This window comes from Megalops cyprinoides, chromosome 5 (genome assembly GCF_013368585.1).
Source record: "Megalops cyprinoides isolate fMegCyp1 chromosome 5, fMegCyp1.pri, whole genome shotgun sequence".
Taxonomy (NCBI): Eukaryota; Metazoa; Chordata; class Actinopteri; order Elopiformes; family Megalopidae; genus Megalops; species Megalops cyprinoides.
The window spans coordinates 39,660,307-39,732,022 of record NC_050587.1 but is presented as its reverse complement, the minus strand read 5'-3'; the positions used below and the strand labels follow the sequence as shown (position 1 = coordinate 39,732,022).

At 47.3% G+C, this 71,716-nt stretch overlaps 3 protein-coding genes across 5 annotated transcripts; 1 reads left to right on the top strand and 2 right to left on the bottom strand.

Moving 5' to 3' along the window:
- Positions 1-5,132: 5,132 nt before the first annotated feature.
- Positions 5,133-9,608, bottom strand: tmem230a (transmembrane protein 230a). Its single transcript, XM_036529169.1, has 4 exons — positions 9,429-9,608; positions 8,171-8,279; positions 6,291-6,413; positions 5,133-5,646 (listed from the first exon to the last, which is right to left on the bottom strand). Exons 2-4 carry the CDS (start codon positions 8,264-8,266, stop codon positions 5,506-5,508), a joined length of 360 nt encoding a protein of 119 aa, XP_036385062.1. The 5' UTR covers positions 8,267-8,279; positions 9,429-9,608; the 3' UTR covers positions 5,133-5,505.
- A 17,107-nt stretch (positions 9,609-26,715) lies between these two features.
- LOC118778466 (alpha-1A adrenergic receptor-like) lies at positions 26,716-32,531 on the top strand. Its single transcript, XM_036529999.1, has 2 exons — positions 26,716-27,625; positions 32,035-32,531. Exons 1-2 carry the CDS (start codon positions 26,716-26,718, stop codon positions 32,529-32,531), a joined length of 1,407 nt encoding a protein of 468 aa, XP_036385892.1.
- Positions 32,532-39,265: 6,734 nt separating this feature from the next.
- On the bottom strand, positions 39,266-66,912 carry LOC118777535 (dihydropyrimidinase-related protein 2-like). Of its 3 annotated transcripts, XM_036528564.1 has the most exons (15): positions 66,868-66,912; positions 65,956-66,369; positions 50,468-50,556; positions 49,438-49,622; positions 48,052-48,216; positions 47,764-47,825; positions 47,071-47,151; positions 46,675-46,743; positions 45,934-46,054; positions 45,350-45,506; positions 44,726-44,867; positions 44,289-44,459; positions 41,934-42,113; positions 41,561-41,726; positions 39,266-41,455 (listed from the first exon to the last, which is right to left on the bottom strand). In XM_036528564.1, the coding sequence occupies exons 2-15, from the start codon at positions 66,226-66,228 to the stop codon at positions 41,364-41,366; spliced, it is 1,953 nt and encodes a 650-aa protein (XP_036384457.1). In that variant the 5' UTR covers positions 66,229-66,369; positions 66,868-66,912; the 3' UTR covers positions 39,266-41,363. The 3 variants fall into 3 exon arrangements, with proteins under 3 accessions (XP_036384457.1, XP_036384458.1, XP_036384459.1); XM_036528565.1 differs by lacking the exon at positions 66,868-66,912 and having other exon boundaries at positions 65,956-66,422; XM_036528566.1 differs by lacking the exons at positions 65,956-66,369; positions 66,868-66,912 and adding an exon at positions 60,875-61,201.
- Between the last annotated feature and the right edge of the window lie 4,804 nt (positions 66,913-71,716).

The window sequence follows — 71,716 nt, the reverse complement described above, 5'->3', positions numbered from 1 at the left end:
GCCCCTGCCACCCCCAGCATCACCAGATACGACCAGACAGACTGGCTGTGCCGTTAGTGAACTGCAAGGCGGAGGACATGAATTAATCGGGCATTTATGGTCATGCTCTTTTGGAGCGAGGTGCTGCTGGCCCCTGCCCCGGGTCCCACACAGCTGGGACAGGCTCCAAAGTTGGGCCTTACACTGAAGAGGGATAAGCAGCTTTGGGGTGCTGAACTGAATTGAACTGGGTCGAACTGAAATTGTTTCAAAGCCTTTGTCGAATGATTATTCAGCAAAGCCCCCCTCCAGCTCCTCCAGCTCTCACTCTGAGAGATAAAGTCATTTTCATAGAGATAAACGCAGACACCGTCTGTAAAAACAAGGAGGACTTTATAAGGTCAGGGCGAAGCAGTCCTGTCCTTCTCTCCCCCTGCGGCAATTTCGCGGCGAACCACGCGTAATCAATTTCCTTAATTTACGAAACAAACTTGAGCTCTTGTTAACCACTGCCGCTGCAGTTCAACTTCCAGCCTCAGCTACAGTGACTTCAGCGGAGTTGGGGCTGCTTACTGAGGTCCTCTAGTTACTGCGTTTTTAAGAATACGGTCTCAGGGATCACACAGGGACAAGGGCCATCCCAAACACTTCACTTTCTCCCATACAACATAAAACAGCCGTCCGAAGTCATGAAAATCAATAAGGAACAGTCTCTTAATATATCATCCTATCAGAGCGCTCTCAGAATCGGTCCGCTACCTCAACATAATGCGCTACATCCGACGAAAGTAGCATTGCAAAAAGGTGAAACACCCATCCTGTTGTCTTTGATATCAGCACTATTGAAGATGCTGAAATGACAACTCTTGATATTTGTCTTTCTTTGGACAAAAAAAGAGAAAGAAAAGGGAAAAGTAACGAAGTACAGGGCGCAGAGCGAGTTTATGTGTTTTGGGAGTGGTGTTGCCCGTAAGCAGCAGTTTCAGAAACAGTTCCCCCGGGCGACGTAACCTCTCACAGATGTTAGTCAGACACCTGCCATACGCACAACGAGGCGACAGGATAGGGTTTCACATAAGCAACGCGTCGTTAGAATACACAAAGGTTGTCGCTTCAAATGTCACTCGCTGCTACAGTGTCTTCAGAGCCGAAGCCATCGCGTTTTATCTCAAGAGCTATCCCACGGTCCATCAAAGCCGCTCAGTGGCTTCGATGTCTTTCTCATGTTGTGCGCCGCATCGGGACCCGCAACCCCCACGGAAACGCTGCCCGAAACAAAGACTCGCATCTCGAGGGCATCTAGGACTGATCGATCAATGGACAACAGGTCTTTCTTCCGAGCAAGAGGAAGTCATGTTCAATCAGAAAGAAAAGAAATTGAAAACTATAAGCAAAGACACAGAAAATACATATTTAGCACATATATAATTACTGTCACCTTCATGTACCAAGTGGATGCATACATTGCTGAATGCATTTACGGTAAATTAATATACAATTCATACCTAAAACCGCATACATTAAAGAGGCTACAGCTGGTTCATCTCCGATATATTCATTAGCATTCTGAGTTCACGTGTTATTACACTGACACCACCTTTTATGTGTGCTGCCATAGACTTTAATAAAGAATTACCTAAAGTTCTCACGTATAGTTCAGGGAAGAAAGTATACATTACCTACCCGTCCGCTCCTCTGGGGTAATCCAAGAAAAGGAAGTTTAGTCCACCAATAATGCACTCTTTTTTCGGTTGCTGACTATCTTCTCATTTAAATGATATCTTTCGTTGCTTTGGTCTATAGGCCGATCGTGGAGTACTCGTGCAAACTTAAAAAGTTATATTAGCTGCATAGCCTGTTTTTAAAACAAAATGCACCCAACAGGAAATATCTAAAACGACTGTTGTCAAATATATGAAACACAACCCAGCATCGGTTGCATTTAGCTTCATATGATAATCGTTACTTAAAGCAAATGTCCGTAAATAGCCTATTCTATGGGAAGCGCCTAGCCATCAAGCGTTAGCATCGTTACTTTTAAGCATGCATTTATCGACGGGTTAAAGTCTTACAGGTAGTTTTCCAACAATATCCTAATTTACATGAATGTAGATGCAAATGTTGCAAGATTCGCCCTTCAATAAAAGGCGTCGTTTGCGGAGAAAATAGGCTGGATCAGCCTAGCGATCGCTTCCTTGAGAGCCAGCAGCCTGAGGGTACTATCTTCAAACGCCGAGAGGAAGTCAAAAGTTTAAAGGGCTGTAATTTGATGCACAATTAGTGGTGCAGACACAGGTTCAGCCCGAAAAGAAAAGAAAAAAATCGTCGGAGATTCGGGACATCCCAGTGTGTTCCTAACACCGAAGTCAATTCCGTAAATTGGCTTGATGAAAAGTTAATTTTGCCTGCCGTTCGCTGCAAAATTTCAGGCTCAGTGGACCATGTCCGTGATGAAGAAGTCCGCAGGTTGTTCAAAGTCCCGACCAAGGCTACACATTATTATACAGTATTTACAGAATAATGCCTATCGCTTTTGCGTTAGTGTCCTGTAGGTTGTTGACCGACCTAACCACCTTCTGTCGGTCCCTCTGGTTCTACCGTTCCCTCCTCCCCGTCTACCTCTGTATCCTGAATCGACCAACCGCTGAGCATGCCTGTCACCACACACACACACACACACACACACACACACACACATACTCCCAAACCGATAACCATTTGAAAGTAATTTGCTCACTGAAATGTTAATCGCTCGCTTAAATTACTGGTCAAACTTTTTTCTGAACATTTCAAAAACATTTTCATATTTACTGTAGGCCTATTACTTGATTTGCTATGGCTAAAATGACAAAAGTAAATCAGATTACTGATCATTAAATACAGCTGTATACCTTTTTTATTCATGGCTTTCAAAATCAAACAACACGTTTAAAAAAAAACAAAAAATCCCTTTTCGACCATGGCGTTAGTAACGCTCTTCCCCATTTACACTTCCCTTCACTCCCACAAGAGGGCAGGAGTTAACAACACTCACAGCACACAAGAGCAACTTGAGCTGTTCTCACTATGGTTACTCAACGCTGTCTCATCCCTATTTATTCCTGGAGTCTAATGACGAGGGCGTATTGTCTCTCATTGCATGGCAGTTTTATCCCAGCAGACGAATATTTCTCTGCGGATGTTCTACACAATACAGTTACAAAATGGTCCATTCTAGCTGGCACGGTATGAGATATAAGGATCAGTGGTGCGCGCCGAATTTCGGCAAGGCTTGGTACAAGAAATCTCGTAACGGAAATTAAAATAGTAAATTCTAGGCTTACGCCCGACTGCCTGCAACAAGAACCATTCACTGTTTTCACAATAGAAGACGGAAGGAGTCAACAAAGACAAAAGGGAGAGGTAGGCTTCCTGTGATCTACACGTCATAGAAAATAAGCTCCATAACCACACGTCATAGTCAGCTCAATGACCACACGTCACAGGCACAATCACCTCCAATGACAAAACAGCAGCCAGGCACACAAAGACTGTCATAAAGAACTTTATTATTTTTTTCTCCAAAATTCTCCTTCCATAGCTTAAACACTCTGAACTGTAGAGTGAACATTTCAAAGTGCTCCTGTCTAAGGCATCTAAGAGCAACTGAAAAACTCGCACAATCTGATTATTCCATTGCAGCAGATAATTCATTTTTAATACAAGTGATTATACAGGCCTTGGTAGAATCATTTGGTCTTGTTTGCCCTTGACCCCCCCCCCCCCTTGCATATTCTTTGTATAACACTAAGCAGAGGCAACTATACTCCTACAATACCACTCCAGCATACCAACACTGACCCTGGCCCAGTCTGCAAACCCAGGTTAAAATGCTCTTTGTGACAGGAGTGTCCGAACGGTCAGACCATGGATCTTACATCTGAATGACTGACAGCACAGGCTGGATTCTCAGTCTGAGAGAATCGGGATGCACTGTGCTCCACTCAGAAGGTGAGATTGTGGGCTGAGGCTTCAGAGCTTTCCTGGCTTTAAGCGTACCTGACAGCACAGGGGACTGTGAGTGAGGATTTCTCCAGTTCAATCCACTGCATCGTGAGCTCCACAGTTTGGCTTCAATGACTTGTTTTTGGTGACATCTTAGTGTCACAGTAACCTGTATCACTAAGCAATAACACTCTTCACGAGAAGAAAACTGCAAACGTTCACTTCAATAGCAAGCCTCGGGTGTGTTCCCCTAAATGTCAAAAGCTGATCAGAGGTATGTTCAAAAAGGGAAATCTGGGTTTCTGATCCACAAAAGGAGAGCCACACATCTGCTGGTCACACAGTACTACACACACAGTACTTTGCATTTACATGTCAGCCATGCATGGGTGCTTTGTATGGTGTGCTTCATATGCCACACCTAACACTCTCCCCTCGGTCTGTCTCTGTTCATACTTATGCTAATGTTTCAGAAACAGCAGAGAGAATTCCCAGCCCTGACCGATCTTCAGTAATTATGGTCTGCTGAACTCAGCTGACTTTACCCTTAGTGGACAGTAAATGGAAATCATGAAGAGAGAAAAGTGATGTCTCAACGCTTCAATGTGCAACCTTTCAATTAAACTCTGAATCAATATGCAGCATTCCTTTAAATCAATAACTCTGAATCAATATGCAGCATTCCTTTAAATTAATAACTCTAATCAATATGCAACATCCTCTCAATTAATAACTCACAGTCAATATTCAATGTTCCTTTCAATTAATAACTGTAATCAACATGCAACGGAACTTTAAATGAATAACTCTAATCAATGTCCAATGTTCCTTGTAAATAACCCACTGTTGCATTGATGGTTTATGGGCATGATGGGGAATATCTTTAATATTTATATGATTTATATTATGTAGTGCATTGAGTTATGCCCACTCACACCAGTTTTCTGTGTTCAGAGAGATTCCTAGGATTGAAAATTCATAACCAACTCCAGAGCAGTGTTAAAATCATACATCCTCAAAAGATGAATCCCTAAAAGGGTGGATATTTTGACACTAATGCAAATAGGATGCTAACTGATGATCACCATTAATTAAAAAATAAACAGTTGTAAACTTGTTATATAATAGTTATTTAAAAGACAACAAAATCACAGCCATACAGCAGGTAGGATTAGGAAAAATAAAAACATGCTAAAAATGTAAAGTCTGTAAATCAACATTTAAAAGTAAACCAGTTTCTACTGTGATGAAAAGTATCACTTTGGATGGAGCACTGCAAACAGGCTTACAGAAGCAACCACATTTAAATATAAGGCCTATGTCTCTTAAATACTGATCACTTATATTTAATATAAACACTCTTATGGGAAAAGGAAACCACACTACTGTTAATCCACTCGGTGCGGCATTCCTCAGCTCCAGAGCACTGCAGGGGAGAAACCTGGAGCCGTTTCGTGCAACTGGCAGGACGATGTGAGGGGAAAAACAAAGACCTCCCTCCGTGACAGGCTAAGAGCATGAACAATCTGGGCTGTGATTGGTTCAGTCGTCAAAGTCTGGGATGTCGTCGTAGGAGTAACCGCGGTAACCCTTGGAGGCGTAGTAGGCGATGCGCAGGTGGTAGAAACCGGGAAGGAACACCAGGATCCCGATGATGAGCACAGGAATGGTGCGGTCGGGATGCTGTGGAGAACACACACAGGTGTGTCACACATCAGGGAGCACAGTCTACACGGAGCCCTCAGCACAGGTATTACACTCACTTAACTCGAGCTGCCCCAGTAAATATCGAGCCATGGACACATTTCAACATGTAAAAAGACAACACGCAAAAACTGCAGACTACGCAACCCACTCTGGATGAGAATGACTACCGAGAAAACATATTTTACATTACATTTCATTACATGCATTACAACGCATTACATGCACTGTAAGGTAACGTAACGAAGTGAGAGCCAATGGGACTGCTGCAGTGTACACACTGGATACTCAGCGGGTGTGGTCTGTAATGTAACCTCAGTGTGCAGTGAGTCACCTGAGCTCACCTGGAGTAAAGTGAGCCTATTGATATCAGTCACTGACACTCTCCCACGCTGACTTGTTCCTGGGGACTGATGTACAATACTACAGCATACTCAGAGGGCAGCATAATAGTAACAATCTTCCAGAAAATTTATTACAGTGGGAGGAAACTTCTGACCCAAGAAGATTGATTTATAACCTGTGTTTTATTTAAAGGGAGTGTTGTGTAGGCCTACTTTGTTGATTGTAGTGGGAGATAAGGTACACCAGGGGGTGCTGTTGCTTACTTTGCGAGCACTTACCGTGACTTCGATGTACCCAGCCAAGAGAAGGGCTCCAATTATTATCAAAAAGGAGCCAATTAGGAAGAGGAATGCAGCCAGGGCAATAGCCTTGTATGGAACTTTGGGTGGACTCCTCTTAAACTGACAGAAAGAGAGACACATGTCAATCAAACGCACCACACAGTAGTGTATAGGGGCTTTGCTAGTAAACACACACAAAATAATTTGTATTTTTTTCCTAACTCAATGGCTATGCAATGGGCGCACATTCTAAATTTTTTACTGTCTCTTTAAGAAACTGTTATAATGAAAAGTTCAGATTGATATGCAAATTATGAATGGAACCACAACAGTTATGTAGCTGTATATTTCCCAGTGATGAGAGAAGTAAACAAAGACACTCTTAAAAATCAGGTTCTCTCTCCTCGTGCACCTGTTCAGCTGCGTGTGATTTCACGCAAGGAGTGACGGGCATATCACTACGCTACACCTCATGCATGGGTTAACCTGTGTGGGTGCAATGCAGCTGGCTGGAGCAGGCAGAGCTTCCCACCAGCTGCAAGGATGAACCGGATGCTGTTGCCGTGCCTACGGCATGCACTCGTAAGGGTGTGATTGGCCAAGTCTCTGCTCAGAGTCACGGGAATCAAAGGCTTTGCTGCATCATGCCAAATTCTGGGGCCAAGTCTGTCCATGAAGGCCGGGGTCAGGAGGTTCCGACACAAAACCCTCAGTGGAATTTAAATACTCTTTTCCAAACACTGCCATGCAACCTTAGCGGTTTAAAGAGCGCACATGATAAAGTGGCATGAAAAGCGGCACAAACAGGAGACCACGAACCACACATGAACGAGCTTCAGCGCCCAGCAGAAAGCTGAGAGCACAGCTGCCTGCCAACGCCAACATGCAAGCGCAACACAACAGACACCACACGAGGGCTACGCCGTTCCGAATGCGATGCTAACACATACCCCGAAGCAAACCCTGACGTACATTTACACATTTACTTTTACAAATGGAAGATCGCGCTTTGGGAGGGGGGCTGGGGTGTAGCCTGAAGAATTGGGTCTAGAGCCTGTGATGAAAAATGGCCAGCATCTTCCCTCTTCTGGCCGCAACGGGAAGCTCGCTTCAGTGCATCCTACCCCTGTCTGCCTACCAATTAGGATTTTTACTGCTGCTCTGGACTGGTGTCTTGGCTGTGCAGACCCAGTGCTTATGTTTGTTCTCTGAAGCAGAAGTTTGCAAGGCCTCAAGCTGTCAGTGTCTTGCTGACTTCGGCCAGCTAACAGACACCCAGATGGAGGACTCTAGCTGAGTCATTTCTGCATGGTCACACATTTTGAATACACCCCATTGCCAGACCTGCAGAGCAGCCTAAGAACCTCCCAAAAACTGGTCCGACGTGACCGACTACGGCTGGCAGTTTTCTGCACCGCAGTCTTACTGAGCTGTGGTCAGCAGCCAAGAAGATCGTGTGACTGTGTAATCCCAACCAAAGATTAATTTCTAACGTGACAATCATGTTATACAAGCTAACTAAGCTTGACAGAGCACTGCTCCATTCAGATGCATTTAGCATTCATCTGGAAGTATTTGGCATTTGGCAAACTGCAGGAGAGACGCCTTTCTTAGTTATAGTCGAAACAATTATGCTTTTATTATTAGACCACGTAGAACATGCAAAGCTAGGGTTATACACAGGAAACACTGCCACTGGAAATGAAGTACTTTTATAAACACAATTGAAAAACTCCACTGTCCCGTTTGATTGTGTCGTTCTGGCAGTGTGGTCACTGTGACATCACTTCCTGTTGAACAGCACAGGACAGCGTCCTTTTGACGGCCAGTCCTGAGGCTCCCTGCCTGTGAGCCAGGTGAATGTGTCTCTGTCTCACCTGCAGGTCGATGTAGCCGTCCTCATTATCCGCCACCCTGGAGTACTTCACCTTACTGCTGGGAGCACCAGCGGCGGCGCTGCGGGTCGGCATCATTACCGCGGGGAGCCTGCGTTACGCGAACAAGAGACAAACAGCCATCTCAGCGCAGCCAATCAGAGGAGCCGAGACCACCGCCATGTTTCGGCACTGAGAATGGCATGAGTGTGGTGTAGCACTAAGGAGCAGGGCTTGCAGCCAAAAGGTTGTAGGATTGCTTCCCTGCTGGGGCACTGCTGTTGTACCTTTGAGCAAAGTACTTAAGCCACAACTGCCTCAGCTGATATCCAGCTTTAGAAATGAATGAAATTTTAACCTATGTAAGTCGCTCTGGACAAGAGCATCTGTTAAATGACTACAATGTAATGTAGTGATGAATACAGCTAATTGTATAAGTACTGAGCAAATGGAGCTCTGAGAGAGAGGGGTCTCTAATGAGACATGGCTAAACTGATACCTGTGAAGGAAAAATGCCGGGTGCCCTGTCCATTCGGAAATCAGGAAAATTGGGAAACAGCTAACAGAAATGGGAAGAAATGTATTTTCAACTGCTAATGTAACTTAGGGAAAAAATTAAGACAGTGCCCTCCATATGTATTCATAGTTATGACTAAATAAATAAATAGGAACAAAAACATGGTATACTGGAAAAGTATTGCACTTTGCAACGCCATATTGTTCAGAAATAAGAACTCCTGAATATGATTATGAATGATATTATTGTGTATATGTATACTGCGACTTCATTTGTAATCAGAAACACTTTATGGCAGTGCTTGCGTGTTGCAAACTGCGTACTTCAATTATCACACTTGGAATCCCGTCCCAGTAACACAACCTAAGCTAACCGGATAGCTACTGCTGCACAACAGCACTTTATCTGCTATTTGCACACAGTGAAAAAAGAAAAGATGGTTGGGTGACTTATCTTAATTAGTCTAGAACGTTTACCTACCAATCTACGTACCTAGCTAGCAAGCTAACTACTGGATTAGTTAGCTAGCAAGCTAACTAGACAATTGCATTGTCCAAAAGATGTTATATACTGCACACTACCCAGCTAACAACGTTCCTAGCTTGCTGGCTATGGACTACGAGACTGCTGCTTGCTAATTAGCGACTTAGCTATTTAATAATCTGTATAAGTGTGTAACGTTACGGTATGGAAGTCTGAACACAATTAATTTCCACATTCAACAGGATCTGCTTGCTCTCTTACCTGTAGCTAACTGTGCAGCTAGTAGGCTCAAAAATATCCTGTCGACAAAACACGGCTCTCACATGAAACGAGCTTATGTCCCGACTAAAATTAGTCGAATTAAACCATGATTAATTCGAGTACGCAACGTTTATGTTCATTGGAAAACTTCGCTTGTCATGTTGTCAACATTGCATTACGTCATCAGTTTCCAGGATTACACATGCCCGGACTCGGAGCAAGGAGAATGGAGTCATACCGCCGCCATATTCGTAGGGGAATTCTAATTTTAGAACGGCTCGTAACCTGTAAACTACCGCGTAATTCATACCTTGTAAACTACCGTCGAAATTACCTGTTGCCCTAAAACCTGGATGATCAGAACCATATTAATGTCTATGCCTTTACCCAAAATGACATTTGTGAACAAATATTTAATATTGAGGTAGGCTTATATGTGTTTGAAAAACTCTAAGCATCTCACCCACTCCTGTGAAAATAACAGCAGCATGTGAATGTGGTATGATGCATGGTAATGAATAAAGCATTTGTTTCACGTATTAAAAGGCCCAGTCCACAGGTTGTGTGGGAATCATGGGAGCTCACTGTTCAAGAAATTGAAGAAATCCATCTTTGAGCTCAGTTTGGGTTGACTACTTCCTCTCATAAGCTCTCATTTCAAATTCACACTTCCTTTCCCTTCCCAAAATGCAGTGTCCTTCTATAAGTTGTAGGAAGCCCCATCTGATTGCAGCAAAACCCGTGTGACCTGAACACACCACCTATGGGATGGACTGAAATGAGGAACTGGGGCAGGGAAAAAATGGCCCTCTTCATTACTAGAGCTAAAACTTTATAAGAGGAATGGAGCACAATACCACCATCTTTACACTGGAAATTAGCAGATGGTCCTCCATGATGAATTGAAACATCAAGGCCAAAGGCGAGCCAGCATGCATGCTGGAATAATAATAATTATAAAATAATTATTTCATAACGACTGATGACTTTTGACAGGAAAGTGTGTTTGTTGGTTAATCAGTCCTGTCTTTCTTTTTGTCTGTCTCTACCTGTTTTTTGAGAATGTGATTTGAGTTAAAGTCGGGCTGAGCTTGCAGGCCTGGTGTTCCTCTGGTCCAGCCTCTGAAAGACGCAGAAAACTCTCATCTCAAACTTCTGCTGCTGTCAATTTACGGAATGAGATCTGAGAAGATTGCATCAGCATTTCCTGTCAGTCAGTCTTAAAGCTCCCTCAGTCGGGATTATGCTGATAGAAATCTTTGAAGCCTGGAGAAGGGGAATGAAAAAAAAACACAATCTCACAGACATGCAATTAAAGGCGGTCGTTTTCCCAACGAGTGCTTCTCTAGCTGTGTGGTGATGCCGCTACCCGCGACAGGGTCTGTTGGAATGTGGGATTTTTGACAGAGGAGGACGGTGTCAGTGTGACTGCAGTGCAGGGTCAGGGGTGGGAGGTCACGGTACCGTCGATAATCAGCATTCGGGGATATTGACCGTGTGCGTGTGTTTGTCTGAAATGCACAGATCAATGTTGCTGAAAACTAAGAGAAGCACACACACACACAGGCTAGTTTCAGGTAGCTGTGTGGAACTGTGTGTGTGTGTTCTGCTTATCCCCAACCACTGTGTATATGCTTGAGTGTGTGTGTGTGTGTGTGTGTGTGTGTGTGTGTGTGTGTGTGTGTGTGTGTGTGTGTGTGTGTGTGTGTGTGTGTGAGTTCATTCTTTTGAGTGTGTTTGCGTGTGAGTTTGTGTGTGTACATTTGTGTGTGGTTGTGTGTGTGCATGCATCCTTTAAAGTATTTGTATGTATGCCTGCCTGTGTGTGTCCTATATGACCGTGCACATGCTATTGTATGTATTTGTGTACGTGTGCATGCATGCTGGTGGGTGTATGAGAGTGTGTGTTCTTGTGGATATGTGAGAGTGCATGTTTGTTCTTGCGCTTGTATGCATGAGCTTGCATGTGAAATAGCCTGTGTGTGAAAGAGACCGGAGGGGCTGCAGAGTCTCCTCGGTCCTGCTAACCTCCACAGTGTCATGCAAACAGAACGCTAATCAAAGCGATTCCAGCGGCAGCTTTCCAGCTGCAGAGTGCGCAGTTAGCAGCAATGCCAAAATAAATAAATAAAACCATCCGTTTCTGTGGGTGGGGAGGTCACCCTCCCCCTGCCCAGTGCACAGATGAGTCAGGAGATTTGTGTAAAAATAGACGTGATGGGGGGAAATTATCTTTAAATTCTGGAGTGAGACAGGAAGTGCTGTGAGAGGGGATGGTGATGGAGTGAACGGACAGCGCACCCGTGGCACGGGGAGTCACGTTTCGCCCCGTTTAACTTTCCAAAGTGCCACGTGTTCAGGTGTCCGCCAACACTCATATACATTTACATTTACATTTACATTTATTCATTTGGCAGGTGCCTTTATCCAAAGCCACTTAAAGGTGAGGCAGAATACAACGCTGCCACTGTTGCCTTCGGCTCTGCGGGGGTAACAGGCCTGGAATACCGACGCTAAGCTGCTTTGTGACAACTCGTTGTAAAAAGCGCTATATATAAATAAACTGAATTGAATTGAATTGAACACAAGCAAAAAGCCATAAGGAGTCAACAATATTATAAGCGCAGCATGACCAGGTCTCAATGGTGGGCCAGACAAGATACAAGCTAGCTAGTAGAGATTAGAGGTGCATTAAACCATTATTATATATATTTTTTTATGACTTAGTAGGAAACAGTTTTGAGACATGAGAAATTCTCTTAGGTGGTAGTAATTCGGGTGCTCAGGTGAGATGAAGTAAAGGTGAGATGAAGACGGATGAAGTGTGGAAGTTCATTCCATCAACCAGGGAGAACGCTCCCCTGCCGAAGTACCTCAAAGGACAGCCTAACCCAGTATGCTCGTATCCAGCAGGGAATCCATCAGTGCTGCTGGGCATTATTGTGAATGAAGGCCTAAGGCACTGGTGAAGCCATATTTCTGCTGATGTTTTACACCTCTGAAGGCAGGTGAATCAGGCATCTCCAGGTAGGGCAGAGTCATTTGTGAAGGGTACATCCAGAGCTGGGAAAATATGTAGTGGGTGTATGTCAGGGGTGTAAAGCTTGTCCAGGGCTGTGGGGCTCTGATCATAGCTGTGGGCGTGTCTGAGGAAGTAGGGGCGGGGCTGTGTATGTGTCAGGATATGTGAGTCCCTTGCAGATTTGCCAGGATTCACAGAGGAGCATTGCAACGGTGAGGGTGAGGATGACACAGGTCACACAACGCAGGACAATCAGATCACAAAGCCCTGACAGCCACCACACCTTCGAGCGGCTGAGAGGACTCAGCTCACCCACAATCTACCTCTTTGATACCAAATGCCCCATGGGGACAGGTTAGAGAGGTCTTCACTGTAAATTGCTTTGGGAAGAAGCCAATGCAACCTTCCAGCATCTGGAAGATACTATTTTTATAGAGCAACTGACCTCATGTATGTGTGGATGTGTGTGTGTGTCTATCTGTTTTGCTCCATTAAGACTTACAGAGGTGTACTTTATATTCCTTGCTGTGTGCTTTTTGCTGCTCTGTTAAGACTCGCCAATAACGCTGTAAGCTGGCTGTGAAAATAAATAAATAAGCAAACTAATCACACGGAGGCCAGCTTTTCCCAGCAATGAATAATTTATCCCCCTGGAGCAGATAAGGAGAAATTGTTTCTCCTCCGACGGTCTTTCTGACACACACTCCTTGGTGTACTGGAGAGCAGAGTGTTGCGCTGTGGCTCGGAGACTAGATTGTGTGGGCTGGGATGAGCAGGCCGAGAGCTTCCTCTGTCACTCTCCGTCGCCCCTGACAACCCCCCCCCCCCACCTCCATGCCCTTCAAGCAACGCAGCAACACTGTACTGAAATATGAAAATGAATAACTGCAAGGTATGTTTTTATTATTCGTAATGTATTGGGCAGATAGAGTAAATACCTGTCACTTGAGGACCAAGAACAACTGTATCATAGTGTGCGTGTATATGAAGTCTAAATGCATAAAGTGAAGTATAAAATAAATAAAATGTGAAAAAAACAAAAACAACCACACAAACAAAAAAAGCCATTCTTTTTCTCTGACACATTTAGTGACCTTACATGACTCACCTGACATTTTATTAATGAGAGCCCTGACAAGACAGAAATCGATCTGCATATTTAGAGGAAAACTCCTCACTGAGAGACAGAGACTGTGGGGGGCGTGGGAGGTGGGCTGAGGGGGGATGAGGGCCACTTGTTGACCCTTGGTGTTCTGAATGCCTGGTCACAAGGCTGTGTGCATTTATTGCTATTCAGATTCTGAAGGCAAGGCCAAGGTGTGCTTTGTGACTTCGTGTTGTACCTGCCATTGTGTAGAGTGGGTGGTGTCTGATGTAGTTTCTCTTTCTTTTGCATGCAACTGTTCTCCTGAAGGAGACATGCATTCTCAGGGACAACGTGCATTCAGTCTGCAGTCAGAGCCTTTAAATCACAGTGCTTTTGTGCCCTGTTTGATTGACACTCTGAACACGGTTTGGCTTCTTTGATAAGGTAGATGTGAATGTAACCACAAAGGCATGAATGCACACTTCAGCAATGTGAGGAAATGCAGGGATGCTTCTACTTTATTGATACTGCAGTTTCCATGGTAGTCATGGATCACAGTGTTGCTACTGCTGATTGGAGCAGAAATGGTGGGTGACATTGCTAAACCCAGGGTGCACAGTCTCTTGTTCACATGGGAAACCACCTTTCAAGGCCAGGTAGCTTTTTAATTTTCTCCCTCCCTGAACAGAGTAATCACTGTTCCTTTCCCAATCTAGGTATAAACCTGAACACGCCACGAGTACAGGGATGTTAACACTTTCCTTAGGTTTTTTTTTTCACAGAGTGCCATAAGGACACAGACAGGAAGGGATCCTGAATACACAGCCGCTGGAACTCCCAGGAGACCCTGCTGCGGCGTACTGAGTCACGGCACCTTTATTCTAAGTGCCCAGCGTGGGAATACCAGCAGGCGAATACAGCAAGCCTTCCAGAAGGACACCAGGTAGCGGAGGTGCGTGGGTGTGTGAGTGTGTGTGTGTATGTGTGTGTGTGTGTGTGTGTGAGCGTGTGTGTGAGCGTGTGTGTATGTGTGTGTGTGTGTGTGTGTGAACATGTGTGTGCACATTTGTGTGTGCGTGTATGTGTGTGTGTATCTTTGTGTGTGTGGTTTTTATGTGTGCACATGTTTATGCATGCATGCATGCATATGTGCATGTGTGTGTGTATGTATGTGTATGTACGTATGTATTTCCATGAGTGTTTGAAAATGATACCTGGGAGAAAGAGTTCAGGTGGTAGGGGAATCAGGAACACACCAATGACAGCATCTTCATAAGCTTCCACATGAATGCCCGGTGCATCTGGACAAATTGCAGCAGGTTTCACACTGTTAAATATCCACTCTCCCTGAGACAGACTGAATGTTAGCGTACACATCCCTCAGCTCTCACAGAGAAATACCCCCACCAATCACATCACAACCAACCCCCCCCCCTCCCCTCACCGACAGGGCTGGCCGTTTATCTGAGACAGGAGGTCAAAGTGCCCTCAGAGAGTTCTTACAGTACAGTAATCATACAGAGTCTGCTTCTGCACCATTTACCAAACAAGCGACGAGCATAAAGGCCACAGCACACGGAGTGTCTCCTATGTCTCCTCAGGTTTTCCGCTCCCCGGTGGCCGTTCAGTTTCAGCGGCTCTGTGTCAAACCTGACCTGGCGGATTCCATCAGTCCAGGATCTTAGTGGAAAATCAGATTTATTTTCCACCAGCAGAGAGCCGGAATGGCGACCGGAGTGCAGGCAGCGGTCACATTACCGCACTCGAGAGGAGAAGGTGGCTTTGTGAAATAGCGACACTTCACAGGGTGGGTTCAAATCATTGAACTGCCCACCTCTGAAAAATTGCACGTACCTTAAAGGGTTTGTGTCATGGTTCTGCGGTTTTGCACTCGAAAACGTGAAATAACAGCTAAATGTACTGGCCAACCTTGGACATGGCTAAGGACACGAGACTATAAAATCACACCAATAATTAAGTTTCTTTTACCTCTCTCTCTTCCCTCAAAAATACAGGACATGAAAAACAACGTAAAATGAACAAAACTGTATAACCTTTACAATTCCAGAGAAATTCCAGTGTTGAAGTCTTTCTCTTATTTCTTTTCTGTTTATCCTCAAAAGGAGGATTGAGGAATAATCGTTAATCGTAACAAAACATCTTTAAAGAATACAGAAGGAATAAGCGAGGGCTTTCAATGAAAATGCAACAGCCTGTCCCTGAGAAACGGAAAAAGAAAGTCTTTAATAAAATACTGGTGATGACGCCATCTCAGTGTTCGTCGCGGCGCTTTTGGGCTGTGTGCAGTCTGGGCACGTTCCTCCACATCTCATTAGAACAGAGCGCAGCGACAGCCGACCCTCAAAGAGTAATTTGTTTCAGTCCAATCAATACATCACAGTTTTTTTATTTTTCTGCTATATTCTTCTCTCTCCATTCAAGGCTGATGAGCCCGACTGAAACTTCAATCGGACGTAAATCGTGCAGGTCAAGGATCGGTAACGAATGAATGAATGCATATGAATTAAAAAATGTGTACTAAAAATCCGGACTGCGGTATAATGAACGCAACAATCAGTTACAAAACATTCAAAATATCCCTATTGTCACTATAAAAAACACATTTATTTAAAAGATACACTAAATGACTCCAAACTTTTTCTTCAGCTGTAGGCCTATTGGTAGGTGAGCTCTGTCAGGCTCAGATACACAATATTTACGCCAAACTTCTGAGCACGGAGGCACAAACTAGGGCGGCATAGTTACCTCTCATGCTTGCATTTTTCCCTCATGGAAACTGAAATGATCTTCTTCATATCTGAGTGTGTTTACACGCATACACACTTGCATGTGTGTGAGTGAGAAACTGAAAGCTCCCTGGCAGGCAGAGAAACCTCGACCTGAGCGAATGAGGCGGATAGAATGGACGCGCCCTGTGAGACAGCAGCCTGTGCTTTAAGCGATGGGGACTGTGGGATTAGATAAACGGACTCAACCGGCACAGTAGCTACATTAACTTCTTCATTTGCTACAGAGAGGCTCTCGGTGGTGGCATCCCATAATCCTCCGGTTATACATCAGCGACCTCGCTCCGCCACGCGACACACGCTGCCATCGTGATCGGTGGGATTGATCACCACACCGCATGCTGTTCCACGCCAGAGACCACTCTCACAGTAATCAGCCCATGGGCGCTCTCTTTAAACATCATCTTCACTGCAACATTAACTCCTCTTAGTGCTTTCTGGTGTCCGCTGTTAATTAGGCGTTAATCACCACATTAACAAGTCAACAGATACTGCGCTGTCAGGCTCGCGTGCAAACTCCATGCGCACCCCACGTCCTCAGTCAGTAACGAGACAACGTCACGCGCGCACGCACGCACAAACACACACACACACGCACACACACACACACACGCACACACACACGGGAGAGTGAGCCACACTGGAGCGCGTGCTCTTTCCCCATACACCTATGGAGGATGAAGAAGTCAGCAGTGGCTCCGCTGTGATAGACATGGTGAAGCCTCATGCATTATGATTCTCCTGTTTTTCTTTAACGCTGTCCAGACCCAGGAAAGAGAGAGAAGAATGGATGGATAGATAGACAGAGAGACAGGAAGAGTAACCAACCCTGTAGAACCTGCTTTGGCAGCCCTGTATATTGAGAGACCATGCCAATAAATGAATTTAACAGTCTGAATTTAAGAGAAAGAGACAGATGTTGTTATTGTTTTTATTTTTCTTCCTTCCGAACTTAAATGCTATGGCAACACAAGCTTTCTCATTGCCATGTTAGTAACGTTCAGAGAAGGGAGAGACAGACAGACAGACACAAGGGACACTAAATAGTAGCTCTGTCACGGAGACAACTGTAGCTTTCCTGTTGTGGTAAACAAACTGCCTAATTAAGCCCATACAGAATAAATCCCTCCACACCAGCATCACTGGCCTCAAGCATCGCTGCCCTCCGGTAGAAGAATCCGACACATCTGGAGCCAGCATCGCGCACACACACAAAGCCAGCAGGCAGAGGCATGCCAGTCGATGAATGATAGCTGTCGTCTCACTTTCCCTGGAGACAAATGAGCATTTGAGGAAGGGACTGAGCAAGAGACACAGCACCGCGCCATTTCCCCTCCCCGAACCGTCCCGCGCAGCGAGGCACCAGCCTGAGAGATCATAGCCGCCGCGCTTCAGCGAACCGCTGATTGCGCGTCCCAGGAATCCGCGACAGACGCGCACTGTAATCACGGTCACTTCAAGTCTACGGCGTCACCTCAGGAGCCCGGAGGAAATCAAAGCAGCTGTTTGTTTTGCCTTTGTTCAAAACGCAAAATTTGAGGAAACAACACAACAGCGGGAAGACTTAATGACCTGAACCTGTCGAGGAAGGCAGAGCGTTCAACAAAAACACTTCGGACGCAGGTGGAATTTCAATGCCGTGAGACGGCAGCTACTGAGATGATCAAGATGGGGAGGTGAAGCCACAAACACCGTGAATGTCTGCTAACATTGCCTGACTTTTCCCAAAGGCCGTGAGGACATAGAGGCGGTGATGGGAAATGCTGGCCAGGCTGCATGCAGGCAGGATTTCCTGACAGTTGATTGTCACCAGTCTGTCAGCTGTGAAAGGGAACAGAAAGATTCAATTTCCTAAGGGTGAACAAAAAATATCCCCAAACAATAAAATTCAGTGTATTTGGGTTCAGTAGGGTCCACATCTGGCGTTGACTCAAGCGCCCATACACAAACGTTGCCTTTTAGAATCGCGAGCGCAGGGGGCATTACGATTCTGGCGACGTCAGATCGATGCCCACAGAAAATCCCCAGCAATGACCTTAACTCAGTACCGCTCTCCCGGGAATGACACGCGTTTGTCTCTGCATTCAGGGCCAGATTTCCTAGAATCCCAGCGGTTATCTGATTTTCAGAGAGAGTAACACACAAAAAGAACGTTAAACGGGTCCTGATAGAATTCTGAATTTGAGGAAAACGATAAGCATTATAATGGATACTTAAAACAGCATTTCCATGGAATCGCGTGAGTATGGCAAAATTATGGAATCTACTCAACAGTAACTGCTTAAAACATCTAATGTGTTTGCTTCCAAGAGGAAGGAGGACTTCTGAAGTATGCTTTTAAAAACCAATAGCGGAGGTCACTGAATCACTTGCTGCGTTGCCGAATGCGTGCAAGTAACACGCAGACCCCGGCAATGTTTCACCGTGGGTGGTCAGATGCAATACCTGCCACGCTATTAGAGCACGGTATTAAACGTGATGGGGAGGGTGGGGCCGAGAGACAGAGGGATGAACGACGGAGAAATGTGGAAGGGGGAGCTGGCGTGATGATGAGTCATTTCGTTGCTCGGTATTTGACTTTCCAGAAGAGGAAGAACGCTTGCAGCTCGGGACCTCCAGCGACGTCACTTTTTTTCTCCGACAAAAAGCGCAACGATCTAGCTTTTTCTCAGAGGACTTAATCGGCACTGGAAAATTACAACTACAAGAAAGGGCAGCAAACATCGGTAAGCCCTCCTACGATTGTTAATAATTTGTTCCTGACAATAACAGATGGAGATGCCAAAACGGGGCTCCTAAACCTACCTCCCTAAGCCAATGCGTCTATAAACTTCACCCTTGAAACTTGAGGGGAATAACCAGGTAGGCGCTCATTTACGGCTATCTATGGATAAATTGCGCAAGCGACCGTCTCCAAACAGAAAATGCAAGTTATTATCTGTGTATGGAGCTCTCATTGGATCTACATGTTTGAAATAAATCTGATTTCATTGTCATACACATGGTGCTAGTACAAAACAAGAAATGTGTCCTGACATTTTGTATCTTGCGTTTTGTGTTTTGCGAACGACTCGTGCGTAAATATGCGTTCACCAGAGTTTTCTGAAATCTGTAGTCTAGTTATATTCCAGGCTGCATTCACGTAGAAATGTACCTAATCAAAACATTTTTGCTCAAAGTTGGACGCTGAGTTGTTTCACTGTTTTGCTTTAATCTTTGATTTATTGTTATAGACGCAGTTCAGACAAAGACCACCACCAGATAAATGCGTTATGAACTCACATTCAATCACATGTATCTAGCCTATTGATTCCATGTGTTTCACGCCTACTTTAACATACACAACGGGCACGACCAAAGTGGATTAATATTGTTATCATTATATCATAGGCCACTGTATTTTAACAGAATATATTTAATCATGAAATGTTTAATCGTATTGGCCGTATATTGTGGCAGAAACGAAGAGAAACGAAGACTGTGACAGGCACCTATGTGATTGGCATGAACAGCGGGCGCGATGCATCATTTGCATTTTCAAATTTCATGGACCATTTAATTTTCATTTCCCTTCGTAGAGAGATGTCCGGGAAAAGACACATGTGTACATTACGTATAGAATCACTTTTTTCTGAGTTCATCTGAAAAAAAAGAGAACCAATGCGCTTTGAGGCTGTACTCATCCAAGCGAATAGTGTCGTGTCAAAAGTCTGAGTTAATCTGTGCGCAAACTAGCTTGTTCAATCAATTATAAAACAATTTAGCCAACATTGATGCTTTGATGTTTTAAAAACTTGTTTCGTCGCTCAATCATTCAGAAATAAAGAGCTGCTCTTCCCGTTCCCGTGCCGTTATGCTATTAAATTTATTTTTCAACTGATGACTCGGAAAAACGAGCACCACTGACGAGCCAGTTACTTGTTCAATTTTTCGAGGGCGTGGAGACCGTCGTTTGCTTGTTGTTCATTACAGCATTGTATGACACTAAAACAGTCCTAGCGAAGATGTAATGACATCACGTCTGAAATTGACCTTTCATCACCTGGGTTTAACCCTAAACATGTGATCACGTTTTATCCTGTTCTTTCAGTTCAGTTCAATATGCGTCTATATTCCATTGTGTGAATGAAATGCAGCGGTCAGTAACAATGAAAAAAGCACAGCTGGATTCTGGCTAATTGATATTACAATGAAACGAGGAAGACAGACAGGTGATCGTGAAACGTCTACCGAATCCTGAACAATGCCAACCATTCTAATATATAAAGAAATGTGCAAAGAATGATTACTTCTAGCTGAAATTGCACTACGGTTAAACTGTAGCATACATAAGCAAAGTAAGTGCAAACCAATATTCTTGGCAAAAGATAAAGAGTGTGCAGAATCTAAGATGGATTTATAGCCCTGCAATGAAAGCTGGGCAGTGTTATTGGTTGAAATAATCAGGAGGTTGCAGGTTCAAAGCCACTGCTGTTGTTTCCTTGAACGAGACATTCCCTTGAGGGAGGTACTTGGTGATATACATCGCCTCAGTAAATATCCAGCTGCATAAATGGGTGACGTGAAAATGTGACCTATTTTAGTTGTTCTGGATAAAACCATCTGCCAAGAAAGGAGTTAAAATGAGTTTGCTTTGCAGAATGAAGCGCAGGCTGACTGCTGTAAAAGGGCACCATGAATGTGAATAACCGGAATCTAACCGTACCTGCTGCAGGGTGGAATTCTACACAGTTCTGCACTCAGGGGGAAAAGCATGAATAATAATAAAAATGATTATTACAGATGGAAAAGGCTAATCTAACACAGACAGGGTGGAACTGTGACAGGATGATAAAACTGTTCTAAAAAAAAATCATCACAAATAATGACAATTATTGGGAAGGAGATGCATTTCATGATTTAAAATTCCAACCTGAAAGACGGAACTTGATTGTGGCAGATGATAATATAGTGAACTGTGTAAATTTGAAGTATCATGTACACACAATATACACTGACACAGGACAATTTAAGCACAGAAGAAAAGCAGGCAATTACTATTACTTGTTTTTTTTTCAGAAGATTAATATATATAATGTAAGAGTCTTGCTGAGGGTCTCATCATCAATGTTCTCTGATCACTGCTCTTCACAGACACAGTGAAACACCTGCCAGGCCACTAGGAGTCACGTCTCTTCCAATTACCGTCACGCCCACCTGTGCCTAAAGTGGCGGGCATTGAGATGAAGGCAGGGCTTTACTCTGGGACTGTGAGGCCTGCTTGCATTCCAGGGGACTCTTTTTTTAGCAATGGATTGTTGCCTGATTTATGGGTTTTTAATGCACTACAAGAGTTCATTTGAGTTACAGTGACTCTCTGCATGGGATGTCCTGATATCATGTTATTGTGAAATTATTTAGGGTTCATTTTCAGTTAGCTGAACATGAACCGGAGAATGGGGCCGTCCCGGGGGGTGTCCTGTCAGTGCCGGGGTCCAGAGGGTGATAGCCTGTTTTATGTCTGAGAGACCGTTTCTTTGGCCTCCTTAATTCATTCTGAGAACAAAAAGAACATGATTTTGAGCCTCTCTCTTAGTCAATGGATGTTTATTTCTCAGGCCAGTTAAAAGCGTGGAGACTCCCACTCATACCATCGCTAATTCCTAGGGATTTGTGGGAAAACTTCCCACAGCTTGCTTTTTTCCATTATGACAAAAACCAGTCTTTGTGTTTCACAACATTTCAAAACAAACAAAAAAAAAAGAGATTTGGAGTCTTTGGTGCAGGGAATGTGACCGCTGTTCCAAAAAGCACCACCGCAGCTGTGATTTTAATCCTGGACCGACCGTCGGCTGATCTGAAGGTCAGTATTCCAGAGATACTGTAAGGACCTCTCAGATACAGTCATCTTGTAATTTGGCTCTTGTTTCTCATGTGACACAGTTCCCTGCAACGTAATGGATCTCTGGGTCTCTTGAGGTAACCAGCCGCTTTCTATGGACAAAGGTTGTCTGAGGTCTCCTGAATAGGGATTGTAGCGTTTCGGATCCCCACAGAGACTGGCTTTATAGTTAGCACACCCATAGCATAACTAAACTCAGGTCACATTCATGCAGGAATAAAGATTACATATGAAAAGGCCTCCGGCAGACAGAATGGTGAAAGCAGGATCAGTGAGGAGCAGCGGAAAAAGCCGCCTGCCGTCTCCGTTAACGCCGCGCTGGTGGGCTGGAGGAGAGGGTGGTACACAGCTCCTGAGAGCCGCCTAATGTTAGCCATGCCAGAGTCACCGCCAGTTGTCGAGCCTGGTTTGGTCATTGCCAGGTATTTCCGTGTTACCTGGTGCGGTAGCAGCTGTGGCCTGCACAGGTATCGTTAGGTTGCAGGTCGTAGGTGGAGCCGAACCCTGCAGGTGCGTGGGGATGCCAGGTTCACAGTGGGGTGCAGAAAATCCTCTCTGTTTTAATCTCACCTGGGAGCCACATCTCACCTGTCATTCCTCACTGCTCTGATCATCAGATTAGACTGATTGCAGCATCAGACAAGTTCGGTTTCCTTTTTGTGAGTTGTGTGTGAGAGTGTGTGTATGTGCATGTGTTTGTGTGCATGTATGTGTGTGTATGCGCATGCATTCATGCGTGTGCTTGTGTGCGTGTATGTGTATGGGTGCTTGTGTTTGTGAGTGTCTGTGTGTGTTTGTGTGCAGGTATGAATGTGTTTGTGTGTGTGTGTGTGTGTGTGTGTGTGCGTGTGTTCTTGCATACGCACTCATGTGTGTGCTTGTGTGTGTGTGCGTGTGTGTTTGTGTGCAGGTATGAATGTGTGTGTGTGTGTGTGTGTGTGTGTGTGTGTGTGTGTGAATGGCTACCTTTTTCTCTGGGCCCCTGAATCACCAAGATGGCCACTGCATGCTGATATTATCTCCAGCTGTTAGCGCTGTGGTGTTGCTAAGGATGGGGGGGGATTAGCCCGCTTTAGAAGGAAAGCATCTGTGCCTGTGGATGAAATCCACACTGACACACGTGTCTCTCTGGCAGCTGCGTCTGATCGATGGCCTCAGCTTTCTGATGCTGCAGCTGATTCACACGCGATAAGGGAAAGAGAGTCCTTTTATTTAAACAAGCATCGCACCCCCAAACCCTGCACCCCCAACACAACCTCTCACCTCTGTGCTTATCGCCATTATAAATCAATAAATGACACTGCAGACTCCAGGAGGCCGTTCTCGTTGCGGTGTTGCTGGCATTGAGTGAAAATGGCCTCTTTAATTAAAGTAGCAGCTGGCACCTGGAGTGTGTTGGTGCTGGTTGGGGGGGGGGGGGGGGGGGTCACTGAGGTTAATGAAACATGAAACCGTGAGTATAGATAAAGTGAGAAGGTGAGAGGGATGTGGACAGGAATCGAGAACAAGCCCCGCCTACCACGGAAAAATGCACCAAATTCAATTGGTTGAGTGATTGATTTGATTGGAGAGGCAGAAGAAGCCCAAATCTTTCCCCACGACTAATCCATCCACCTGGATTCCTGCTTCCTAGTGAGGTTTCTGTGAGCTGGTGTACGAAGGCACCCGACCCGCATGGGTTAATTCTCATTTAGCTGGCCTTTATCTGTGAGGGACAGTGCAGACAGGTGCAGGGTATTAACGACGCAGAGCCAGCAGCTAAGTGCTCCAGTGAGAGAAGTAAATGGAAACCCTTCTGAGTTCTAGAATACCTGTTGGTCTATTGATGTTTGACGGTTTTGACAGTAATGCTCTATTCAGTGTAACTGCTTTAGGGAGAGAGAGAGAAAGAAAGGGAGGGAGACTAAAGCCCGGATTCCATGAAGGCTAAGAAGTTAAACCTCAAGCTTGCTCTACGTTGCTTTGGAGTGTGAAGGCTTATTCTAATAAACTACCTCAGCCGCTGAAGAGAATCTAAATAACGAAACAAAGCTTAATCACCCTTGCTCATTTTTCTCCGGCTCAGTGCTTCTTATCTTTCGTTCGGCGCATCACAGCGTTTCTACAATAACTGTCGGGGAAAAAAAGCGAAGGACGTGAAAACGGCCAAGCGTTCATTATCGCTCGCCGCCGACCCTGGAGGATTCTGGCAGAGCAATTTTGAATGATGGGAGTTTTTCTTTTCTCCTCAGAAACGACTCCACAGCATTTGTGTAGTAGAGGCCGGGCTGCCAAAAACCTGTGCAGCGGAAAATTGCACAATCACTTACTGTCACCTGCTGTTTGTTTAAGTGGGCTGTGGCGCGGGAGGAGCATTTAAGCAGCGCCAGCGTGTATTCAGTTTGCGTTTAATAGATCAGTTTACCCTTTTGACTCGGACACACAGCCCTGTGTTTCCATTTCACACCTGATTTCTGATTTCGTTTTTTTTGTGGACGTATTCGCATGTAGGCAGGGAAGTAGGCTGCACACCATGTGCATTAAAAACGCCGCGCGGTAACAAGAACGCAGGAACAACGCAGCATGCAACGCCTTGTGTCTGCAGACAGACCGACCCTGATCACATCAGCCTGGCTGATTTGCACATGATCTCAGGCCTACTCATGACACTGAAGTGCTGTCATTTCAATATTGCCTCTCGCCGAGAGTAGATGTCATGAAATAACCCATGCTGAGAGCCCACTCAGACCCAGCCACCACCCTACAGGCCTCTCTGACACAGACAGACACCCTCAATGGATGCAACCTGAATGACCAATCAGGGCGAGACGCAGCTCACTGAAGGGAAGGTCAAAGGTCATGATCTCTTTTGGAATGCAGTGCTGGTGGATACAGGGTAAGAGGGCAGGTTATGGTCTTGCCCTCATTTGGGAGGACTTTGGAGGGTGTCTGTAAAAAAAACCTTCCCAAGATGCACCAGACTGGCATTGACCAGAAAAATCAGCCACCTGCAGACACGACTACAATCAATTACTCCTGCAACAGCCCGATTCTGGCCCCATTGTTCCTATTGAATTATTGTCACTGCAAAGTTGATGTTGTGGTGCTCTGCCTACAAATGCCTGTCGCAGGTTCTGATGCGATTTCCCTCCCAGATGGACAGTGACTTTTGCTTTTGTGTCCCCGTACCCTGTTTATTTTATTCCTGCTTACATCAGCTGCCGTCAATTTGTCTCTGTCTGATCCATCACTGGAATCAAATCTAGAAGCTGACCAGCAAAACAAAGAAAAAAAAATGCATGACTTACCGATAATGCCGGTTTAATGAGTAGGAAAAGAGAGGATGGCCTTTCTCTGTACCAAGCCTTGGCATAAAAAGACTGGATTTCTTTTGGTTCTATTTTTGGCCATCTTCGGTGAAACATAGAATGTAATGAAGAGGGCTGTGGTTTTAGAATTGCTGGTTTGAGGGACAGAGTGACATGGTCTCAGAGTGATGGAATGGATTCAAACAGGCTTTCTGTAAAAAGCCCTGGGTAAATGTCGTATTAAGTGTGACAAAGGTACTCTTTGCACTGTGCTGATTGCATTTGGGATCAGAACTGGCTCTCTGACAGCTCTTTCTTTGTCTGTTACAGGGACGGCTTCGGTAATGGAATGCTCTGTGGATGATCCTTCTGCGGTCTGTCTCCTCCTGTGCTCCTACAGCTGAGAGAACGGGGTTACCCAGCCTTCTCTATCAAAAATATTCCCCCACCTCATTTCTGTTGAGTGTTTTTTTTGATTATTTCATTTTCACACTTTGCATTATTTAACAAGAATATAATCTGGATATTGTATGAGGTGGGAGCAGAGATTGATAAATAACCCGTAATCCTTGTGAGCAGATCTAAACAGATGTATGATGGGGTGGAGGACATGAGTCTAAGCATGGTGCTGTTTTCAGGCCATGTGCTGGGAATACCTCTGTTTGTTTAGCTCAGGGGCCACAAGAATGAGGTGAGCGTATCCAGGAGGAAATGATGCCCCAAAGTTACAAACAGAAGCTGGCCCAGGAACAGGAAGTAATGACCTTCTGATCAGACACAGGCGGAGAGATGTCCTGGCTGTCTCGCCAACTACATCCTCTCTCTGTCAGACATGAGCCTGGCATTTAACAGCCTTTCAGACATCAAGGGTTGCCTGCTTACGATTCTCCAATGAAAATGTATGAGAAGTGCTGTAGAAAGTCTGAAAGCCTGAAACGATCTTACCTTTTACCTCTTATCTTGTACAATTACAGCTGTCTGGTTTGAAGACTTATTAGGACAGACTCAGCTGAACTCTGAATATTAATCATCCATAGAATATTACAGAAAAGGCTTGGCTTACATAGATTAAGACTGACCCCTCCTGTCAGTGTTGTGTCTGACATGTGTTGCTTTCTGTGGAGGACTGGCCGAAATTCAACACCGGGGCAAACGGTACCGGCAGGTTTTTTGATGTAACTGGACACTGTCAGTAGAGGCAAGATGGTCCCGATTGGAGTGAACGTGACCCTGGAGTCTCCGCCACAGGACTGCCCCAACTGCACCCAGGCCTCCCCCCCGGGGCTCAATGTCCCCAAGGCGGTGGTGCTGGCGCTTGTCCTTGGGGTGTTCTTGGTTTTCGGGGTGCTGGGGAACCTCCTGGTCATCCTGTCGGTGGCCTGCCACCGGCACCTGCGGACGGTCACCCACTACTTCATCGCCAACCTGGCGGTGGCGGACCTGCTGCTGAGCCTGGCGGTGCTGCCGTTCTCCGCCACCTTCGAGATTCTGGGCCGCTGGGTGTTCGGCCGGCCGCTGTGCAGCGCCTGGGCTGCGCTGGACGTGCTCTGCTGCACCGCCTCCATCATGAGCCTGTGCGTCATCTCCGTGGACCGCTGCATCGGCGTCAGCTACCCGCTGCGCTACCCCGCCATCGTCACCAAGCAGCGCGGGCAGGTGGCGCTGGGGGCGCTGTGGGCCGCCTCCCTCACCATCTCCGCCGGCCCGCTCTTCGGCTGGAAGGAGCCGGCGCCGGAGGATGACACTGTGTGCCGGATCACCGAGGAGCCCGGCTACGCCCTCTTCTCAGCGCTGGGCTCTTTCTACGTGCCGCTGGCCGTCATCCTGGCCATGTACTGCCGGGTGTACGTGGTGGCCCGGCGGGAGTCGCGGGGTCTGCGGGAGGGCCACAAGACGGACCGGTCCGACCCGGAGGGCGTGACACTGCGGATCCACCGCGGCCACTCCGCCGGCGCCGGCGAGGACGGGGACGAGGAGGCCCTCCGGAGGCGGGCACACTTCTCCCTTCGCCTGCTCAAGCTGTCCCGCGAGAAGAAGGCCGCCAAGACCCTGGGCATCGTGGTCGGCTGCTTCGTCCTCTGCTGGCTGCCCTTCTTCCTGGTGCTGCCCATTGGTGAGTTCCTCCCACAATGCACCTCTCTCCCAGTGCAATCGCACCGATTGGGGGGACACTCAGCCCTGGCCCACAGGGGGCCTTTGTGATCGCAAGCAGTTAACCACCTGATTACACCAATCCTTGCCTTGATTGAATAGATCTCGGCCTCCTGCTGGGCTATGGTAGTATGTCCTTTAAGGAGAGGTGCGTGTGTCCTTCACAGAGAGGTAGAAAGCTTGCAGGGTGTGCTGTGTAAGCGATCCTCCGCCTCTCCACCCCTCACTCCTACTGCCATGCTGTCTGGGTGTTTTACACAAGCAGTGTTCTAGCACAGTCTGCTGGAAGAACCAGGAGGAGAGTTTGCGGTGCTGGCTAGGGATTTTTTACGGGCCGCTGCCCCGCCGATTCTCAGAATTGCTTTCGCTGACCTAAGGAGTAGTTGCGCGCTGCAGCAAAGCGTAATCGGAAAGACGAGCCCCCCGACATTTGAGGCTAACACCACCGTGTGAGACAGGCTCTCTGCCTCTCGCGCCTCGGACGTAGCGCACTTCTGATAAGGCGTCTAAGATGCGCAGCGTGATTTCCGCTGCTAATTCCATCAAAGCTGACCTGCTTGGAAAGACTCCAGAGCCACTCTCCATGAATTGCTGCTGCCTGGAGCTAAGTGAGAAATCGTTGCTCGAAGATTGTTCTGTTGTGATTATGAAATGTTACCTTGGAGACCCAGGGCTTTCTCTCACCCAAGAGGTCTGCTCTTACGGGTGTTGATGTATAGATTCCAAGCACTATCCAGGTCCAGTTGTAGGGTGGTTTCTTTTTTCCACAAAATGGTTTGGTTTAGGATGAGAATATGCACACAATATACACAGAGCAGCGGTGTAATCGGCACTGTCTGTTTGGTTCTCTTGTTTGCCTTGTTTGCTTATTTGACTGCACCAACACTGATAACACCCTTTCTTGGATGATGACAGAGTACTGTGCTCATTTTAGTATTTGAATCATTAGAATTACTAGGCCCTCAAACAGCCCACATGCTGTTTATTTGATGTGAATGCTGTGAGTGCAGCGAATCGCTTGACCATGATGGAGGAGTATATTCTTAATTTTGTGCGTTCTTGGTAAGGGTGATCATGACTCTTCATATCATCGTGAAGCAGAGGTCTGGACAGGTTTATTCTGGTTCTGGAGAGCTGCAGTCCAGCCGGCTCTAAGGCACCACCCTCAGACCAGGGAAGGGAAGACATGTCGAGCCAGTCAGGACTGCGGTTAGCACAATGTGGTGTCTGTAACAGGAGTCCACTGACAGCACCATCAGGGACTAATACCTCTGACTGTCCTTCTGATGACTGGAGCATTCAGGCACTTAAAAAAAACAAAGATGGAAATCAAAAACCAGTTTTTAAAATATCTACACATACACACATTTATATTATATATTACTTACACGTCATTTTTACATACATATATAGTGCCCTTTCTATCTCAAGAAAAAGTAGAAATTCCAAATAAAGAAACCTAATTCACAATGGCTTAGAACAATACCTCAGTATATATTTCTCTACATGACTGATCAGTAACAAATACAGTCTTTCAAATATCAGCACAGCATGCTGGAATGAGCCTTTGTACTGCTATTCAGAGTGGGGAGATTTGGTTGCACTTTTGAGTGTGAAATTCACCTTTCTCTGCTACATGCAGATTGAACTGTCTGAGAGAGGGGGGGACTGACGTCAGCATCTGCTTATTTGGGTTCCCTTTCATAAATTTTCTATTCTCTGTTTTCAGCCAAGGTCGAAGTCTTTGAACTGAACATGACAAATCCTTTCTCCCCTTTGGACTGGAAACAGGCTTTGTGAGAAAGTTCACAAAGATTTATCTGTTGAAAGACTTTTGGAGAGAGGTAGAAAGAGAGTGCCGTGCCTTCATACCTTTAGCTGAACAGTACCATCTCTCTCCTGTCTTGCAGACATTGAAAATAAGGCTGTTTCTAACCATGACTCAAACAAATATACTGCTTCACTCCAAATTCCCACCACTTTTTGTCGTGGCCCGTTTCATCCCCACCACTTTAAAAAGGTGTGAACACATCGAACCCGTCGTTGTCCCCAGCACTTTTAAAAACAAACTGACGCCCATGAGTATACCCCCCCCCCCAACCCCAAATAATTCATTTGTGCGATTAATCTGTGTTTGACAACTCTGTGACCAGCCTGCACAAAGTTCAACACAAAATGGAGTTAAGGTTTTCTACAAATTACGTCCTGTTGTAGGATTTCTCCACATAGTCCTTACTCATTTTGTCACTAATTACATCTTTACATTTTTTTTATGCCCAAAGAGGGGAAAGATCAGGAAATATGATTGCGGATAATCATATCACAGGGGTGCCTTACATTCAGGTCTGTTGCTTAATTTCGGCAGACCGATGAATATTTCATGAAGGCATCAGGTTGAGTTTCGAGCAGATAATGATATCCTTGTCGAGAAGCGTGAAATTATAAAATATTTAACCGAAAATTTGGCAAACCGAAGCCATTCGTCACCGGAGCCGCGACAGCTGTGGTGCCTCTGTGGCTTTTTCATATCAGAACATCTGCGGAATTCCAATTTCCGCGGGGCCCGCAGATGCTCGCTCTGCCCTCTCCTTTAGAGAGAGACCGCCATCAATAAACGCACAAACGGCCTCGTCCCGGGCGCCCATGAAAACGCCCTGCAGAGAATTACGCTCCCGCTGTCAAAACGCTGCCTCTCGAGTGCAGACCGCTAAACAAACCCAGGCGTCCAAATACATATCCGTTTGATTTGAGAATAACACAGGATTTCAAGAATATGTCTGGGTGGTTTTAGGAAAATGCAATATTTGTGATAATATGACGTGATCAGAAACTGAAGTGATAAATATTTTTAGTGACACAAATGTTGTCAAATAATACACATATAAATGGTCACACACATATGTATCTATGTACATCCCCTGTCTGTTTCTATTTTACTCTCCATCACCATCATCATTTTACTCTCTCTTTTCTTTTCTCTCTCCTGTTATTTCACTCCTTTTCTGTCATTCTCTCTCACTTTCTCTCTCCTGTTCCCTCTCTATCCCTCTCTCTCTCTCTCTCTCTCTCACTTTCGTCCTCTCTCTCTCTGTCTGTCTGTCTCTCTCTTGTTCCCTCTCTATCCCCATCTCTTCTCCTCGTCCTCTCCCTCTCGCCCTCTCCCTCTCCCCCCCCCCCGTTTCTCTCACCCTTGTCCTTCTCCATTTTTACTCAGGCCTCTGCCATTACACAGCAGTCACAGAGGTCAGGCTTTCCCGGAGAGCAAACACACGACACAACAGGCTGAATTCTAACAATCCCCGTGGACACAAAAAGCAATAAAGGAAGAGTGCCTATAGGTGAAAAGTCCACCCAGCAGCCACCACATTCCACCTGAAAAGAAATGCTTCCGAGGCACCAGGCTATTCTTCTGCTGGTTCAATTGCGAAGCGAATTTCAAGAGTCGAGCACAGCAAGGTGAAATAGCCCTCTCCTCTTCCTCCTCCTCTCCTCCGCTTCTCTCCTCCTCCTCCACCTTCCTCAGAGGTTCAGGGACATGAAAGAGCAGGGACAGGCGGCCCACTTGAGAATAACCTCTTCTGACTCCTTCCTCTCTCCATTCCCTTCTTCTTTATCCTGCATTAAGAACAGAAATCCTTCTATAAACAGTCCTCCAGCCCCCACAATCCAATATTTGCACAACCTCCCTGCGGACTGTCAACGATTTTTGCTGCTTTCATCTTCAGATACATCTCATATGCATCAGATGTGTCTGAAAGCTGTACGGTCAGAACTATGCAATGAGAGTGGCTGTTCTGGCCACCCAAGGTGATCAATAGGAGTTATAATTGTGTCCAAATTGAACGTTATCATGTATGAGCTATCGCTGCTCATTTTGCCCTACCCTGGGTGCAGACATGTTAGATATGTGTCTCCATCTAATCAGACAGATCAGAAGATTTAAGTGGCAGAAAACTATGTACAATGAGGGCTTGTGGATCTGTTTGCTCTTGCTTGAAAGGGATTCAGTAAATCAGTCCTGTTTTTTTTTCATCCAAAACTATAAATGTTTATTCAGACTGGAGAATCGATGACAATCGATGATCATTTACACAACTAGTCAAGCAAGTGCAAATCATTTTTGCAATCATCTCCATGACCTGTCACTTTGCTGACATCTCTCAACTTCAGGGATTGTGCTTCTTATTTGTCTTGAATAGTGTTATGCTCACACTCACTGGTCTGGGAGTGTTGTTAGCCTGGTCTGACACTGTTGCTCATTCAGCTAGAATGAACACACTTCTGTTCTTTTGTGCTGGAAGTCGCTTTGGATAAGAGCTAAATGAATGTAATGTATTGTAATGTAATGCCTGTGTGTGTGTGTCTTTACAGGGTCCATATTCCCTTCCTACAGACCCTCAGACACAGTGTTTAAGATAACCTTCTGGCTGGGCTACTTCAACAGCTGCATCAACCCCATCATCTACCCCTGCTCCAGCCAGGAGTTTAAGAAGGCCTTCCAGAACGTTCTGCGGGCCTGCTGCCTACGCCGCAAGGCCAGGGCCTCCCCTGTGGGCCACCCCTCCTCCATCGGCGGTAAGGTCTGCCGGCCCCGCCTACACTCTGATGACCGTGCCCCCTCCCGGACACCCTCCTCCCACAGGCGCTGGAGGGTCTTCCTGGGGCCCTCCTCAGATGGAGTGGGAGGGGCAAGGGGCGGGGCGGAGGTTGCCCGAGTCTGCAGCAAGAACCTGCTGAGAGCGTGCTGCTGGGCAGATGATCAGGCTCCCGCCCCGGGTGACCCCCGCCTGCAGTCGCCCGACCCCAGCACTGCGCCCGTTGTCAAGGTGCACCAGGTGTCTGTATGCGAGGGCGGGGAGTCTGTGTGACTGGCTCCACTCAGTGGGCGGGGTCAGAACTCCTGCTGCAGAGCCACGCCTCCTGGATTCCTCTACTGCTGGGAAGCCACACCCACATGAGTGGAGTTAAAGTGACAGTCATGCTTGGAGAGCAGCTCATAAAAGGATCAATGGGATCTCAAATGTATATTTTAACTGTTCAGAGGACAGTCACTGAGGAGACTCACTTGCACTGTCAGCTGAAAACAGCACCCCGCCCCCCATGCCGTGGGTGTCACTCTCCATCTTAAATTTCTGCTGCTCAGGAGTGATGGACCGTGGGGGAATGTTGCTTACAAGGACCTGCACTGTCCTGTGTGAGTGTGTGTGTGTGTGTGTATGTGTAAATGAGTGTGTGTATGTGTGCGTGGGTGTGTGTATCTGTGTGGGATGGGTGTATGACTGTGTGTATGTGTAAATGAGTGTGTGCGTGTGTGTGTGTGGGATAGGTGTGTGTATGTGTAAATGAGTGTGTGTGTGTGTGTGTGTGTGTGTGTGTGTGTGTGTGTGTGTGTGGGATGGGTGTATGAGTGTGTGTATGTGTAAATGAGTGTGTGTGTGGTCAGGCCACCTTATTCCAGCTCTGCAGGATGTTTTTGAGCTGTCTGGGCAGAGTGATTTACTGTAGATTAGATCAGTCCTGCAGTGAACTCGGTCAGTAATGATATTGTTTTAGCAGAGTGGTGCTGACCTCACTGTAACCTTAAACATTCTCTCATAGGGCACCTCAGGTCTCCAGTGAATTGTGTATAAAAGTATAAATCTGTATAGCGTTTAGAAGCTTTTGAGAGTTTGAGTTCCCTTTAAAAACATCTGACACAGACTACCACAGGAACAAGGGCATCAGGGACAGGGTGCTCCAATCTGTTCTGAGATTGTGATGGACCAAGACTGTTTTTTCTTTTTTTTATTAATGGGGGGTCGTGACCTTTAGATCCAAGGAGAAGGGCCGTAAATTCTGCCAGCTTGAATGAATCAGTCTCGTTCACACTGGTCGGGTTTTCCTGAAATCCCCAGAAGTACGTGCTGCCTTCTTACCCTCCTCTGTGAGTCAGCCTGCTGTGCATTCCTCAGTTTCCTGACGTTGCACAAATTTTACTGTCTGTTTTTTACCCAGTCTATTTCAGCGCCTCTCTGGGAAGCCACCTGGGGTTTGGTTTCCTCTCCCGTGACTTAAGATAATTCACTGCACAACATCCGCCCTGATGCACTTTCCTCGGGAGTCCAGAATTACGCCAGATATAAAAATTAGAAACTTCCCTTGTTAAAGGAAATGTAAACATGTATTTTTAGAAGCCCACAAATATTTTTTTTTTCTTAAAATAAACTGGACAGCATTTCTCAGGTTAAGCAGAACACATGGTGTTTTAGCAGCTGTGCTGGTTTAATGTACTGGTCAGTGTCCACCTGAATGGTTTGCACATTAGCTTGCTGTTTGGATTGTAAGCATGTAAACTGTGTAAACACCATGTGATCAGCATAGAGACATATGGGTCACAGTGAATTACAGGTGTGTGAGGTTACCTGGGTCTGGGGATGTTAGGAAAACCACACCTGTATGAAGTGTTTCAGAGGGAAGGAAGGACCATAAAGCCTGTCTCTGTTGAGTGGACTACTGCAAAACAAGCACATATAAGCATGCCTAGACACATGCACACACATACACACACACACACACACACACACATACACACACACATTTGCACGCATGCACGCACGCACACCCACCCACCCACACACACACACACACACTCACCCACACACACACACACACTCACCCACACACACACACAATTCACTGACCCAGTTTATCCCGCTGGGGTACATCTGATGGACAGTATCCGATTCCCTTTAATAAGCCCCTTTTCATCTGCAATTCCTGCTTTTCCATAAAGGTGCTTAAACGTCATGGTGTCTCAGAGCTTTTTTACACCAAAATCTGTCTCACTGTGTTTTAAACACCTCTAACTCACCTGTTTAGTAGAGTGGAGTTCCACTGTAAGTCATGAGAATACATTTTGGTTGGTCTCTGCTTTTACAAGACTGGTGCTAAAACTCAGCTCACCAGCTACGAACAAACCCATTACTGACACAACAGAGATAGATGAAGATCACCTCAGGAAGACCCTGAAAGGACCTATGAAAATTGTATTGGCAATTGAATGCTAATGATTTCATAAAGGCATTATGGAAACCATGCTGTAATTAAAGCTGAAGCATACATGACTGAAAGACTGTTGTCTGTTTCTGTTGTGAGACAGAAGTGGTTAATTATGCCTTAATCATGCAGGATATTTCCCTGAATATACACTGGGTAATCATTTTACAAAACGTACATCAACTCTTTGAGCAGGTCAACTGGCAGCTTTACACTTCACACTAACATGTGGTGCCACCTAGTGCCCACTAAGTGTAATTACGCTAACTCGCACCAAATGGCTGAGATTCATTTCATGTTTTAAATTCCTGACATTTGCTGCAAAGCACGAATGTCATAACACAAAGGTTACAGTTGTAACCTTCAACAAATAAATGTATGATGTCATGAATAGAGTGTTACCGGCTGCAAGCTTTACTCGGATCAGCTCTCTGAGTGTTGGACGCTGTCATGTGAACATGACGTTTGAACAAGTACACATGCTTCTTGCGAATGTCTTAAAACAATGGTGACCTTAGATAATTGATACAACACACGCACATGCAATCAAGCCAAATGTAGTGAATTATACGTTTACAGAAATTGTTATAATGAGTAAACAAAATGCATATTTTTTGCACATTGATTATTCATATTTCAAAATGACAGCCTTTTGTCAAATATTACTGTGTCCTAGAAAGAAAGCACATCTTACAGTGTACATGCTTGGTCTTACACAAAAGGCATCAGCAATTTAAATTCAATAGCTGTTCTGGGCCTATGCCATTGTTAAGACATATGATAAATCATATTACTTATGAAAATATGACTGCCACTTTATTCTGTCTCTATTCTTAGTATCTTTAAGATGTTATATCATCAATGTGTTAAAATCAAGAGAGAGGTAATAGAAAATTTAAAATGGTCATACAGTATTTTGTAACAGCCTGTTCTTCTGTGAAGGTGAGTCAGGTTTTTAAATGTAAAACCTACTATACATAAACCTAGTATGAACCTATATACCTGTAATCCTACTATACTATACCAATACTATACTATGCTATAGCTTAACATTACTAGCTGGATGGCTTGTGTGAGAATGGGTAAAGCTAAGAATGAAGGAGCTCAGAGGGGTTTGATTCATGACTTCCTGGGGCGCATATTACACGAGTCAAACTGCACATCAACATTTAAAATGATGAGACAAAATGACCTTTTCAAAGGGGGATGAAGTTTACCTGCCACCTGTGACATACCTCACCTGTGAGGCATTTCCCCTTACCTTCACTCTGCTCCTTGCCTGAGTACCTTGGTGGGCGGGGGTAGGGGGTCATCCTGGGTCATCCTTCACAACAGGACAGCTGGCAATTTCACTCTTTTTAACAGATGACTTCAGGAGCCAGTTGTGAGGGAGAGACAGAACAGTTTGTACTCCAAATTATTAAAAGCTTGTTTGGGAAGACTTATTATCAATTATCGGACCCTACACACGTCACTCCAGGTCACCCCGGGCTGCAGCTTCGGGAGGCCCGGCTGCCCCTCCTCTTCAGAGCCACCCGTTCCGATCGCATCCTCTGTCTGCTCTGGTCTCAGCGTGGAGGAACCAGCTTCCCCCAGCGGTCAGAACAGCGGCGTCGCTAGCCAGCTTCCGCTCCCTCCACCCAGCACCTGGCTCCTGTACCCACGGTTACCTCACATGTCCTTGTTACTGCAGCTTGACTGTAGGATGTGTTACGCACTGAAGCACGTACGCACTGGTTACCACAGCACCGCGTAGGGGCTGGTGCACGTTAGATCACAGGCAGTTGCGTCCAGCTTTATTAAGTGCACTTTATGCTGGTTTCCTGTAAGTCACTCTGGATAAGAGCATCTGCGAACACTAAATGTTTAAGTAAAAACAGATGATCTGTGGTCAGCTTGAGAAATCTTGGATTTGGCCCTGTATGCCGCTCACCTCAATCTGACCTGAGTGTGCCCCCTACAGCAATACACCCAATACTGCATTTGAGGTGGTGTGTAAGTTGTAAGGGTGGAGGCCTCTGGTCTAGTGACATCACCTCTTAGGTGCAGGCCCAGGACTTTCTACAGTTCATTAGATTAGTGCACATCTGTATCCAGGGCAACTGCCCAGCTTGAGTGTCACATTTTAAAATGTTTGGATATTTATCAAAGCAATTCCTGTGAAGTATCCTGCTCTGGGACATAAAAGCAGCACCCTGCGGGTTTTGAACCTATAACCTTATGGTTGTGAGTTAGTGACGCATTCTGCCACATTTCCAGTCCCCAAAGAGGCCGTACAGGAAGCACAGCATGCCGGGGCTGCTGGGTGCATTGATACTGGTACCGGTACATGCTGCTGTCCCGGCCACCTCAGTGAAAGTAACTGGACAGCAAATCATTTTTTCCATGAGAGAGCTGAGAACACCAGGGACAGGAGCAGCAGGGTTTACCGCCAATCCCGCTGCCCGGAAAGAACCAGATCAGAAGCCTGCCTTTTTTTTGTTTATTTTTAAAATTATTTTTAAGGAACCATCAACGGGATTTTATTACTTTCAGAGACACCCTCAAAGCCCACAGCCTAGGAGAACATACACCATCAACAGTTTCACTTTTACACACTGAAGGAAGGGGGGTGGGGGGGGGGTTGAGGGGGTGGAGGGGAAGGGGGATGAAGCATGACATCACCTTCAGACCAACAGAACTTCTCTCAGTGCATCACTTACATCACACACTAGCGTGGCATAGAAAAAGCATCACAGCTGACGAAGCAAGGGGGGGGGAGGGCGGGGCAGCGGAGACCACAGCACCTGTGCTGTGCATTCTGGGTAGTCTGAGGGACTGTCCTCCCAAAGGCGGACTGCTGTTCTCCAGCTCAGACACGGGGGCTGAAAGAGGCGGAGCTTTGTGAGAGAAGAGGGCAGGGCTGACTACTGGGCCTGGTTACCCCCCCCCCTCCACCTCCCAAAAAGTCCACCTGCCAGTTTCATGGGCCACAAACTGAACCCAGCTGGGCTAAATGTCCTGTCTGAGCAGGGGGAGAAACAAGTCAACAAAAACAGTGACTCTGTAAGAGGAAGAAACAGTAGAAAAGAGTCCATCAGGAATGGCCTGATTCAGACACGCAGAGGAGAGGGAAAAACGCAAAGGATTGTGGGTGGAAACGCCGATCCCTGGAACCGGCCAGCCAGAGAGGAAATAAAAGCAACATCAGAAATGTGGACCCCCCCTGAATGAGCATGTCTGGGGGGCCAGGGTTGCTGGCAGAGGCGGGAGGAACGGCGAGTGCCGCCCCCAGGCCCTGGCAGGCGTTTCGGCAGACGCGCCGTTGCTGTACAGCACCAGGGTCCAGAGGGGGTTGCCAGGGGCAACATCCGAATCCAGCCTCGGTTGTCATGACAAACAAAGAGCAGGGCCAGAGTCACTCGAAGGCCTGTTGTCGTGGCAACACTCTTTAACTACAACAATGGAGGGAGCCAGACAAAGAGTGGGGGAGCGGGGGGCGGAGTGGAAACGCGGGAGAAATTACCTCTGCTCTCAGGAGAGCGCGGCTGTCTCCCTCCGCCAGCCTCGCGCACACTTTACACGCAGCCCACGGGAACGACAGGATGAGGCTTCATTTTTTAACCCCCTGTTGCCCTCCCTTTGGAGATTTCTGCATTCCAACACCGAGCAAGCAAACAGCAGACTCATGCTAAACTCTAACAGCCATTAACATTGGTCTGGGTTTTCAGTGCGATTACAAAATGTAATTGGCGAGATCGAGCAATAAGGCAAAAGCAAAAAAAAAAAAAAACACACACACAGTGGACAAAAACAGTATTAATCACAGGAATGACAAGTGCATGAGTGTGAAGGTAAGGAAGATTAAAGTGACATCTGAGCTATAAGGTGAGGAAAATACAAGTCTGGGAGGAGTGGGGGTGCATCTGGGAGGTGGGGGGGTCATGAGGTGCGAATGAGGGCAGAACCCACATTGATGTTTGAACCTGCACAGAAACCGTGTGTTGACCAGAGGTGGTCTCCCCTTGGTTTCTGAAAAAAAAGGGCAAATGTGGGAGACCCCTGTTTTTGAGGTCCCACCTGCACCCCATCAACTCACTGAAGCGTCGTTTTTCACTTCCTCCCACAGAGCTCCAAACCACAGCATCTGACAACAACACCAGCACGACGGACAGCACTTTGAAAGGCACCAGGGGCTGGAAAAAAGAGCAGTAGTTTGCCTTATAATGTCACCTGGCATGTATTTCTAACTGGAACTTGAAAAGGAACTTTATGTTCTTTAAAATAAAAAAAAAAAGTTGTTAAGTATTTGAAAACACACCCCAGGGTTTTTAAGTTTTCAGTTGGATGTACCAAGCACACATGTCAAGGCAGATTTATACACACTTGGTACATACAACCAATCAGTTTCCAGGGGTTTCATCAAAGAATAACCCAGAGGGCCCTTTAAGAGACCAGCATTCAGCCAACTGAAAAAAATGGCAACCACAAAAATTCACGAAGGAAAAAGATAGACACACTTCTCCTCTATGTATTACCTAGTGCATAGCTACATATGCCAGGACTTCTCTGACACACAGAGGAAAGAAAAAAAAAAAAAAAAAACACTGGGAGCTTGTATTTCTTAATGAAAAACAGACACCTCACGTCACTGTTCGACTGAGTGGCAGGCAAGGCCCTCCTTGGAAACCAATCAAAAGCTTTGCTTTGATCTGTGTAAAGTTAGCCCCTCCCCCCATGATGCAAACAAGTGGCAGGCCCTTCCTACCCTTATCAACTGATCCTGGATCAGAGTCAAAATTTTATACTGAACAGTTGGGGTTAGCACTGGGGGTGGGTGATCTGATCTCGGATCTGCTGTTAAGGGCAGAAATTGAGCAAGCAAACATCTACAAACTGATGGGAATTTGCTTCCCAAGTCTATTTTAAAGACAGAATGCGTTTAGCCCTTGGGCGACACATCAGAGAATAGTATTAACACTGGTTTAAAAATGTAACATACAATACTACTTTAACAAAATCAAGTGTTTTTTTACAGACACACTACGTGAGGAATAATAACCATGACAATAATAAAAAGATCTGGCACCTTAATATCGGTTCATTCCAAGGTTTTTTTACATCGTATTTTACAGCCTTATCTTACCTCAGTAATAATAAAAATGAGAAATATCACTACACCTTACACAGGTTCTGCAGAGGCAGTTTAGGCACGGTTAGAGGGCGAGGATTTTCGGGGGCAAGAGAGGCCGAGAGGCACGCTTTCTGCCGAACCGAAGCACGCGGCGGTAATCTCACATTCTACTTCCGAAATTCGGCACGACACCATCATCCTTCAGACGCTGGGATTCAATCACCAATCACAGGCAGCTCTGTACATTACAGGCAGGCGGGGGGTGTAGAGACAAGGAAGATACAGGCAGGCCAATAATGAGACGTGTGGGCACTTTTCCATTTTATCTGTCTTAATGCCATCGATTAACAGGGCAAGGTGAGGACAGCAAGACCAGCCAGGAGGACTCAGGCTGATTTCAAATGTTTGCCACCGACACCCCAACTCACTCGCAAATCAAAACTCCCCCGGGACTGAGAGAGGCCTACAGAGGCCAAGCGGGGCACGCCATTCAGCTGGACCCACACACAGCTCCACTTTACAAACACGACCGATTCACAACCCAGTTCCGAAGGAGGCTCCAGATTCGAGTTAGATGAGGGTCCCATGCACGTGTATGCCTACTGTAGCTACTCAGAGGAGTCCCTCCCTCATTTACACATGACTCTGCACTCTGCAGCTAACGCTGACTGCACTCCGCAGCTAACACTAACTGCACACTGCGGCTAACGCTAACTGCACTCTGCAGCTAACGCTAACTGCACTCTGCAGCTAATGCTAACTGCACACTGCAGCTAATGCAAAATTCTAATGCACACTGCACACTGCAGCTAATGCTAACTGCACTCTGCAGCTAACGCTAACTGCACTCTGCGGCTAATGCTAACTGCTAATGCTAACTGCACACTGCAGCTAATGCACACTTGATGTTCATGTGGTGGATGTGACTGGCTGCTGAGCTGCAGTGGACAGGAAATTCTGACAGACATTCACGTTCAATACGTCCTTTTTTAGGCCGTAAGACTAACGCACTCAACGTCACCTGCAGGGCCTTTTAGCATTTATATTCAGAACTCATGAAACAAAAGCTGAAGAATAAATCAGACAAAAGAAACCTCTTTACTCGCAAGGCTTAAGTCAGAACATTAACAGGACAACCTAGAAAAATCTATACGAAAGAAAAGCCCATCAGCTCTAATGCGCTCAGTCTTATTTCACTTGACTCTTCCTTAAAAATAAACAAAAAACAAAATGGCATATGGCAGGTTGGTCATATAGTATAAAACACTAAGCGATTCAGTCTGAAATGCTCAAACATGGAATGTGATTCTTCTGCAAATGAAGATCATTCATCAACAAGAAAACATCAGTGGGTGGTTCAAAGTGGAGGGGTACAGGATGTGGGATAATGACGGGATTTTGGGGGTGGGGGGGGGGGCGATAAGACCGAGGAGAGGGGAATTTTTGGCAGGGATCTTCAGGGTTGCGGTTCCAATGCCGGGCGTGGTCTCTTCAACCAGAACCCAACTTCTTGACAACCCCCCCCATTCCCCCTGTCAGCTGGTGGGAGAGCTTAACCCAGACTGGTGATGTTGGCCCTCCCACCAGGGGGCGCCACAATGCGCTGGGTGTTGCGCCGAGGGACGTTGTCATCGACTTGGGCACCTGGAGCAGAAGTAGGGAGAGGGAGCCAGACGTCAGGGTCTACGTAAAAGTGCGATCTGTCGCCATGGAGATGTTGGGCGTGACGGGGGGCGTGGCAGTACTCACCCGACAGGCTGAAGCCAGACTGGTGCAGGTTGCGGACTGGCTGTGCCGGCTGTTTGGCAGGAGAGGTCTTGGCGGAGGTTGCCGGGGTGACAGTTTTAGGGGTCACTGATACCTCGCACACTGGCCCATCATACAGACCCCGAGGAACTCCCCTCAGCTCAGCCAGCTGCAGAGAGAGAGAGAGAGAGAGAGAGAGAGAGAGAGAGAGAGAGAGAGAGAGAGAGAGAGAGAGAGAGAGAGCGCGAGAGAGCGCGAGAGAGAGAGAGAGAGAGAGAGAGAGAGAGAACAGTCAAACACATCCACAAACACACACACACACACATATCAGACAAGTACACACACACGCGCGCACACACACACATCACACACGCACCCTGCTGCGGGCCTTTATCCTCTTGTAGACGTAGTCGGGGAAGGGTTTTCGGGGGACGTAGCGGCCAGACCCCTCAGTGGTGTGCAGGTTCCCATCCTCCAGCACAATCTTCCCCTGGCTAATGACCACCAGGGGGGCGCCACGCACCTCTATCCCCTCAAAGATGTTATACTCCACCACCTGGCGCAGAGAGAGAGAGAGAGAGAATCAGAACACAGGCAGTACACCAGACAAACACCCAACCACAAGGGGGAGCTCTTCTATTGAGAGAGAGAGACGGAGAGTCAGAGCACAGGGAATACACCAGTCAAACCGGTCCTCCCCCCATAGTTCCACAGGGAAAAGAGTGACGGGAGGGACAGAGGGAGGGAGGGGCGTGAGGCTGATTCGTCTTCTAAAATATTTTGGCAGCTCTGGATAACTTCTGTCAAGCTAATAAAGCTTGTTTGAGTCCATGAGAGAGGCAGAAAGGAGGGATATAAACGGTACCTTTGATGTTCTTCATTACTCTTCATTACTGTAATGCTGTTGCTTAGATTAGATTGTTGTACAGTGCTTTGGCAATTCGAATGTGTACATTTGTCATGCCAAAAAAAAGCACGCTGAATGAAAACTCGAACTGAACTGAGAGCCAGAGAGAGAGAGAGAGAGAAAGAGAGAAAGGGAGAGGGAGGGAAGGACGGAGGGAGAAAGGGAGAGATAGGAGTGGTTATGGAGAAGGAACCCCCGTAAAATAACAGAATGCCCAGAGACAGCCTGTCTCACAGTGGAGCTCCAGAAAAAGAACAGAGTCACGTGAGTGATTGGCTGACAGTCACGAGGGTTGCTGACATCATGACCCTCTGCATCCTCTGGCCACATGAGTGTCCACTCTCCTTCAGCTAGCACGTGATGCCAGCCAATGGGATGTGAAAAGGCTGTTGCTCTGTTGAGAGTCTGGGCCAATAGGGAGTGAGTGATTCAGGAAAGGCTGAATCCTTGAGCAGAGTGACCACTCCTTCAATGAGGCTATGCAGAGCCTCGGTATGTCTGAGAGCAGCCTGTAGATGTGCTGTTTCTGGGTCACCCTCACACATTCACACTCATTCAGTTCTTCAGCTCTCCCATCTGCAGACTCTGCTCATGAGCAAGTCCAGATCAGGGACAGAAACCAGTGAGACCAGCTGCTGCAGCTACACACACGCTGAGCCAAGACATGGTGCAAAAGGCAACAAAATGCCACACACACACGCACACGCGCACGTCCATGCACACACACACATGCACGCACAAACACAAACGCACGCACGCGCACTCACGCACACACACGTGCACGCACACAGACACATGCATGCACACACACACACGTGCACGCACACACATACACAAGTGCACACACACACACGTGCACGCACACACATACACAAGTGCACACACACACACGTGCACGCACACAGACACATGCATGCACACACACACGTGCACGCACACACACACACAAGTGCACACACACACTCACACACACAGACACATGTACACGCACACACACACGTGCACACACACACACAGTTTCTGGGTCACCCTCACACATTCACACTCATTCAGTTCTTCAGCTCTCCCATCTGCAGACTCTGCTCATGAGCAAGTCCAGATCAGGGACAGAAACCAGTGAGACCAGCTGCTGCAGCTACACACACGCTGAGCCAAGACATGGTGCAAAAGGCAACAAAATGCCACACACACACGCACACGCGCACGTCCATGCACACACACACGTGCACACACACACACAGCTTTCTAATTAATTCAACCCTCTTCAGCGTGGTTACACTTACTTTACATATTTGCACACACACCACCTCCAAGTGACATCTGTTCCACTTCACCAACACCCCAGAGCACACACACCATGGCGCTCACACAGCCAGACACACAGTGGTTCATGCCTGCTACCAGTCCAACAAGAGATGACATCATCAGCCCAGGCCATGTTTCTGGATCTCATAACTCCCATGAATCACCATGAGGACTCCACCCCAGCGCTGGTGAGCTCAACTAAACATCAGCGGTCACAGCCTAAGCCACTTTGTCAGAAGGACGCCACATTTTGAAATAAATAGGAGAAATTATAACTTTTTACCCCACAATTTGCTGCGCAGAGCACGGTTATTAGGAAGGATGTTTTGTGTTGCCGGGAGACAGGCAGGCAATTCTTTTTTTTCCTCTCCGCTGTGGGGCTTGGGCGACTATACGCACCTCCCGGCACTGTGCACATCAGTGCTGTCATTCCAAAGCAGCCCAAATAAAATAAAACCTCAGTGTCATCCAGGGCGTGGCCACGCCCACCCCCCACACCGGGCCCCGCCCGCCACTCACCGAGTTGTGGCTCTTGGCGGAGATGATTTTGGTGACGTCAGGGTCCCACAGCACCAGGTCGGCGTCGGAGCCCACGGCGATGCGGCCCTTGCGGGGGTACAGGTTAAAGATCTTAGCGGCGTTGGTGCTGGTGACGGCAACGAACTGGTTCTCATCCATCTTCCCCGTCACCTGAAGGAGCAGGAGGACCACACAGAGCGCGCTCAGTCTGACTGTGCTGCGGACATGGGTGTACGTGTGTGTGTGTGCTGTCTGTATTTTTGTGTAAGCATATGATTGTGTGTATATTTATATTTTTATATTAAATCAAGTAAATCAATGTGAGTATACAGGTGTGTGAGAACATATGTATGTCTACGAGTGTATGCATATATGTGTGAGAGTGTATGCATGTATATGTGTGTGTGTGTGTGTGAGTTTACACATTTCTTGCTCACCACACACTTGTCCCAGATCAGGGACAGTCGCTCCTCGGTCCCGTTGGTGCCCTCGGGGATTTGGGTGAAGTCGTCCTTCCCCACGGCGCGCTGAGCAGTGTTAAAAGTGCAGTGGGCACTGCCAGTCACCTGCAAGTCCCCACTGCACGGGGCGGGGTCAACGAGAGACGGGTGGGGTCAGAAGTGAGGGGAGGAGTCACAGAAGATGGAGGAGGGGTCAGGGTAATAAACTCTGCCGAGATGACCTCATCTGAAATGGGAATGTGTGTGGCATCTGCACACCGTGGCACGGCAAACGCATGAGTCAGATTTGGCACCGGTGTGGAATTTCACCCCACCAAACATGGTCATAACATTCTACTGCTGTTATGACAACAAGGTCAAAGTCATATATAAAACAACACTATCTATACATGATTCATAACTCTGTCTGCGAGACAATTTCACAAAACTTAAAATATTTAACATAATAAAGCATGCCGCCGGCCTGATAACACAGACATGATAAAGTGTAAAACTCCTCTTTTAAATGAGCAGATTCTTCAGCAGAAACAGCTCATACGCATGGTACTGCATCAGCGATGTGACTCAAAAGGGAGGTATCAGAGGAGGTGATCAGCCTACCAGGAGAGCAGCGAGTTCAGGTAGTCGGGGGTGGTGGGGTCGGGGCTGAGGGGCGGGGAGGTGATGTAGGCGGCAGCCTTCGCCCAGTTCTTGCTCCAGTAGTGGGACCCGTCCGTGCCCAGGCTGGCAGAGATTGGCTCCCCGAAAACCACGGAGCCTGAGGACCAATCATATGGCACGGCAGTCAGTCATGTCACTTTCAGCCAAAGGAGTTCTGTAGCAGCAACCACTCACATGAATATTCATACACAGGCTGGCCTAGAGCACACGATTGGCTGTTGCAAAGATTCTGGTGGCAATCCCACCAATCACGCAATCAGGCTGGTCTCCAGTCATAACTGCTCACCCTCTAACTTAACTGCTTCAGTCACCAAGGGTGCACTACTGCAGTATCTCTGATCCTAGTGCTGGCAGCGGTATCAACAACATACTGTTTACAGACAAGGGCTAATGGGATTCTTAGGCTTCAGGGACAATTCAGTGGGATGAATTCACCATATGCCTTCAATGACTCAATGAGAGGGAACTAATCAGCGCGAAACAAAAAAAAGCAAAGCAGAAAGATCCAGGCTGCATCTGCTCACCTTTCTTCCTTGCCAGGGCGATGACATCAGCGGCACTTTTGCTCATCACCTTGGTGATGTAGAGAGGGCAGTTGGTCTGATTGGCCACGGTGATGGAACGGTTGACTGCCTCCGCCTCCACCTGACAGGGGTCACACAGGGAGTAGACTGGGTCAAACGGCCGCCTTGGAACCTTCCCTCAATGTTGCCATGACAACTCAACAACATCACAACAATGCTGTGTGAGTTCCGCATTCTACAGTTCCAGCTTCTGTTCTGTAGCTCCGACTTCCACATCTGCATGGCTGGAGACACGCTCTCTGATTCTCAGCATTTTCCTTGATCTCTGATGCTGTCTTTCAGAAGTCAGCTCACAGTTTCTGATAATTCCCCAAGAGCAATAAAGAGTTTCAGGCACTCACGATGTCTTCAACATGAAGACAGAATAAATGGTTCACAGACTCCATAAACACTACATCTGAGCGAGATACAGACTGAGAAGGATGAGCTGAAAAACACTGCCACGGTGGAAAGGTTGGGTAAACCTTTCACTTCGGAGCACAAAAGTGTGCAGAAATATCCACTTCTACAGCATGTCACGCTGCATTGCCCAGCACCAGTGGAAATGTGTGGATGTGCTTCTGGGCACTGTGTCTTTCCCTTTAAGGGTTATTTGACCTCTCAGTCTGTCCAGCTCCCCAGGCTGCAGCTAGCGCAGGCTGAGAGTGGGCGTGGTCGTGCAGGTGTGGGCGTGGCTCTCACCTCCTCGGGGCGGCTCAGAACGTGCCCCTCCGGGCCGGTGATGCCCCTCTCCAGAACCCGGTGCTGCTCCTACAGGGGAGGGACAAAACGGAGGGACTGAGAGGGGCGGAGGGAAACCATGTGCCATTACCAAAAAATCAGACAGGGAGGAGCCCTTTAAAAACCAGCGCAGTTTCATTACAGCCCTGGTACCTCTAATCTGAGTGTCACTGCTGCTTCACTCTTTCTGTGCACTGATCCACACGCTGTGGGTGGGAGCTTAGGTAACTGCAGCTTAGTGTTGTAGTTTTACCATTTTTTTTGTCATCTTAGCACTCCTTTACCCTGGGCTGGGAAGCGAAACCAAACCCTGGAGCTCAGACAGAGAGGACATGCAGTCAGAGCCACGAAGTTTACCTCTGCTACGATGTCACCATTCTCAGCGTGGACCTGCGCGATGGCCCCCAGGTCACGGATCACACTGAAGACCTCGTAAATCTGTGCGGGGGGGGGGGGGGGGGTCAGATAACACAGATTAGACGTCCAAGAGGCATGAAAGCAAACACCTCAATCAAATCAGTCACGCAATGCACTAAACATTAAGCTCTTACAATCAGACATTGTGTAAATGCTTCTTTTAGGGTAATATTCTGTAGTGTGTACATCTGCGTATGACAGACTGCACACAGAACATGTCTTCATTCTGAGAAATCAATCTGGATGCCAGACAATAAACACTCCAAATCCGAGGCTCACATAAATGAACGCAAATATTTTAGCTTTTTTGGGAACAAAATAAATTCACAGACTTCCAGCGCATTCTTGACACAGGTGCAAGGATCAAGTCGGATCATTGTGGACTTGGCTTGTTTAAAAATTGGCCAGACAACAGTTTAGCTGGTATCAGTCTTGGACTTTCTTTTGGAATGGATGCAAATTCCCCACGGCAACAGTTCACAGGAAACAGGAAGTCTTTTGAAGAGGGGCTCCTGAATGGTGAATTAATCTTCCTGACAGCATTGGAGAAGGACAGCCCTACTGACTGTACCAGGCCATGCATCTAGGGGGCGCTAGCGGTGGAAGATGATGTAAAATTGCTGAAAGTCATACCTGAGAGTCAGTCAGCTGGAATACATCCTTATAGGCCAAATAGACCAGGAAAGAGTTGACCCCTAGAGACCGAAAACAGAGAGAGATGAAGAGAAAAAGAAGAAGAGGTATGAGAGACAGAGAGAGAGAGAGAGAGAGAAAGAGACAGAGAGAGGGGGAGAGAGAGAAAGAGGGTTTGAATAGGAATGAGTAACACAAGTAAAAAGAGATGAGAGAAAGAGAGAAAAACAGGCTGAGGAGGGAAAATATGAGTGGCCACATGACCGCAGTGTGACGTGCGGGGCGTACCGTGGTCCTTGACGAGGGTCTCCATCTCCTCCTGCACGCCCTTGTGCCACTCGGTGATGTCCACGTGCAGAGAGTAGTCGCAGCAGGACTTGCTGTCTGCCCACTCCCTCCACTGGTCAAATGCAGTCAGCAGGCTCGCACCCGGCTCCGGGACCACATGATCAACTACACACACACACGGACGGACGGACACACACACGCACGCACGAATGAACGGATGGATGGACACACACGCACACACATGCACACGCACACACACACACACACACACACACACACACACACACACACACACACACACACACACACACACGCACACACACACACACACACGCACACACACACACACACACACACACGCACACACACACGCACACACGCACGCACACACAGATAGAAACACATACACAAAGATGTCATCAATGCTTCATCCCCATCAGGGAGATCAGTACACAGCACCAAGTGCATCTCAACCCAATAAATGGATCACAGATGATAAACCAACACTGACAATATTTAGTCAACATCTTCACTTATATTCAAATAATAATATGAATATATGAAGTGCTCTTATCAGTGTGAACAGCACCAGCCACAGCTGCTAAGGAAGTGCATATTTGTGCTGAAGGAAACAGATAAGAGTGCGTGTGTGAGGAGCAGAAAGCGCGTGAATAATGCGTGCTGGCACGCTCTCCCGTTCTTGCGTAAAATCTGCGGCTGCATTTTGCAGCTGCCAGGAATACCGCAGCCGACCCTGCCCGCATCACATGACCCGCTAACACGCTAGCTGTGCACAGTCTGCGGCTTGGCCAGCGGGGGCGGGGCTCTGAATGACGTCACACACTCAGCAGATGGGACGGGAAGCTGGGCGTAGTCAGTCTGCCCGGCCTTCAGCAGGAGCCAGAGCGTCGGAGGGGATGTTTTAAATGACGCACTGACGGCTTTAAGATAAGAATGATCTGTGTTGTAGCCTTGATATCATTATTTCATATGTATATTTCTGAAGACCTTTCCACCTCATGGTGCACTCTGTCAAAATAAAGTCCAAGCTTTCAGCTGTGAGAAAAAAGCAGTGCTGTGGAGCAACATTTGCCTGTGTCAAAGAGACTGCACGACAGGACACAGTCCCTTCCGTGGAGCCTCATCCTGACTCACTCAGTGTAAAGCCTAGATGTAAGTTTGAGTCTGTTCTCTGGCCCTCACGTCTCTTGTGTCATGTGATGGATATGACGCTCAGTACGATACAGATCATGGTTATGTGGGCTCTGCCCTCTGACTCCAGTAATCACGTGGCAAGTACACTGGCGTGTCATTGGCCCACGGCTGGGAGGAGGTGTGGTCTGTATCCCATGATCCCTGTGTGGGCGTGTGTCAGGCAGAACGTACTGATCATGGTAGTGCCGCCCGCCAGGGCCGCGCGGGTGCCCTGGTAGAAGTCGTCGGCGGCAGTCATGCCCCGGTCGGGCATCTGGAAGCGGGTGTGCACGTCAATGCCCCCCGGGATCAGCATGCGGCCATGAGCATCGATGGTCTTCACCCCGCCGGGAACGATCAGGTTCTCCCCGATCTGCCTGAGGGAGGGAGGGAGGGAGGGAGGGAGGGAGGGAGGGAGAGAGAGAGAGAGAGAGAGAGAGAGAGAGAGGGAGGGGAGAGGGATGGGGGAGCAAGAGAAAGCAGGAATGAGAGAGGGAGAGAGAGAGAGAAAGAGGGAGACAGAAAGAAAATAGAATAGAAAATATATATATTTATAAATTTATTTATAAATTATATATTATAAATATAATAAGGGAGTGAGAGAAAGCAAAAAAGCAAGAGAGAGAAAAGAGAGTGGGAGAAGAAGGATGGTGGAGTGAGAGAGAAAAAGGGAATGACGGAAAGCAGGAATGAGAGATAGAAAGAGAGAGCGGGGAGAGAAAGGACAGAAGAGGGATGGCAGAGTGAAAGTGGGAATGAGAGAGAGAGAAAAGGAGAAATAGAGCTAAAAGGAACTGACAAAGTGTGATCTGCCTTTTGAAAAACTACAGGATGCAAAGGGATGTATATTTGTACAACCCTAATATTTACTTTCCTGATTTTGTTTAGCATGCATCTCAGATTAGATCTTACAGTTTCCATCTACAAAGAGAAAAAGTTTTTGGTTGGACACAGCAAAACTAAACTGTGGTCCAACGGTCGCAATTAATTACAATCAAACGATCAGACCGCAGGTAACACTGGAGTGCAGTCAAACTGAATCACGGTCTAACAGCTCGCCTGAATTCCTGTCAAATGGTCAGACTGAATTACGGTCAAATGATCAGTCTGTGGGTCACACGGGATTACGATCAAACAGGCAGAGTGAGTTCGCAAAATGGTCAGAGCAGTCAGAGTTCGGTCAAACGGTCAGAGCGAATTACGGTCAAACGGTCAAGCTTACTTGATGAGGCCATCCTCCATGTAGATGTCGGCATAGAAGGACTGGTCATCATTCACAATCTTCCCACCTTTGATCAGGAGACGGTCACTCTGAAAGAACAAACACCATGCCCGGTCACTCTACGGTCATTCCATCACTGCCTGTAACATGACATTGTGTTACTTTGTTTTCTTACTCCCCATTGGCTACCAGACACACCCCACGGACGCTCCAAAAAGTAGAGAAACCCCCTTCCCCAGGGCCAATCACATTCTCGTGGTTTGAGGAGGGATGTGAAAAATGCCTTTGACACACCCGCACTGTGAAAATTGGAGTCATCTCTCAATATGTTGTAGTATACGATTATTTAAACCTTCAAGCTTACAACTGTCAAATTAAAGCCTTACTAGGTTCTGCTTCTAAAGGGTTGCCAAACATGTATGTTTATGCTTCAAAGCTTCTTTTGTAAATTAGACACATGTACAGGTTATGTGTATCAAATCTCATGCAAATCAACCCCACCACTGAGGAGGTGCATCACAAAAAAAAGAAAAATGAGATCAGAGTCATGTGATGACAGTTTTACACAATGATTTCAGAACCAAAGTTGTTCAGTAAAGAGCACTGAAATGTTGATGGTGCCATAATGTCGACTCCAAGAACACTTCACTCTACGAATGGTAAAATCTTTAAAGACAAATCAAAGCTGACACTTTGTTCTATGGCTAGTTTCGAAACGGACCTGTAAAAAGTTGCGGGTGGCGTTTTGGAGCAGAGCTGTAATCCCCCATCCTGCAGTAGGAACCAGACTCCCAAATCTATCACGTGAAACATGGGTCTGCATTTTACAGGACCTCTTTAACTCAGCTTATGAGGCTGACTATTGTTTTTGGCACCATCTGAGTCCTGACCACTTTTTTTTACAATACGTTCATGAATGTTGTGCCACTCACAATTATAGCCCCGGAAACCAACAGCAATAACTTTGGTTCCACGCCCATGTTGTGCCCAGGACAGATGTTCAGGGCAGAAAATAAGATGGGGTTCTGTTCTGGGGGGCGCGGAGCCAACCCAGAGCCTTTTCCCCTTCGGGCACCAGATGAAAGAACAGCAGAGGAAGTGATGTCACAGGAGTCACGTTCCTGGTCAGGCCAAGTGAGTTCCGATTGGATGACTACAAACACAGTCCCCACAGGCCATATGCTCTGAGCTGCATCAGGATGTAATGTTTCAATAAGAGAGCAGGAGACAGAGAGGGAGAGAGAAGGGGGGAGAGAAAAAGAGGATAGGGGGGAAGGAGAAAGAGGTAGAGAGGGAAGGTAACAGAGGCAGGATGAGTCCTCTATGTTACTCTGCACAGCAGAAAATCCACCGTCACATGCAGAAGGAACGAGCTCAGTAATTCCAGATCTCGCTTCCACATTTCTATGCCAGCGACATCACAGCTTTGAGGTTCCTTTGATCACTCGGCAACGTGCCTTCAGATTAACTTCATCAATAAACCCGCTCCTCACGCCCAATCTCTGGAGCCGCATCAAGCGCCAGAAGGAATCACTCAGTGTGTGATTCATCCAAACACCCAGAGCCTAAGATTCTGGACTGTCTACATCATTGCCATAGTCTCCTTCATTAGTACATGGCAGGTAAAGCCAGTCTATTACCCTGAAAGATTTAACATCCCCCATTTTCCGAGCATCACAGCTGCACTGCAAGGCCACTGTGGACCAACCCGCTGGCATGCGGACAGCATCTCACCCCTACAGCATGTGGCTGGATTACAAGCAACTCCGTAAGTAAGCTGCCCCCATTCAGTCATTTACAATGAGAAGTCTAATCGTGATTATCACTATCGTTATCACCGAACCTTTGTGCAGGAATACAAGAGACACAGCGAAGGCACACTCTTGAAAGGAAAGAAGTCCCACCCTTTACTGGGCGACCTTACTGAATAGGAGGAGAAGGAGAAGAAAAGAGAAGAAGAATATAGATTTGGATAATAATACTGTTAAGAATCATAATAACCATAATACACTTTATTTATACAAAACCATTCATATAATCATCTTACATGCCCTTCCCATAATGGCAAACATATGCTGACTGCGCTGGGGAGAAGCAGACCTGTTATGTCACACTGCTGCTCCTCGCTGTGCCGTTTGCCAGCCCTAGAGAGAGAGAGAGAGAGAGAGAGAGAGAGAGAGAGAGAGAGAGGGAGAGAGAGGGGAGGCCTGCTTCCGTACCCCACTCGTCTCTTGCCCAGAGAACAGGGCGATTCGGTTCATGAGGGCACTGGCCTCTGCAGACAAAGGCGCCTCTGTTCCCTTCTCAATCCTGAGAGAGAGCGCCGCCGCATCCAGCTCCCGGCCTTATAAGGAGACGGGGGGCCGTCTCCCGGGCGGCAGTCAGAGCCGACAGCCGCAGCGGCGCACAGGGGAAAACCGTCCCGGCAACGTCCACATCATCCTAATCACATTAGTCACTCTCTGAGGAGCAGACCGCCCTCACATTCCTGCCGCAGCGGCCCCAAGCCCAGCCCAAACCGCCTTTCCCCTTCCCCGCCCTGAGAGGAAGTGCCCTGCTGGAGTAATTAATTACCTTCGGCACGCGACTGCAGACCCACAATCGGTCCTTTAAAGCAAGCTGCACAGAGAGCACTGAGGGATCTTTTCTCGTCAGGTTCATATGGAGAGGGGCGGCGTACCAGGGGCTGCTGGGGCTGTGTGACTGCCTGGCCACGCCCTGTCACACCCCGCCACGCCCCCTCACACCCCGTCACGCCCCGTCACGCCCCGTCACACCCCGCCACGCCCCCTCACACCCCGCGAAGCCCCGTCACACCCCGCCACGCCCCGTCACACCCCGCCACGCCCCCTCACACCCCGCGAAGCCCCGTCACACCCCGCCACGCCCCGTCACACCCCGTCACGCCCCGTCACACCCCGCGAAGCCCTGTCACACCCCGCGAAGCCCCGTCACACGCCGCGAAGCCCTGTCATACCCTGTCACACCCCGCCACGCCCTCTCACACCCCGCGAAGCCCCGTCACACCCCGCCACGCCCCCTGACAGCCCACGAAGCCCCGTCACACCCTGCCACGCCCCGTCACGCCCTACCAAGCCCCTTGGATTGGGCTATGAAGGCATCACACTTTTGTCGTTTTCTTGTGCCACAGAACTTAGAGAGAGTGAGCAGATTTGGAAGAAGGGCGATTCAAACCTTAAAGCTTCAGGTCCACAGCAAAGTAACATTTTACACTTTACAGACTGTAGAGACGCTGGCTGACACTCCTCCCATAAATGAGCCAAAAAGAGGTTAAAAGAAAACCATAATTTATTTTAAAATACAATGAACCAAAACAAAGAAACCAGCCTAAGAAACCAACCAACCGCAGGGACAAAGTGAGCCTCCTGCTCTTCAGCCACACCTGTAATCACCCTTCAATTACTCAGGTGTGACTCATCAGCCAATAGGCTGGTTCCCCAAACAAGTCACACACGTGTGACCAATTAACCAATGACTGATGCAATTAAGACTTAGGGAGAGGTGGTGAAGGCTCTCCTTCAAACAGGTGCTCTTATCCAGAACAACTTACACAACCATCAATTACAGACCTTGCATGTTATATGTAGCGGGAGTGACCCACCAGGGAGTCAAACCATCATCCCTCTGTAGTATGGGCCCTGTGCCTTACCACTACACCATGCCACACTGCAGGGTTCAGCATTAAAAGACACCCAACACTGCAGCGCACTCACTTTTAATTTGAGCTCCTAAATGGGACAAAAAGCTGTTTGATAACCTATTGATCTAACCTCTTAACCCACATCCTCTGTGTAAAAGGACAATCCTAAATACAGGACAGTACAACAAACACCAGTGACCAGAAGACAAATAGCATAACCACTCCTGAAAAGCACTGACAGTCAGGTACAACAGAAGGTGGTGACTGAACACATTTGTCTTTTTTTCAGAGGATGACAGGGTAGACAGTCTAGACAGGACAGACTGAAATCAGACTGACCAATCACCAACAGGTTGGCCTTTTTTCAAATTTCTTCCACAGCAACCATTATCAGCTTCATCGCTGAAACACTCCCAGGCGATGTCTGGAAGGAGGCCCAATCAGCACGTCTGAATCAGCAGATGGCTGCTGACTTTCCAAAAACTAAACGGGTGCAACTCGACACCACGCGTCCAAACTGACGAAATAAAAGCTATGGCTGCAACTGCAGTCTCGCTCTGGCCAAAAACCATTCCAAAATAAATCAATGAATAAATTACAGGCAAATATTTTGCAGTTCTATTCTACAAATGCACAACAGCAAATCGGTTTAGACTGATTGATTCACCAACTGACAGACAATATGGACTAACACTGTATGTCTTTTTGCTGTGTCAGTCATTCAGTCCAGGCCTCACGCAGAACTGCAGGGAACAGCTAAAGATGAGTTCACTTAGGAGTTATCAGTTCCTGCTCTTCCACAGTTCCACTAGGGGCAGGTCCAAAGGAGCCAGCTTAACAGGCCTGTGATCCACTTCTACTCTTAAAAAGGGTCAAACTACATCGCCCCCTGCTGGTGCAGGTGAGTGACCCCGGGCCACACTGACTGCACTGCGCATTCTTAATCCCACCACAGATGGGCGGGTTCAGGACGGGCGGATCTGTGAGGCCAGCGATCTGGCATGAGGTGTATCAGAGAGTTCATCCTTTTAAACAGATCAGGAATCCAAAACGGAGGTGGGACACACCAGCTCCACGGGGGGGGGGACTACTTGGCTGGACTATACAGCTCTTCTACAGCAAGTGAATGAACCGTATATGGTTCACATCATGGCCCATTAATGGAATCTTTTTGGGAGCTGGGTGATCGCCGAAGGGCTTCTTCTCAGAGGTCCCCTGGCGCGAGCAGCTGAGATAGCGCTCTGTGCAGCGTGTGAGGGGAGAACAGGAGCACAGAGAGCATTCTGGGACACGGTGCCAGTCCCGAGAGGAGTGCGCTGGGGTGAGGGTCGATTTCCATCAGCTCAGACAGGCTGAGCCGTCTCCTAGCAACGCCAGATGCTAATTGAGCCCACAGGAGTTGGCTCCACCTCCTGATAAAGAGGAGGCACATAAGCAGTAGCCCATGCTTTACCATGCTGGACTCTGCAGGCAGAAAACCGCCCAGCCCCTGCCAGACGCCATGCCGAGACGTCGATGAAAGTTTAAGTAGGCCAACTCTCACACGGCGATGCACAAACAGCCATTTCCTGCGCTGCCTTCTCCGCTTTTTTTCAGTGTTTGGCCTACATTTAACTCACACTGGGAAGTGCTGAAACTGTGCAGAAGATAACATCCCGTTGTGCTCTTCCTGAAAAACACACATCAACAGCACGGGCCTTTCGGACGGAGATCGTATGCGACCGTAAGGAATAACCGGGCCCTCTGCTGTATCAGCGAAATGAAGCCTCCATTGTTCCCACGACGACGACTTCCGCAATCAAACATATGCCAAAAACAACTCCTCTGCGAGTGAGGTAATGTTCCCCTCGCTGTTTTTTATTTTCGGCGGGTGTTTTTCTTCACAATGGTTCGGGGAGCAAGAATGTATTTTTGATCCTGGGACTCAGCCCAACGCAGGACTGTGAGTGAGTGCTTTAACTAGGTTACCAATGGCAGCATCTCCCTCCAGGGAACTGCACAGCCCTGATGTGTGCTCCACAGAGCCTCGAAGCTGGCACACTATTGGACGGAACGTCTGATACTTGCCGATATTCGCTCCTTAATGGGTGGGCCTTTTTGTGAAGCATTAGTGTCATATCATATAACTGCCAATTTTTTTTAAAGTAGGCAGTGGGTGAAGAATAACAGAATCAAAGGTGCATTATCTGTGCTTATTTTAGTAACTCCGACAACTGAATTACTAAAAATGCCACCTGTCCTGTTTTAAGAAGACATTAAGAGCACTTTAATGTTTTATGCATGCCCGCTAACAATGCTCCTGCTTGTCTGTCTGTAAAGCTGTCTGGTGGACCAGGCGGCTATGCAGGAGAGGATGCAGGTCTGGCCTCCGTTTCAGTACTGAACGGTGCAGCAGAAAGCGCCTCCGGGAGGCACACCGACACCCCGAGGTCAGACGGGGACTAAAGACGCTGCCACTTCGATTCCGCACGGCCCCTGCAGAGCGTGTGTCGTCTGGGCTGTCTGCACAGCCGCACAGGGACAGAGACAGCGGTGACACCAAGAGCAGCCGAGGCGGCAGCAGCAGGGACAGCAATTACAGTGAGCTTCATGACAGCAGGGGCAAAGAAAGTTACGGTAATGACAATGGAAAAAAATGACAGTAACAGATATGACACTAAATGGATGGAGACAGGAATGGAGGTGAGAGCACCGGCAGACCTCACGGTGAAATGGGATATAGCCAAAGGATTTATCAGACCAGGGCAAAGTGGTTTGCTGTTGCTACTCCACGCGAGAGCTCCATTGGCAGTCTCCGTTTTTCTCCATCTCTCTGGCCGTCTCTCCCTCCATTTGTCGCAGTCCTCCCAGTCTTCCTTCTGTTGGCATCGTTCATGGCATGTGGTGATCAATCAGAGCCCCACAACAGGACACCTGATCTCTCTTTTTCCCTCTTTCCCTCTCCTTCTCTCTCTCCCTCTCTTTCTCTCTCTCCAGTGCTGAGTTCCAGGATTCCACTGGATCATCGCGAAACGATTTTGGAGAGATGCGAGTCCGCTGTAAAAAAAGACGTTAGATTCCAGTGGGTCTCTCCGTCTTCAAAGGGGCTGTGAAAAATTAAAGACCTTTCCGATCCTGTGAGGATTCTGATGAAAGGAATCCGTTCATGACGTTCCAGTCTTTCCAAAAAACACCACTGTGGACCATCAGGTAAGGGCCAAGGACGTTCTCCTGTTCCCTTCAAATTAAGAGATGGCGGAAAAAAAACCTGGAGTGTGAAGCTATGAGGGAAGGTGACTTTCTGCCTTAACTAAGACACCAACAGTTCCCAGCGTGGAAACTCTGAGCAGCTCTTCACTGTGCCCGGCTTTGATTTAACGATGAGGTGAAATGAACATAAAACCAAACTGTTCCACAACCAGTGATTTTCCATGGAGTGGTCTGACCCCTCATAAAATTCCATGTGACAGTTGGAAAGACTACAGTGGGGCTGTACCCACAAGAGCCACAATGTGCTCTCTCCTTCCTGTTTTGGTGTCCTGTGACCCAGCACAATCATTACAGAAAAAAGCAAAACTGAACACTCAATTAATAACCCAAGTGTGTCCAAATGTACCTACTAATGTTCCCGGTGCAAGGGGTCCTGCTACGCATGTGGCACAGATTTTCTGATCTTCACATCTTATGGATGGGCTACCCCATTCAGTGGCCAATGCATCAGCCAATCCAAGCACAATACAGATCAGTGAATCTGCACAGAATCTGCACTGAATGGTATGCTGACTGATAGCTGCACTGCCCCATTCACATTATAGGGCCAAGTGCTGTAGACGCAGCTTATGTGTCATGCGACACATAAAATTAACGTTTTTTTCTGCAACCAATACCTACACGAGCTGTTGCATTACCATAAGGATGTACCAAAAAGAGGCATAAGAGACAGGCAGCAGCTTCCAGCTTTAAAGGAGCCACAGCACAGAGAGTGCAGTTTGCACAGAGAAACTGTGAAACTGTGCGGCTGAACCTGCCTTCAGAGAGACAGAGCAGCGGCTCAGCTGCAGAACAGGCAGACCAGCTGGGGAGGTCACGCCACACGTGTGGGTCAAACAGCACAGCTGTAATGCAGACGGTGCAGGTTTGGAGCAGAGACCGCAGGTTCAGAGCACTGAGCGCAGGTTCAGAGCACTGAGCACAGGTTCAGAGCACTGAGAGCAGGTTCAGAGCACACAGCTCAGATTTAGCACAGGTTAGACCACAAAGAGGAATCTGATATGCAGAGAGCACAGATTTAGAGGAGGGAGCACAGGTTCAGAGCACAGTGTGGTATCTGTTACGCAGACAGTGCAGGTTTGAGGCAGACGGCGCAGGTTTGAGGCAGACAGCGCAGGTTTGAGGCAGATGGCACAGGTTTGAGGCAGACAGTGGAGGTTTAAGGCAGATGGCGCAGGTTTGAGGCAGATGGCACAGGTCTTACGGAGACGGCACAGGTCTTAGGCAGACGGCACAGGTTTGAGGCAGACAGCACAGGTTTGAGGCAGGCGGCACAGATCTTAGGCAGACGGCGCAGGTTTGAGGCAGAGAGCACAGGTCTTAGGCAGACGGCGCAGGTTTGAGGCAGACAGCACAGGTTTGAGGCAGACGGTGCAGATCTTAGGGAGACGGCACAGGTCTTAGGCAGACGGCACAGGTTTGAGGCAGACGGCGCAGGTTTGAGGCAGACAGCGCAGGATTGAGGCAGATGGCGCAGGTTTAAGGCAGACAGTGCAGGTTTGAGGCAGACAGCGCAGGTTTGAGGCATACGGCGCAGGTTTGAGGCAGACGGCACAGGTTTGAGGCAGACGGCGCAGGTTTGAGGCAGATGGCACAGGTTCAGAGCAGACAGCTGAGTCTGTCATGCAGCCGACGCAGGTTAACAGACAGTGAAGCAGTGGAGCGTACTCTGCCGGATGGGCGTGGTTTGGACGGGCAGGTCCCCGCCTCCCTCTCCCTCCAGCGCTGTCCTTGTGTCAGTCTGTCACCTGCACTGCAGAGCCATAAACAGCACCACTGTGCCGGGACGTTCAAGGGGAGCGGCGGGACTGTAAAACCCCCAGCCACTGGCCCAGCTCCGGTCCCTCAGGACCTGCCTCTGCAGCTAAAGGGGACATCACTGCCACCAGCCAGACACGACAGGGGCAAACCTCGGCCTCCAGCCGTTAGTGGAGGAACACCGATGGCCGTCTACTGAGTCCCACCACATCTATCTGACCTGATCCCACATCAGAGCATCTCTCTGCTAATGCCAAACCCGCCCGCCATCACGGAGGCCGTCTCCGGACAGCACGTGGGATTAGCCTCGCAGCCGCGCGGGAGAGGCAACAGTAGACAGGTGGCAAACCACAGTCAGAACGGCAAAAATGAAGACATATTCATACAACATCAAAGGCTCGCCGTGTTTTCCCTTAAAGTTATGATTAAAGAAGTCTTTCATAGTGACCTAATTTTCAGAGGTATCGTGCACTCCCGTGCATATTATTAGACACCCGCTTTGTACTTTTTGCTCCAGCATGTGCGCGTTGTAAATGCGCTGGTTGCATTGGTTCGCTGTGGAGGGGTGGGGATTTGACACGGACCGGGGAGCTCATTGTGGTAAAGTAGAGGCATTACACAGATTATTAAATTTTAGGCATAAAGCGGGCTGGAAAAAAGTTCAGCGGCTAAAATCGGTGCGATTCTGTTCCTCTGAAGATTTCCTAGTTTCCACAGCTGCGAAGCGCTCTTTCAGCGGCGCGCCGGTGCTGGAACGAGGAAGGAAACCGAAGACACGGCTCCCATCTGTTTCTCGCCATTATCCGGACCCGCTATTCTCCTCATACGCCATGATCTCCTGCGGCTTCATCGCGGATATTAGGAGAAAATAGGAGAGCGAGCCGCCCCAGCCCACAGCGACACAAAGCGCGGCACCAGCAAGAGCCTTGCACCCAAAATTAAACCTATAAATAAAATTCTAACCGCATTAACCCGACTGGGCATCGTAAAAATCAAAACCCCACATTACAGCGGATGGGCGGATGCGAGCGATCTATTGCATTTGCCCAACCAGTTGGCCAGCTAGCTACAGCTAGAGCTACATAACAAAAGAACATCACCCCGCCATAGCAGGGATGCATATTTCAAAAGAACATGGCATGCCTTTTCATTCGTGTTTTCCTTTTTCTTTTATCCGTCTTTCTTAAATCATTCCAAAATGCTTTTGGTGTATATGACAAGAGACATCCCCGGGACGTACATTTTCAGAGCGAACAGCATGCATGTTAAATACATATGCAGAAGGCGACAAAAAGAATATACATAAAACTTATGTTTTACTCAGACTCTCCCCGCCACGACCGCTGAAATTGCATTACGGTGCTTGCAACTACGCCGATGTGTTCAGCGATAAACTTGGATACAGAAGGGCAATTATCTAAAATATACACTTCAAATGACACGGTGTCAGGGCAGCTGAGACCAGTACAGCTAGGCTGTTTCTGTTTGCTAGCTGCACGCATTCGTATGTTGCCGGTGCAGGATCACGGAGCGTATTCTGCAGAATGTGCAAGCGACCCTTTTACCATTTGCTGGGTTGTAGGTAGTCTTATTCTAATTTGAATCTTTTATCTGTAGCTAGCTGGCTGTTCAACGGTCAGACACATTGTAGCGAGCTTCGACCGTTACAGACACCGAATGTTTTAAACATTTTTTGACGTTTCTACAACGACATGCATACACATTTATTAAGAACTCACTGTAATGCGAGGAATATTCTTCTTTCCCTGATAGCCTGACATCTTCACCGTTGTCTTTTGTGCTTCTCAGCGAATCTCGTTGCTCCCGTCACGGGCTATGAAAGGAATGGATGCTCAGACCACCGCGGGTTTGAAAAGAACGAATGCTGGGATATTCTTTTCTGTCAAAAACAGCCGAGAAACAGGGACTGAATCCGAGACGAAGCTGCTGTCACTTGCAAAAAGGAGGCCACTGTCGCCGTTTGCAGAATCGAGAAAGGCTCCCGGCTCCAAAGCAGGCTATTCCCCCTTTCTGTACCGCTGCAGCAAACCCATCCACACCGACTCAGAGGCACGGACAGATTTTCATAGCGGAGCCCCACCGTGCATGCGCAGTGCCCCGCCCTGTAAGCCAAGCCCTCCCCGTTTTTTCTCAATCTTGGAAAGAGGGAGGGGGCAGAGCGGGGGTATACAGTATTGCAAAAGCTCCCATACCTGATCTGAATGCAAATATGCCCGCATTTGCACATTGTTCTGGTTGTAATTATCTCCCATTGGACAGACGGCGCCTCTCAGTTACTGTTAAGCAACCGAGGAGGCGCCCACGGGGCGACTTTACAATGCATGACATTAATTACGATAACGGACAAACATCAGCCAAATCAGATTTCAGTCTCGGCTGAAGAGGAAGAAGTTTTCCATGAGGGGAGGTAACCAAAGAGGGGATTAAACAAATCGAAGCAGCAAAAACCAGCCAAACCCACTAGCCCATTTTGTGAGGGACAATGGGAGGGACAATGATGTGGTTGCCATAATGTCCAAGTGCAGAATAAATACCAGTATAAATATAAATAAAAATATAAATATAATAGATGGCAAGTGAATGTCAAAGACTAGCCTATGACGCCCAAGGACAGTAACAGTGGAAGGGGGAGAAAAGAGAATTTTGGAGAATTGATGAGGGCATGGCGTGACATGTGTTTTAGTTAATGAAATATGTTAATGTGTGTGTGTGTATGTGTGTGTTTTGAAGGGGGGGGGGGGTGTAAACCATTGAAACCCAGACTACAACCATCGATACAAAACAGAAGTGGACCCAAACCCAAGCAGAGAAACAGAGAGGTTGGGGGGGGGGTGTTGTGGAGAAAACATCTCCAGTTAGTGTGATTAACAGGGGATGGGTCCAACTATGAATGCTTCCACAGACTCCAAGATCAGCCAGATTGCAAAGAGTGATATAGAGCTTCTAAGTCAAGCGAGAGGTCCATGAGCAGAGATACATAGAGGACAGAGAGAGAGAGACCGCCTTCACAGAGAATCTGTCAGAGCAGTGAGATTCAGAGGGAAGAGAATAAAGTGGGAGGTATTTTTAAAAGAATGCCAAGCTGCTCCCTCGTTACTCCCGCTGCACTCTCCCTGGGATGGGCATCTGGACCCAAGACAGGACCTGGGCATTGTCATGGCCATTTCTGTCCTGCAGGGAAAGTTTTTAAGGGTAACTTCAACACACCCTTAGATGCAACCCTCACAGAGTCTAAAATTACAAAGGGTTTTAGGCAAGATATTTAATATATTTTAAGAAGGCTATTTTAACATTATATATGCCCTGCCTCAATATAAATAAAAGTACACAAATGAATATATTAGAAATAACTTTGTGATTTCCTCAGTTCAAGGAACAACATAGTGACATCAGTTTAATTTGGCCTGTATTTTACTGAGCACATTTACATTCAGAAAACAATCTACTCTGAGTACGTTCAGAATCGGGCGTGATGTAACATTATATCTGACTTTATTTCTGAAATTAGTTTATATTATAAGAATGTATCAGGAGTTGATTACCCATGTTGCGCATTATGAACAGCTGACACCGCAAATAATTAGCCAGTTGGCTTCTTTTTTTCTTACTTGTGATTTATTTACTATTGCAAGTATTTAATTAATCTTACTGGTAAAACTAATTGGCCTGAGTTGCAATACTGTCCGGTCAAGGTTTCGCTGCTCCGCCGTCTGGAGAGGTTTCCCGTGTCCACGCCGCAGCGGGTCGCTATCGATCGGCGCTGCGCAATCTCTTTGCGCTTTGCGCACTCTCGGCCAAGGCGCTGCAGCAGCATCGCGGCTCACGCGCGGCGTCTCGAGGCGCATTTTCAGGGTGTGTCTCGCGGTCAGCTGGAGATTACGGGCAGCGTCTCGAGGGAGACCAGTTACCCGCACTACAGCGCGCGCGCCATCTCCGCTGCACTGCGATGAGACGCAACTGTGAAATGACTGATGAGAGGCGCATAAAAAGGAGCAGCGCGGAACAGCCTTGTCCCCGTGTAAACTACAGTTTTCTGGGTTAGTAGCCTATCTTCTGCAAAATTCCCCACCCTAAATGTCAACAGTATTATCTATGTTCACTACTACGGGCAGATATTTTCTAAAGAAAATCAAGTCATGTACTTTGCTCCATGGTAGGGTTTCAGAAGTGTCATGATTCAAACCGAATTCTGGGTACAGGTAAAGGTTGATGGCTATTTCTCCAAATTGCTGGACACAGAAACAGGAAGAGAAGAGTACAGCTTCATGGGAAGCACAGGTGGCCATCGGTGCATTTCACACACACAGATATCTGTGAAAGAGGGGGACTTGAATCAAAATTAAAATCCCTGATCTGCCCTCAGCCTCTTCAGACATGTGTGGGAGAGCCTGACGCATCTAGTAAACAGCAACGTGCAGACTTTAAATTCAGGACTGGGTGGCAATTTGCATTTCAGAGATGTTAGTCTGTAGCAACTGTTATGCAATCACTGGCATTGAAGTTTGCTGTTACGAGGATTTCTGACTTCTAGGTGGTAAACACACCTCATTTCCTCACATACTTTCATGAATAATTTTGAAAACTGTGTTTTTATGTACAGATGTACAAGTCCAATAGCAGAGACTGCAGAAGTGTTCAAAGTACTGGTGGTGGCTGTAAGTTCACGGCCACGGCCAGTCGCACTTAATATGATAAATGCTACTGTTGTCTCTGGATGAGCACAATGTAATTTTCTGAGTAACATTCTTGTGCAAATTTTACACACATCACGGTCATTGAACAGATACTATCTCTCCAGAGACACTTACATAGGTTATGATTTTTACATGTTATCAGTTGGGTATGTACCGAGACAACTGCGGGTTAAATACCTTGCCCAAAGGCACAGCAGCAGTGCCCCAGTGGGGCACTGAAGCAGTAAGCTCTTGGTTATGAGCCCGGGTCCTTACCACTGTGCTACACGGCCACGCTTTTTATCAGCAGTCACTCATTCAAGTAAATTGTCTCTAATGTCATCTCAAGATGTCACTGCGATCACAGCTGAAAGCTGCCAGCCACGCAGCCTGAGAGAGAGCCTTCAGTTTCACACCGATTCTCAGCCCCTACCAGTGTTCATCTGTGTTCTGGTTGGCTTCGTTCTGTGTATCCCGGGATGCACATGGGTGGGATGTGAGTGAGTTTACGCATGACCGGGCCCATCCATTCACAAAGTCTGACCCAGATGTTAATCCCACTCTTGCTTTTGTTTCAGCCTTTTTCCCCCTCATTACAATGGGACTTATTGCTGCCAGCCCCATTAAACAGTGAAACAGACGCTGGGCTTGGAGTCATTTCCATTAAACAGGGGAAGAGGCTGAGGTGGTTAAGCGTATCACGTGATGTATGTGTGTGTGCGCAAATGCAGCCAGTCGAATGAGTTGTGTTACAGGGGATTTACAAATTGCATTCAGACACCTTGAGAATGAATACTCTGTGTGAATACGAGACCCAGGGGCAGTGCCTGGCTGGACAACTCATCTCGTATTGCTTCCGTAAGCATCCAGCTGAACGGTGCTAGACGCACAGCATATTACAATGCAGAAAGGTGTGTGCCAAGTAAGTGAACAACATTGAGCTTATTATTCCTTTCCATTTCCACTGTCACACACGTGTTCAGTTGTAACTGCTAAACTTTTGCAGAACACCCCTTAGTGCCTTTTAAATGTATTTTATGCGCTGTGAACCAGGGGTGGGAGGCAGTTTTTCGGGGACAGCTGCGGATATTAACAGGGGTCCGTTGTTGTTGTCCTCTGTTTGTTCACAAGGCATCATGGGTAATTATCCTGTGCTCCTCCAAAGAGGAGGTCCCTTCCTGTCAGTCAGCTACATGCACTCATGTTCTTGGTGTTACGGGAGTGTCTGCTTCAGGGGGGCAAAATGGATGAAAACAGACTCATACCACTGGGATGCTACATGCAGGTTAAATGAATCATGACAAAGCTACAGCACCATTTCTCAATAAGCCGCACATTTATTATATGACTTTATTGTATAGTGGCATGTCAAAACATAAAAAGCCAAAAACAAATACATAACACGATCCAGTGACTGGCCCCGTATTTCTGCTGATGACGTCGCTTTTAGCCAATCACCGACTAAGCATAAACTTCACCCTCCGGTACAGGGCTCATTGTGAACGTTCCTATGAGGACCAGCCCAGCACGTACAGAGTTAAAAGGGAAAGTGAAACAAAGGCAGGGCCTCAGGAAAGGGGGGGGGGGGGGCGATTCTCTCCTTTTTGCTTTAGTCAGTTAAACCATTGCCTTTATGAAAGGGCGGGGCTCATCCGCGCGTCCACATACACGGACCACCGACAGAAGTTAACATGTACTGCATGTTTACTGTAAGAAAAACATAACACCTGCGGCGTACGGAGGTACTGATGAGCGGAATGCAGACAACTGACAGTCAGTTACCTCTGCACATTTCCTTCATGGGTGTGACTACACAGACAAGTATGTCCTCAGTGTGAGAGGAACTTCCGGAGTGATGCCGTTAAAAATGATTTTGTTTTTACTTGAACGCTGTTGCGCTCTCAGACATTTTTTGAATGGCAAATTTAAAATCTCTTTGCAAAATGAATGTGCGTTAGAAAGGGTTTCGTTTGGAAGAAAAAAAAACATACATAGAAAGTATCGTCACAGATGTACGCACAGCATCCTTGAACATTCATTCACACGTCTGACCGCTGTCAGTAAAAGCCTGATAAGAAGGCACCAAGACTTCCAGTGAGACTCCGCACAATATCAACACACCCTACCTGATCGTTGAGGTTCTGCAGCGCCTCTTTCCCCGTGCTGGTCCGAATCTCGACCTTCTTCCTGCAGGACTGGGTGGAGATGTCCATCTGCTTGTCAATGACCCGGCTGTCCGCCCTGCCACTCCTGCCCGTAGGCAGGGAGTCGAAATCCAGGGTCTTGTTCTCGGTCGAGCCCTCGACCGGGCAGAACATGCCGCAGAATTTGGCACGGGGCTTAGGGCTTCCCGAGCCCATGCTCTTGAAAAAGGCAGGCACATCTTCCGTGGCGGACATGGCTGGAAGCGGGCTCGTCCCCTGCTGCTGCGAATCTCAAAGCCGGGAGTGAGAGCAGTGACCGCCTCGCCAGGCAAAGTGCAGCTGGTCGTCTGTCCGCCGTGGAAGTGCGGCTCAATTAAGCCTCTCCGATCTTCAGCGCTACAGACGGGGGGAAATGGCAAATGCGATGACTATTAATCAAATATATACCATGTCTGTACCTGTTACTTCTTGCACGGGTTTCCGCTTTGCTCGTGTTTGCTCAGGCTAAATCATGTGTCTGAAAAGCTATCAAAACACGGGCAGGAATTCGGATAGTTCTGCACCCTGTATCTAACCGGTCACAAAATGGATACAACCATTTTCACTTTATGCATCGATTGATATGAGCAATATTATCATTCCCCAGAGACAAAATATCCCAGGAAAGTAAATACAATCTGTTGCACACACTCACTCATTTACATATGCAAAGACAGGGATGCAAAGAGAAGGAACCGTCAAAACTGACAAGTTACGCAGCAATGTGCGCAGTCTTTTCACAGTTTTCACTTGCAAACACAATCTTTCATTACAGGCATAAATTACAGGCTACACAGACAACGTCAATCACCGACAGACCCACGGAACATTAACGCTCGAGGAGAGGCGGAGTACCATGCAAAAGACGGAAGTAATTCCGCTGGAGAAGGAAAGACAGAGAGAGAGATAAGAGGAGAGAGGCGGTGAGCTCCTCGCCCGGAAGTGAGGCGATGTCGATGATAAAAAGTGCACTTAATGTACATTAGCCATCTGGCTCTTATGGGATGGTTATTATTTATTAAAGGTATTCCATTATGGTTCTAATGACCATCAAGCGCGCGTACAGTGTTGGGCACTGAATACGAGTGAAACATAGTCTGTGGTCACAAAACAGCAGTGGACGCACGACCGAATAAAATAGACGGTGGACACTGTACAGCACTAAAATTAATGGAATGATTCAACAGTATTTTCGCATTTATTGTTGTGTCATGCGTGACATGACATAAATGCTGTGACTATACAAACTTGATAGAAGGTTGTCGGTTTTCCTTTGTGCGGCTCTTTTTTGAGGCAGACACCGATCTCACTACATTTATTTGAGAATGTGATGCGCAGCCGGGCTGGAGGCCAGCGTGTGTCCCTGGCATGGCTGCGCGCACTGTACGGTGGCCGCCTGCACCGTCATGCTTCGGTCGGGCGCGTACAGTAGGGCGCTGTCCCTTCAGCACCACGCACATGCGATCTGGAGGAGGAGCGCGGCCACGACGAGGCAGAATTCTCTCTTTACAGCACCGTGCAGTGAAGGACACAGACATTTAGCAGCTCTGACAGCTTGCTTTTTAGCGAAAATATCTGACAACAATGTACACGTGAATAATTATACCTGGCTGCCAATACGTGGATGTTTAGAAGTGACACACAATAGAATTTAAACTGTCATAAAAGACTGTAACAGACAGGTTACATAATGACAAACACTGAATTACTCCCAAGGCACATATACGAGACCGTTTCATGCTTACGTAGGGTACTCAAGCCATTTTAGTGCTTTAAAGGTTGAGCTACCAGTTAAACAGATTAATGGTCTTGTCTGTTGGCGCATACCTTGGTAATTGGTCTTAGTATTCAAAATATTTTATAACAATCGGTATAACTAAAAACCTTGTAACTTTTGTGACTTTTTTCCCCGACAGTAGTAGTAGGCTACAAATATAGATAAGGAGTGCCCCAAAATCGCTCATTGAGTTGGGGCGCCCAGACCAGACAAAGGACAGTTTTGTCCTCGTATCAAAAGCGTCCCAGCTTTAATTACTGAAGCCAAGGTCCCGTTTCCATAACAACTGCGTGACAGTTCCTCTCGCCAGATGATTGTGGGCCGGTGAATGTGCGGGCGGCTGCTCGCAGAAAAGGGTTCGGCTGAAATGGTGGAGAGGGGTCGAACGGAGGCAGCGAAAGTTTGCGACACAAAAGGGGTTACATAACCACCCCTTCCCAAACCACCCCTCCCCACCCGGCCCCATGCGCCTGCGAGGCTGTGCGCGCGCGCATCGCGGCCATTTCTTTTCGAGCCACACAAAGACCGGAACAATCATGCAGAGATTCCAGCTGAACAGTAATGACACCATTAAGAGGCACGTCACGCCATGTCTACACCATAGCAGACACTGTGGTAACAATCGAAAAACGTGGATAAGCATAAAAAAGATTGTACTTTAATGGCGGAGGAGCGACGCGCCGCTCACCACACCCATCAGATGGCCTGAAGTGAGGGCAGCTTGCTGGCAAACAGGTCTTATCGGGTCTCATGCTTTCAGCTATTCAAGCAATTAATTCCCATCACGAGTGAAAATGTGTTCATTTAATCTGTCACCAAAATTCTGCAGAGAAAGGTGTGTATCTTACTCAAATCTAAATAGGACCCATTGTGTGGGAGAGACGGGTCTCTTCTAGTCTGCGTTTCCATCGACATTAGAAAACAGAAGAAACAGAACAATGACTGGTACAAACTCACATGCATTTAACTATTAACAAATGATTCCTTTGCACTGCTAATTGGCTGCACTTTCAACACGAAGATATTCTAAAATCAAACTTGCATTTTTAACCACAGTTACAACAGATATAATTATTGTAACTCGCGGGGTGCTTTGCCGTCATCTTGCAGCTGGCCGTGTAAGGTATAATTCAGTCATAGCGCACACGTGTTTCTCCGCGGTCCTCCCGCAAAGCCATCGCTATAAGTCCTGCTCTCGCACTCACATTAGATCAGACCACGCCCCTCTCCTCCGCATTCGACACACGGAACCTCAGAACACCTTCTGCCAGCCAATCTGCTGGCTGCACACCCACAGCTCCTCCTACAGCATCTTCTGATGTTGCCATGGGTTACAGGGTGGCGGCTTGTCTGCAGTGTACTTGCCTCGGAAAGCATTTCCTACTCACACCAAAACAACAAAAAAAAATCATTTTTAACGTCAATATAGTAAAAACAAAGATCAATATTACTTTTTTTCCAAATGAATACATATTGCACTGCTTGAAAATGGGTAAGATTATCTTAGCTGAAACGGACTCATCTCTTTAACTGAGCTGCGCATCATCTTTGTCAAAGAGCAAACGTTTTTGTCAAACGTTAATGCAAATTCAACAGAAGGGGAAAACAAAGTTTAGAGAACTGGACCCTGGATCGGGGTCACTGGCTGAAATCAAGGGTTCACTGCTTTTGCAACTCAGCTCTTACGGGAAGAAAATCCATCTCCACAAACGTGGTGGCAGAATGTCTAACGTGTAAAACTGACACGGGTAACTCATCCTGGGTGCAGGTGTTTGCTAAAGCAAACAAATTCATAAACAACAAATCCACGACTTGTAGAAAAATCTACATGAAGTTTGGATTGTGCATGTTGTGACCGCATGCTTGTCTGTCAGTATGGTTACAGCAAGATAAGGAGAGGACTGATTGAACCTCTTAGATCTGATGCACACAAATAGAATATGCTGAGGATTTTGTTTTAAAGCGTGTCATTGCCCCAGACACCAGAGGTCAAGGTGCCACAGGGAACAGGAAGTGATGTGAGGAGGAATGTCTGCAGGGAATGGCTGTGGGTGTGATGGATCAGGGACGGACCCGGTGCGGCCGGGTGGGACTCACACTCTGAAACACGTTAATATTGATCTGTGTCCTGCCTCATCCATCTCCTGAACAGCCTGTCACAGGCACTGCAGCCTGTAAATACAGCAGCCAGCTCTTGTTACAGAGAGAGAGCACACACACACACACACACACACACACACACACACCCCTGTGTGCACACATCCACCTCACCCCCAACACACACACATACACAAGGACATTGTCATTGACATACACAACATGCACCTGAAAATCCAAACTCAGTCTGCCACTTAATCAACATAAAGACAGCAAATATCAGCAACCCAGCTCCATTTCTCAGGACCAGCACACACAGTACAGGCACACCCATCTGGCAGACACCCAGCCTCACCACAAGGTGGCAGTGCAGGGCAGCGAAATAAGGGGAGGAGCCCTGTCCTAAACATTGCAGTCCGCACCCAACAAGAATATGCAGGCACGCTAACATTTACATTTATTTATTTAGCAGACGCTTTTATCCAAAGCGACTTACAAAAGTGCATACAGTAGGTACAACGACAGTACGGGGACAGGATGTGTACAGTTCCACTGTACACATGTAGCTAACATGTAGCTAACATGCTACATAACTATACATGCTAACATAAGTCCTTTAAAGGAGTATCAATCATAGATACACTACAATGGCTGATCGGGGGGGGGGGGGGGGTGTTTTGGTCCCATTTGTTTATCTTTTATAAAAAGGTGTGTGTGTGTGTGGGGGGGGGGGGGGGGGGGGGTGATTTCCTGGAAGCAATCTAACCTTGATAAATAAACCGTGCAGAACCTCCATGGTGGGTCGATAGTGACACTTGTTCTCTGGGACAAATAATCACCCGCAGGGTCCATTTACTACAGAGAAGGCCGGTGGGAGGAATGAGGAATGAGGAAGGGAGGAGCATTCTGGGAAATTGACTGACCAAGGATTTCCATCCCTCCTGAGCTCTGTGGTGAGATGGTGTTCAGTCTTTGGTGTAATTTCTCACTCCCGACCCCCCCTGACAAAGCCCTGCACCTACAGGAGCCCTGTGCTGGTGGTTTAGTTCTGGCTTCCAAAGCAATTACATGTTCAGTTCAGTGGAGAGGGTTGCAGGTAGAGGCCCCATTATGAGGTGTGTATTCATATAATGACTCAGTGCATGGAATTAAATAAGGATCCAGGCCCTACAGAGGACAACACACACATACACACAAACACACACAAGCGTGCACACAGAGACACACATACTGTCACACAGCACATGTACACACACTCACACAAAACACACACACACATACAGGTGTGTACACAGACACAGACACAGACACACACACACAGGCGCATATACACACAAATACAGACGGAAACACACACACACACAAACACACACAGAAGCCTGTTTTTAAAGAGACTACTTTATTGGCACAAAAAAATGAGCAAATCTTCTTTTACAGGCTGAATGTCTCACTACAGATAATGTTACACAGCACAGCTAGAGGAGAGCAGAAGGAATGGCTGATTACACGTTCGGGCTCAGTGAACTCCTCCCGTTTCCGCACGTCACATGACTCACGACCGAAGAGAGGAGAGCGCAAACTGAAGCCCCTGTGGAGTCTCAGGAGAAGCGGAGTAGAGATGAGCTTTATGTACAGATGTACAGGTAGTCTGTTTGTGCGGAGAACAGGAGTTCCTGGAACTGCAGGAGCTGATCCAAGCCACTGGAGCTCTTCACAGCAGGAGGTGCAGTGTTCATGACCCCCTTCAGCCAGGGTCAGTGTGGCGGGGCGGCCCCCCTCCCGTCCGTCCTGTGTACACGCCCTCTGTCTCCCTCTGCCTCCCACAGAGGG

Coding starts and splice junctions, on each gene's coding strand:
- tmem230a (XM_036529169.1), bottom strand. CDS start 8,266: ATGATGCCGACCCGCAGCGCCGCCGCTGGTGCTCCCAGCAGTAAGGTG. Junction 6,414..8,170: donor ACGGCTACATCGACCTGCAG/GTGAGACAGAGA, acceptor TCTTTCTGTCAG/TTTAAGAGGAGTCCACCCAA. Junction 5,647..6,290: donor CTGGGTACATCGAAGTCACG/GTAAGTGCTCGC, acceptor TGTTCTCCACAG/CATCCCGACCGCACCATTCC.
- LOC118778466 (XM_036529999.1), top strand. CDS start 26,716: ATGGTCCCGATTGGAGTGAACGTGACCCTGGAGTCTCCGCCACAGGAC. Junction 27,626..32,034: donor CTTCCTGGTGCTGCCCATTG/GTGAGTTCCTCC, acceptor GTGTCTTTACAG/GGTCCATATTCCCTTCCTAC.
- LOC118777535 (XM_036528564.1), bottom strand. CDS start 66,228: ATGTCCGCCACGGAAGATGTGCCTGCCTTTTTCAAGAGCATGGGCTCG. Junction 47,152..47,763: donor TCCAGCTGACTGACTCTCAG/GTATGACTTTCA, acceptor CCCCCCGCACAG/ATTTACGAGGTCTTCAGTGT. Junction 45,507..45,933: donor CGCCCTGGCAAGGAAGAAAG/GTGAGCAGATGC, acceptor ATTGGTCCTCAG/GCTCCGTGGTTTTCGGGGAG.